The 71,467-nt window shown below is 49.9% G+C and overlaps 1 protein-coding gene and 2 pseudogenes across 1 annotated transcript; 1 reads left to right on the forward strand and 2 right to left on the reverse strand.

Annotated features, from left to right (window-relative positions):
* Positions 1 to 10,678: 10,678 nt before the first annotated feature.
* LOC141937312 (uncharacterized) lies at positions 10,679 to 14,137 on the reverse strand (annotated as a pseudogene).
* An 806-nt stretch (positions 14,138 to 14,943) lies between these two features.
* Positions 14,944 to 33,918, forward strand: LOC141937313 (uncharacterized). Its single transcript, XM_074854897.1, has 8 exons — positions 14,944 to 15,005; positions 15,302 to 15,438; positions 29,165 to 29,269; positions 30,446 to 31,955; positions 32,648 to 32,807; positions 33,271 to 33,275; positions 33,663 to 33,723; positions 33,889 to 33,918. Exons 1-8 carry the CDS (start codon positions 14,944 to 14,946, stop codon positions 33,916 to 33,918), a joined length of 2,070 nt encoding a protein of 689 aa, XP_074710998.1.
* A 15,600-nt stretch (positions 33,919 to 49,518) lies between these two features.
* On the reverse strand, positions 49,519 to 51,792 carry LOC141937307 (vacuolar protein sorting-associated protein 28 homolog; annotated as a pseudogene).
* Positions 51,793 to 71,467: the final 19,675 nt, after the last annotated feature.

Consider the following 71,467-nt stretch of genomic DNA (forward strand, 5'->3'; position numbering starts at 1 on the left):
GAGTTCCAAGGACTGGTGGTAGGTACGATATGTCCTGCACTTAATTGTTCCTGAACTAAATCATTAAGGTGGCACAACTTTTCCATTGGCAAGGGCCACTGACCCACCCACACAGGTGATTCTGTTTTCCAGGTTAGTTTCAGGGTGGGTTTCAGGGTGGTTGTGCTGCAGTGGCAATTAAGACAAATTTGATCCAATTTGAGTTCCCCATTGAGCCATACAGTCACGACCCCATGATGTAATAGGGGTTTCCAATATAAATGGATGAATATTTGCTACCCAATTTTCTGGGCCCCTTACATGAATGAGATCTTTGCTTTGAAATGTTACAGCATGACCACCAACCCTGAGCTAACAGCCAATCTGCTCAGATATTATGGTCACATCTGCACCAGTATCTAAAATGCCTGTCAGTTCAACAGATTCTTCTGCTTTAGTGAGGGTACATTTTACCAGAGGTCGACCATGAGTCACTGTCTGAGCCCAAAATATTTGAGGAGTACGTGCTGATCCAAATCCTGAGTCACCCTGGCTTCTTGGCATACTATTAGGGGGAGCCGCAGTAAGATAAACAAGCTGAGCAATTTTTGACCCTTTTGTTACTGAACACGGGGGTGACAAGGGTCCAGGCCATAATTCTGATTTCCCCTTCATAATTGGCATCTATGACCCCTAGTAAAATGAACAACCCCTGTAAGGTTGTAGATGATCTTCCCTGTAATAATGGTCTCTCTTTTTTTTCCTTTTTTCTTTCTTTTTTTTTTTTTCTTTTTTTTTTTTTTTTTTTTCCCCCATTTCCCAACAGTCTAGATACTCCTGTTAGTATCAAGGATACCGTGGTATCTAATGATGTTACTGACTCAGAGGCTGGTAAGTCCACGCCTGATCGGTATCGACTAAATTATTATAAACCACCACTGATTGTAATATTTGATTAGTGTCTTTTTGTTCACACTTGCACCTGGAAGTCCCCCTATCTTCTTCCAGCGTTTAAAAATACAGCCTAGGGGACTCTTTTTGACTATTCCCCTGCTCTGGCCGCTTCCCATCTTGTCTACTTTACCTTAAAACGCTACCTGATTAAGCTGACAATATCCCCCTCAGGCAGATGGTACAAGGGTGCACTCTCCCCACAGACTATGTACCTAAATTCAAGACAACAATTAACACAGAATTACTGCCTCCTGCTAGAGGAGATATTTCACCTATGACACTTAAAACACTGAGCACAAACAGGCAGCACTGATGACCCAGCGGGCGTGCACTAGGGCCCTCTGTACTAAGGAATGTTAACTGGTCCTGCACTACCCCCCCACTGGTACAGAGTCTGCCCTGCGCTTCATTCCTCTGCAGCCGCTTCCCTCACGGGACAACGGAACTGCTGGTCAGAGAACTCCGCACTCCGCATCTGCAGCTGGGCTGCGCCTCACGCACACAAAACAATCACACAACCAAGAGGCCCCTTACACTTATTACTCACACAACATAAAATGACAAATACTACAAACATCAAAACACCATTAAGAATATATAAAGCCATTGCTAGTTGATTATGTGGTGCGTCCAGAAAATTCCCCCTTCTTTGTTTTAAAATCAAGGCCTTTAGTGTACTGACCATCAGAAAGGTTTAAAGTTAGTCCTTTTAGAATGGACAAGGGACTCTGCATCACAGTGTCAGCACCTTCTGTAAAAACTGCCACTTTTGGCATTCGGGGGAGGCGGGACGGACGATTGCGCGGTGCCAGATGGCCGCAGGCAGTCGCTCCATGGCAGGGGGGGCTTGGGGAGGCCCGGGGCCGCTGCCACCAACTCCGTGCTTTAAGAGTGTCTGAAACCAACTTCCAAGTGGTCACTAGCTCACTCGCATGCTGATTCCCCTTGGAAATAGCATCCCACAACCGTTCACTTATTTCAGCCCATTTTGCTGGTATCAGCAGGATACCCATGGTTTCTGCACCATATAAGTAACCTTCGTACAGAAGTTTCATTATAAGTTATCCCTCTCTTAGAGAGTATATGCAGCAGGAGTCTGACAGTGGCCGTCTCTTCTGCGGACTTGTTCTGCCCCATGCTGCCCCCGATTGATCACCTCTCCTGGGTGAGTTTCCATCGATCGACTGTTCTCCTACCTCCCTGCCACAGCCCCACTGTAGACAGTACCTCCAATCGGGGATCCTCCCACGGCGTCTTCTGCGTTCCATCCTGGGACATCGGGGTCACCATTTGTTGCGGGCGAATATTGGACCTGCACAACTCTATGAGAGTTATATCCAGCAAAGCCGTTTATTTTTCCAATAGTACATACTTATGCTCTCGCCAAAGCTCTTACTTCATAATTAGCAAATCAGCAATTAGGCAGTTATCAGCCTTTTCTTCTATCAGCATAAGACCACTCTAACACGCTCTGTGCAGACCAATCAACTTCTTATTCATGCGCTGTTCACGCGGTAGTAACTTCTCACAGTTCAGTACTTTTCCACAGTTTTAGTGTTGCAGCTGTCCGTTGTTTTCCTCAGCACTTTCTTATCTTTCTCCCAAGGCCTGTTTTTCATCAAATCCTGGCTAGTTTCTCAGAGGCTGTGCAAGGCTGACAGGCCAATGACTCCCACAGGGATGGACGTAAGAGGTTGGGGGACGGATGAAGAGATTTGGTGATAATGTGAGGTTTATGAGATGCAGAAGAGGTTTGGGGACAAATCCGGGGGACAGACATGAGAGGTTTGGCAGACAGATCCATTTGGGGGGACACTGCCAGCCCCCCCATACCTGGAAGGTGCCAGCTTCCTGGGGCAGGAGGTGCCGCAGCCCCTGAGCACTGAGGCGGCTACCTGCCAGATCAACAAAAAGGCTCAGGAATGGTGATGAGGACAGCGAGGGGTTTCCTCACCCATTAAATCAGGCAAAACCCCAGACTCCTTCGGGGAAGAAAAACAAGAACATCCCTTTAATTCAAACAAACACTAACAAAACCAAGGCTTAACAGACAGAGTGGGACAGAGAGAGGCGTTAAAAACCGCTTCTCCCCACCCCTCCCTTCTTCCTGGCCTCAGTTTTGTTTGAGGGTCCTGCTTTTACACAGTTTAAAAAACAAATCAGATATATATAAAAAAAAAGGGGGGGGCGGAAACATCTGGTAGATGGGCTTCGCTCGGGCGTATCCTGGATCTGGCCGGGATCCGGGGCACATCTGAGGAGTTGCTGTCTTCTAGGAAACAGCTGGCTTAGGGTCCAAAAGTAGATATTCTTTATCTAGTTTTCAGAGGAAATATGGCCATATTTCATGCTGATAGGATGCTGGTCAGGAGGTTCACTCAGAAGTCAAATCTAGTTTGAGGCCTGTGGTTCCAGCTTTGGTGGTTCCGGCTTTGGTGGTTCAGGCTCTGCTTCGAGGCATGTGGTTCGGGCTTTGGTTTGAGGCCTAAGGTTCAGGCCTTTTTCTGTCAACCTCCCAGCACTAAACTACAACCGTGGAGGCTTCTCCTTCCCACAGAGCCCTGAGGTCCTCCCCAGACAGATCCCTGTTCCTTCAGTGACCCCCACGGGTGCAGGGGGGGGCCCTGCCATCCCCCCACGGGATACAGGGGGGCTCTGCTCTGGCACCTCCCCCCTTTCCTCCTCCTTCCTCCCGCTGACCTCGGCGTTCCCACAAGTCTCCTCCTCATCACTCCTCCTCAAAGTCCTAACCCCCTCCCATGTTCCCCATCTTCAATATGTTATGGCAGAGGCATGGCCGCCGGCGCTAATTGGCCGCCGGCGCTAATTGTCCCGGCCTTGGCGCAGTGCTGGGTCCCGCTTGGAGCTGGGGGAGCTTCCGGAAGATGCTCACAGGGGCCACCGCTGCAGCCCCCTCCCCTTTCACCAAAAACCCCACCACACGCACAAACCCAGCACAGCTTCTGCTCTCAAACTAGCAAAATTCTCCGCCGAATTTGAATTTTCGATCGATCGATCGATCCCTGGCCGTTGCTGGAGCTCTGCTTTCCAAAAACCTCCAGCACGTCACGGATTTCAAGATGATAAGCCAGCCAAAACCCACCTTTGGTCTTTTGCTGGTATTTCTCTCACTGAAAAAAGCCAAGTATTGAGGCAAAGCCCCACCAGCTCCCCCCCCCACACTGTCATTTTGAGATGGCTTTCTCAACAGTCACTTCCTCCGCCTGAAAATCCCGCTCTGATTTCTCCTCGGGGACTTGATTTTGAAGCTCTTTTCTCTCCCTGTGGCTTCAGGGCAGAAACAACCTGTTCCACACCTTGCTCATGTTTCTGTACGTCATGGAGACCAAAGAATCCGGGATGCTGGGGTGAGTAGTGCGAGGGGTGAAGGGAACGTCCTGCTGCGAGGCTCCTCGTCGAGCTGAAACCGCTCCAGCGGGGTGACGAGAACGGGGTTAAAACCACCTTCGCGTCTGGAGCGGTCGCAGCTTTTTCATCCAATTGGATAAATCTTAACGGGTGTGAGCGAGCAGCGACGTCCAGATTCTGCTTCGTCCTGGAAGAGCCGTGCTCGAGTCACGGCAAAGCACAACGCCTGCGTGGTGAAGTGCACCCTGGAGAGTTTTTCATCTCCTATTTTAAACAGGCGTTTAAATTTCCGTGCAATTTCCTACGATAATTTTAATTTCTGCAGGTGTGTCCATCTGGGTATACCAGGAGTTGATGTCCTGTGGATTTTTGGAGAGGAACATCCCCCACGGGATGCGGCTCTGAGGAACGATGCCGAGAGGAACCGAGCAGCGTTGTTGTGTCGTTGACTGACCCGGACTGGCTGCAAAAAGGGATAATTTCAGGGTTGTTTGGGGGGGGGGGGGCGGGGGCGGGGAAGCGTTTTGGATTCCTGGGCAGGTTTTAGGGTGCATTTTCTCTCTGCAGGGCCAGGGGAGCTGCTGGGTTTTGGTGTGAACCGCCTGTTCCTGGTGATTCTTGTCCCCCGGCAGCCGCTGGGTTTTTCCTGTATTAAAGGAGTTGGTTTGAGCAAACGCTCATTTGGGTTTTTCTGGGAGCTCAGCAATGCGCAGTCCATAGCCGCATCAAGGGGGGACTTGGAAGAACCGGGTTTAGCTGGGATTGACCCCCCACCTCCCACCTTCTGCCCCCCACCCCGTTACTCTCCTGTGAAAGGCTCTTGACGGGCAGAAATCCTCTTTTTTTGACCCAAAACTAGGTGTTTCTCGGGGAGCATCCCCGGGGCCGAGCTCCCTGTGCACCCTGGTGACTCTGCACCCCAATAATACCCTGCGCCTGGTCCCCAGGCACCCCCAGAAACCACACAAACTGTGTACCCCAAGATACCGTGTACCCCAGTATACCGTGTACCCCAATATACCGTGTGCCCTGCTCCCTGCGTACCCCAATACACCGTGTACCCCAGTATACCATACACCCCGCTCCCTGGGTACCCCAATATATATACATCACAAGGAGTTGCTCAGGCCTGGCACTGCTCCTGCCCTATCCCCTAGTCATCTACAGGTGACATCAAAAGCACCTGTACAAGCCAGAGCCTGCTCCTCCCCTGTCACCCACTCAGACACAGGTGACATCACAGGCATCTCACAAGCCTGGGCCTGGAACTGCCCTAACACCTCCTCAGCTACAGGTGAGGGGCAAATCACAGAATCACAGAATCATCTAGGTTGAAAAGCACCTTGAAGATCATCTAGTCCAAATGTTAACATAACATTGACAGTAACCAATGACACCATATCCCGAAGCACTAAGTCGACCCTTCTCTTAAACACCTCCAGGGATGGGGACTCCACCACCTCCCTGGGAAGCCCATTCTAACACCTAATAATGAGTTCTGTAAAGAAATGCTTCCTAATATGTATACTAAACCTTCCCTGGCACAACTTGAGGCCAATCCATCTTGTCCTATCGCTTGTTACTTGGTTAAAGAGACTCATCCCCAGCTCTCTGCAACCTCCTTTCAGGTAGTTGTAGAGGGCGATGAGGTCTCCCCTCAGCCTCCTCTTCTCCAGACTAAACAACCCCAGTTCCCTCAGCCGTTCCTCATACGACACGTGCTCCAGACCCTGCACCGGCTTCGTTGCCCTTCTTTGGACACGCTTGAGTAGTTCAATGTCCTTTTTGTAGGGAGGGGCCCAATACTGAACACAGTAATCGAGGTGCGGCCTCACCACTGCCGAGTACAGGGGTAAGATCCCTTCCCCGTCCCTGCAGGCCATGCTATTTCTGATACAATCCAGAATGCCATTGGCCTTCATGGCCACCTGGGCACACTGCTGGCTCATATTCAGCCAGCTGCAATCAACACCCCAGGTCCCTCTCTGACTGGCAGCTCTCCAGACACTCCTCCACAAGCCTGTAGCGCTGCTGGGGGTTGTTGTAGCCCAAGTGCAGCACTCAGCATTTGGCCTTATTGAAACTCCTACAATTGGCCTTAGCCCATTGCTCCAGCCTGTCCAGGTCTCTCTGCAGAGCCTCCCTACCCTCGAGCAGATCAACACTCCTATCCAACTTGGTGTCGTCTGCAAACTTACTGAGGGTGCACTCCATCCCCTCGTCTAGATCATCAATAAAGATGTTAAACAGGAGTGGCCCCAAAACCAAGCCCTGGGGGACACCACTCATGACCGGCCACCAACTGGATTTAACTCCGTTCACCACCACTCTTTGGGCTCGGCCAGCCAGCCAGTTTTTTACCCAGCAAAGCGTGTGCCCATCCAAGCCACAAGCAGCCAGTTTCGCCAGGAGAATGCTGGGGGAAACGGTGTCAAAGGCCTTACCAAAGTCAAGGCAAACCACATCCACAGCCTTTCCCTCATGCAATAAGCAGGTCGTCCTGTTGTAGAAGGAGATCAGGTTTGTCAAGCAGGACCTGCCTTTCATAAACCCACGCTGACTGGGCCTGATCACCTGGTTGTCCCACATGTGTTGTATGACGGTACTCAGGATGAGCTGCTCCATCAGCTTCCCAGGCACCAAAGTCAGCTGACAGGCCTGTAATTTCCTGGATCATCGTTCTAACCCTTCTTATATGTGGGCGTCACATTGGCCAATTTCCAATCTGTCGGCACCTCCTCGGTCAGCCAGGACTGCTGGTAAATGATGGAAAGTGGCTTGGCAAGCACCCCAGCCAGCTCCTTCAGCACCCTCGCGTGTATCCCATCCGGTCCTATGGGACTTTTGAATGTCTGTGTGATGCAGTAGGTCACTGACTATCTCCTCCTGGAATGCAGGAGGGTCGTTCTCCCAGTCTCTGTCTTCTGCCTGAGGAGGCTGGATTCCCTCAATACAGCTAGTCTTGCTATTAAAGACTGAGGCAAAGAAGGCATTAAGCACCTCAGCCTTTTCCTCGTCACTTGTTGCCATCTTTCCTCCTGCATCTAGCAGGGGATGGAGGCTTACTCTGGTCTTTCTTTTGCTGCTCACATACTGTCACGGTCCACTCGGTGGACACGTGATGGTTCATTTGCTACGATCACGAAAGTGTAAAATTAAGGTGACCAACACCAGACTGCATAGCAGTAAACAAACAGTAATACTTTATCGTGTTGCCTGTGAAGTGGCATGCAATAGTTAGAGATGGGTAGAAGAAAGGAGGAAAGTACAGTTTAGAGAGAGGAGGAAGAGAGGTTATAGCTACCACCACTGATCTCAAGGCGTCCTAACGGTCCCGGGTCCAACTGATGCTGCATCACCAATCATCGTCGTGATCCTTGGTGGGGAAGCTTGTAGTTTTCATTGCCAAGACGTCATCTTTTATGCTTAGTAACACAGCTTGCTCCACCTCTGCCTCAGGGGTCTCTGCCCTTCTCAGAATTCAATTATCATATCTCCGCCCTTCTCGAGCGAGGCCATCACGCATGCGCAGGGGGGAGTGTCTGAGGTGTGGTCAGTCTTGGAGGCGGGTAACCTTCAACCAGGAGGTGTGCTTTGGTATTATAATGAAGCAAAGTTCATCTAAGGTTCATGATTTCTTCATCGATGTTATGGCAACAGTTGCGATCCATCTTTTTTGACAGTGGCTATGCAATTATCTCTAACAGCTCCGGCTAGGCCCAGGTACCGAACAATAGCACAGCACTCTGTACTGCATGGCTCAGGCACCGAAGAACAGCACTGCACTGCCTGCACCACACGGTTCAGTACTAAGGAAAACAGCACAGCACTGGCTGTGCCACACAGTTCTGCATTCAGGAGCCTTTGCACCACATTCCACTCCAGGGATCCGCAAATGTGTTCCAAACAGGCCATTGTCGGGTACCTCACTGTCCATGTCCCCGATGACAATGTTGAGACAATGCTGATCTTCTGACCGACTCTTACGCATACTTACAGAAACATTTCTTGTTGTCCTTGATTGCTGAAGCCAGATTAATTTCCAGCTGGGCTTTAGACCTCCTCATTTCCGCCCTGCATAGCCTCACAGCATCTTTGTAATCACTGTGAGTGACTAGCCCCTTCTTCCAAAAGCTGTAAACTCTCCTTTTCTCCCTGAGTTGCAGCCAAAGCTCCCCATTTAGCCAGGGTGGTCTTCTCTGTCGCCGGCTTCTCTTACAGCACCCGGGGACCGCCTGCTCCTGAGCCATTAACGCTTCCTTCTTAAAGAGTGCCCAGCCTTCCTGGACCCCTATACCCTTCAGAACCGTCTCCCAAGGCATCCTGTCGAGCAGGTGCCTAGACAAGACAAAGTCAGCTCTTTGGAAGTCCAGGATGTCAGTTCTGCTGCCCCCCTCTCCTGGCCTCTCTAACAATAGAGAACTCTATTCTTAGATTGCATGGTTGCTGTGCCCTAGTCGACCTCCAACCGCCACATCATCCACCAGTCCTTCTCTCTTCACAAAGAGGAGATCCAGCAGGGCACCTTCTCTGGTCGGTTCACTTACCAGCTGCATCAGGAAGTTATCTCCCACCCTTTCCAGGAATCTCTGGGACTGGTCCCGCTCTGCTGTGTTCTATTTCCAGCAGATGTCTGGGACATCTGTCTGGACCCTGCACCTGTGTCCCGGTTCAATATTGGGGTGGGTTCTTAAATGATCCCAAGAGTGAGATTAAGACACAAATGAGGTCAGATGTTGTATAACCTTGTGAACTTTATTTGCTGTAACAATTAGTTATAGTGATAGGACAGAGGGGAAAAGAAGGGGAAAGTCAGAATCCCTAAGCAAGAAAAACGGTAGATATGCAGCTAATTACCACCACCACCAGGGATCCAGTGATGTTGGCTTGGGGTTAGTGCAGGTGATGGTGCTCCAAACTCCGCTGAGGTCCCGGCTCCAAGCAACAGGTGTCGAAGAAGGTGCACGCCGAGGGAGGAGTACGCAGTCCTTTTATTGTCCCAGTCCCCTCGACCTTTTCCAAAGAGTCTGCCCATTTCATGCCAGCCTGCATGTCTTACCCCGATCATGGGGCTTTGTCGGGTACAACTTGAAGGACTCAGACAGAACGGCCTGTACTGCTCCGTTGTTAGAGGGGGATGTACTGTAACTTGTAGGCTACAAGCCTTGGGAAGCCTGATAAAGGGAAGAGAAAAGCGCTGAGGAAAGTGCTGATATGGTGAAGAATTGCTAACCTGTGAGTCATGCTTGATAAAGGGCCGAAGACGGTGCAGACAGCAAGGAATTTAGAGTTTTTTATAGGAGCGGCTTAGTTGCTATTAGTCCAATTGCTAAAGGTTAAGTAGCTACCAATTAGCGTGCGCTGATAAGAATTCTGAAGCATAGCAACCAATCAATTTAACACATGCAACTTCTGATTTTCTATAAAAATGAGTGTTACATGTAATAAAGTGGAGAACTTTGCTTGCATCAAGCCTGTCTCCCATCTCTCAATCACGGCAGGGCTCCTGGTCCCATGGTCCTCCATGCGTGGATGCCCAGGCGCTGGTCATGCCGGCTCGCGTGTCTTCCGCACCCTGATTTAGCTTCGGGCAGATGTCGTGGTTTCGTTGGGGACCCTTCGTTTCCTTCAGAACGTACTCCTCCATGGCAACAGGGTGCCGAGGTCAGGAAGTGGTGGTGGTGCAACAGCAATGTTGAGACAGATGCAGTCCAACACAGTCCCTTACACCACCCCATGGCTCAACATTGCTGTCTTTGTGGTGGCATGAAAGATAACATTACAGAGAGAGAGAAAGACCAGAAAAATGGCAAAACACAATAACAAACAAGTTTTCTTGCAAATTTTTCATCAGTAACAAATACAAACATCTTTAACTAACAAACATATAACCAATAACATTTTATAAACCAATTTTAAGGCTTTGATGAATCAGCAGAAGAACATAACGACAGTTTACATGATTGACATTTATAGGGACAAAACAGAAGTATTACAATAACAATTAAGTTAATGGTCATCAAGGCAAAGACTGCAAAGTGAATTAAGATTAATCCTAATGTATGTTCCATTTTTCCCACGGTTTTAACAAAATACCACAGAGTGTCTGAGGCCTTGGCAGTCCACACAGTCTGCAGCTCTGGTTTGCAGGAGTTGGGGTTAGCATGCGCAGCAGGACAATCGCTTTCCACTCCCCTTTTCCTAATGCGCATGCGTCATTTGGGCCTAGAAACTTCTGTTCCAACTTTAAACAAAGGTAAATAAACTACACTATCCGTAACAGTGTTAACAATATTCTAAACAAACATATAAAAAGGTAACAGTAACACTATCAACTAACAGTTTTTTAATGAAACAAAGTTAAACAAGATGTGTCTCAGACCGGGCTGAGGAATGTGCTCTCGGTCTTTGGGGACGAGGAGGGGAAGGAGGTGGTTGTTTACATGAACAGGTACAACTACAAGATGGTTTACATGGACACTTACAGGACGAACACATACATACCACAAGAGAAAATATAGCAAGAGCTAACAAAGTAACAGCCACAAAATTCAGTATTAAAAGGGTATACATTCTGGTTGCTGTCGCGGACTGCGGGGCTGAAGGTGGTCTGACTCGCCTGAGTCGGGGATCTGCCAAAACGGACGCCCCCAGCCCAGAGCGCATGTGCTGTTTATTCCTAGAAACATCTATTCTAAGTTTAAGGTTTAAATGATGGATACAGCGACAGGCTTTGGTTGGCGAACGATACGAATCTGCTTTACACCATCAGGTGAGACAGTAGATATAAATTGCATGTTAGAAACAACACGTTGGATTAACTGAATAAAGCAAGGAATAATACATGGCAAAACCATCAAGGCGGCAAATGCACATAGGAGATAAAATAGAAGCTGCTTTACCCATGGTGCTCCGGGTAATCAAGACCACAAATCACCATTCCAACCATTCCATGTTTGAACAGGGACATGAGCTAGTTTCCTAATATCTGTGGTCAGTTGAAGGACTACTTCACCTACATCGTCTATTTCCAAACAACAATTAGAAACGTTTAGTTTTCCACATACTCCTCCCTCTTCAGCTAGTAGGTAGTCTAAAACCATGCGATGTTAAAGGATTGCAGTGTGCATCTGTTGAGATTGTTGAGTTAAAAGGTTTATACATTAGCAGTTTTATTAATAATAATTTCTAAGACTGCTTGTAGTTGAATTATACGGTTTAAATTATAAATTGGTTCTCTTGCCCCTGATATCGGTTCATTGGGATTCCAAGTGGCAGACCCATAATGCTCAATAATTCTTTCAGGGGGCCACTCATTTTCCCCCCACTTTTGAGTTCCACCTATTTCAAACTCAACAGATCGCTTGTTGCGGACAATCCTTTTGTTTCCTAGCTTATCATATAGTCTTATTTCCAATTGAGGACCATCAGCCTCTGGGAGAAGGAAAAACAGAGGTCGGATAATCCCTATATAGCAAATCCCTGACCGGTTCGCTGGTAATTGTTTGTAGACAGTACGTCCACATATCCAGTAATGGCCCTTTTTGGCTTTGGTACTTTTGTTTCGCCTTCATGGGTAGCTCCCTGCTATGCTTATCCCCAGTGAGGTAATGGGTTGTTATACCACCCCGTGACTGGAGTGGTGGCCTGCAATAGGGGTCATAATAATCAAAGCCTGGGGATAAAGCCCATTTACAAGCACTCTCCCCGACTCGTACTCTTCTCTCTTTTGTCCAGTTAAGGCACTAAATACCTTTTCCAGGAAAATGGGGTTGCCAGGGATCAGCATCCTTAGTCCAGAATCTCATCCCATTATGGACTGTATTGAAATTGCTGACCCACCATTTTTGGTAATCACTTAAGAGAGCCGGAGCTTCCTCCGGAACAAAGGGAGAGGAGAACGGTTGCCCAAAACAGTTCCTACGATGGTACACAACACATCCTACAAATATTAATAAGGCAATAGACATCAATACTATATAAAGAATCAAAATCCACATAAAGATCCCCCGTCGTGACTCAGGATATCATTCTCCGGGGGAAGTTTTACCTACAAGAAAAAAGAAAAGAAAAATCTTTTCGGTTCGTTTTGAGAACCGGAAGTAAGTTATAATCAGAAAGATGGAACAATCCATTTTGTATTAATTTTGTGCTCCTTTCTATAAGCATCTTTGGCCTTCCAGGTGTACTTATTAAGGGGTGTGTCCAACACGAGTGGCACCTTGCCCACTGTGGGAAGTTCCACCAGGACAGGTTGTCCTGGAAAATGAGATGGATTGCTGGGGGTGGAGGTGTACCACCTGTGAGCTGTCCTCCAGGCCGGGCAGGAGGCGACTGACCCTGCCATCCTCCTCAAGGACCTGGAGACCTTGTGCAGCGACATCCGCCAGTTCTGCACAAGTTGTTCTAATTTTTGAGTCGGGAGTCCATCCATCAAGTCCCTGGGAACGCCTTTCCGAAGCCCTAGTCGCCACAGTCCCTGTCGAGTTAGGGGTCTTTCTCTCCCAGAATTCTGACATCGAGGTGATCCCAAGCCTTGGCCCTTCCTCATGGATGATTGTCGCCCATTAATTTGCTCTCCAGCCTGCACGACCCTGTTTTCAGTTCTTTGAGACGATCCACCAACGGGGCCATATTTTCTCCCAAAATTAATCAATTCCTGGGCTAGCTCTCCCCATGTCCATACTTTCCTCCCTGGCCGTTGGTGGTTAGGGATTACTATCCCCTCCAGAGCGGCCGTCATTCTTTCTGCATTGGGGGTATTTTGAATCTTCCCTTGTAACTGAATGCCAATGGGTTTCAGGGAGTCAGGAAGTCCTCGTATCAGGGGGGTCATCCTCTCTGGGTCCACAGGCATCATCATCGGGGAGCCCTGGTTAGGCTTGAGCTCCCGATCATACATCATCTGCAGGCAGGCTGCCTTCTGCACCCTTTCCACTAACTGATCCACCGTACCTGTTATGGCAAGGGGATCCCCCCTCTCCAAGGGGTTCAGCCCTCCAGCCCAGTACGCAGCTCTCTGAGTCAATGACCATGGGGCTCGGCGGTCACTAGTAGTTAAAAACACACCCGGGCCCCAATATCCTTCTGCTTCTTTCTCTGACAATAAGATTCCATCCCCTCCTGACAAAGACACTCTCCACACATACTCCGTCTCTGATTCTTTTGCAGTCCTTGCAAAATCCTTTTTCAGCTTTGCCAATTCAGTTGCTGTAAATGGGACTTCTTTGGTGATAACCTGAGGACGGTTATCGCTATTGTCCTCGTATACATACTCTGTTTTAACCAGCGGATACGTATGGGTTGGGCTCTCTATGGTTTCTTTTGCCTTTTGCAAATCCCCTTGGGGATAAATTTGCCGTATCCCCTTCTCCAGAAGCTTCACCTCTGCCTCCGCCAGTGTATCCATCTCTGCCAAGAGTTGTTCCCTCAACTCGTTCTTCAATATTATACTTTGATTCCTTTCCTCCTCTAGTAATTCTTTGGTTTCTTTCAATTGATTCTGCAGGGTCTGTATGACCATCTGCAGGGAGTCTATTACAATATCAGTTTGATACAACTTCTGCTTTTTCTCTTCCACCGCAGCTGCCAGACTGGCTCCTAACACTGCACAAATTATAGCTTTTCCTTTTCCCCTCTTAACCTTAACTTCCTTCTGCAAAACCCTTATCCTATCCACCACACTCTATGGTTGAAACCAATGTTTTTTCACCCAATCTAGTCCCTGGACCGAGGGACGAGACCGGTGCGCTTCCAAAAGATCATATAGTTTATCTATTCCTTTAGCCCCTGAGGGCACATCATCAGAAACATTGGCTGCCTTCAGGGCAGCCATTCTTTTTTTTTTTCCTAATTCAAAGGGGATTCGTCCTGAGAGGGTCACATCTTAATGTCAAATTTCCCCTTTTCTCTCCCAGGAGACCAGATCTGAATTTAACACCAAAACAATCCAAAGGGGATTATCGTCCTGAGAGGGCCACACCTGGGTATGCAAGTATCCCCTGTTCAGTCTCAGAAGGTCACAACTTAATGTAACACAAAGGGGGTTATTTCATCCTGAGAGGTTTGCATCCAACACAGCAAGATAGAACAGCACTCTCATCTCAAGGGATCCTGTCCGTGACGCCAATTTAAAATGTCCTGATCAATATTGGGGTGGGTTCTTAAATGATCCCAAGAGCAAGATTAAGACACAAACAAGGTCAGATGCTGTATAACCTTGTGAACTTTATTTGCTGTAACAATTAGCTATAGCGATAGGACAGAGGGGAAAAGAAGGGGAAAGTCAGAATCCCTAAGCAAGAAAAACGGTAGATATGCAGCTAATTACCACCACCACCAGGGATCTAGCGATGTTGCGTTGGCTCGGGGTCAGTGCAGGTGATGGTGCTCCAAACTCCGCTGAGGTCCCGGCTCCAAGCAACAGGTGTCGAAGAAGGTGCATGCCGAGGGAGGAGTACGCCGTCCTTTTATTGTCCCAGTCCCCTCGACCTTTTCCAAAGAGTCTGCCCATTTCGTGCCAGCCTGCATGTCTTACACCGATCATGGGGCTCCTGGTCCCGTGGTCCTCCATGCATGGATGCCCAGGTGCTGGTCATGCCGGCTCGCGTGTCTTCCGCACCCTGATTTAGCTTCGGGCGGATGTCGTGGTTTCGTTGGGGACCCTTTGTCTCCTTCAGAACATACTCCTCCACGGCAACAGGGTGCCGAGGCCAGGAAGTGGTGGTGGTGCAACAGCAATGTTGAGACAGATGCAGTCCAACACAGCCCCTTACAGTCTGGTCCCCAGGCAGCCCCAGAAACCACACAAACTGTATACCCCAAGATACCACGTACCCCAGTATACCATGTGCCCCAATATACCGTGTGCCCTGCTCCCTGTGTACCCCAATACACCGTGTACCCCAATATACCATACACCCCGCTCCCTGGGTACCCCAATATATATACATCACAAGGAGTTGCTCAGGCCTGGCACTGCTCCTGCCCTATCCCCTAGTCATCTACAGGTGACATCAAAAGCACCTGTACAAGCCAGAGCCTGCTCCTCCCCTGTCACCCACTCAGACACAGGTGACATCACAGGCATCTCACAAGCCTGGGCCTGGAACTGCCCTAACACCTCCTCAGCTACAGGTGAGGGGCAAATCACAGAATCACAGAATCATCTAGGTTGAAAAGCACCTTGAAGATCATCTAGTCCAAATGTTAACATAACATTGACAGTAACCAATGACACCATATCCCGAAGCACTAAGTCGACCCTACTGTTAAACACCTCCAGGGATGGGGACTCCACCACCTCCCTGGGCAGCCCATTCCAACGCCTAATAACCCGTTCTGTAAAGAAAAGCTTCCTAATATGTAGTCTAAACCTTCCCTGGCGCAACTTGAGGCCATTCCATCTTGTCCTATCGCTTGTTACTTGGTTAAAGAGACTCATCCCCAGCTCTCTGCAACCTCCTTTCAGGTAGTTGTAGAGGGCGATGAGGTCTCCCCTCAGCCTCCTCTTCTCCAGACTAAACAACCCCAGTTCCCTCAGCCGTTCCTCATACGACACGTGCTCCAGACCCTGCACCGGCTTCGTTGCCCTTCTTTGGACACGCTTGAGTAGTTCAATGTCCTTTTTGTAGGGAGGGGCCCAAAACTGAACACAGTAATCGAGGTGCGGCCTCACCACTGCCGAGTACAGGGGTAAGATCCCTTCCCCGCCCCTGCTGGCCACGCTATTTCTGATGCAAGCCGGGATAGCATTGGCCTTCATAGCCACCTGGGCACACTGCTGGCTCATGGTCAGCCGGCTCTCAATCAACACCCCCAGGTCCCTCTCTGACTGGCAGCTCTCCAGACACTCCTCCACAAGCCTGTAGCACTGCTGGGGGTTGTTGTGGCCCAAGTGCAGCACTCGGCATTTGGCCTTAGTGAAACTCCCACAATAGGCCTTAGCCCATTGCTCCAGCCTGTCCAGGTCTCTCTGCAGAGCCTCCCTACCCTCGAGCAGATCAACACTCCCACTCAACTTGGTGTCGTCTGCAAACTTACTGAGGGTGCACTCCATCCCCTCGTCTAGATCATCAATAAAGATGTTAAACAGGAGTGGCCCCAAAACCGAGCCCTTGGGGGACACCACTCATGACCGGCCGCCAACTGGATTTAACTCCGTTCACCACCACTCTTTGGGCTCGGCCAGCCAGCCAGTTTTTTACCCAGCAAAGCGTGTGCCCATCCAAGCCACAAGCAGCCAGTTTCGCCAGGAGAATGCTGGGGGAAACGGTGTCAAAGGCTGTCCTGGTTTAACCAGGATAGGGTTAAGTTTCCCCAGCAGTGGGGGGGGGAGCTCTAGCCGGGTTATTCAGATACCATGCGGACGTCACATCCTGGCAGGTCACATTTTCCTGGCACGGAGCGCGGTGCACTCGTGGTTTTGTACATCGTGCTTCAAACTGCTGTATTTGGTAGCTATTTTGCTCTGTTCATTGCTATCACTATTACTGTTATTGTTATTGTTGTTGTTGGTTGTGTTGCTATTGCATTGTTGTATTAAACTTTTCCTTATTTCAGTCTTGGGGCTTTGTATTTCACTCCCTTTGTGGGGGAGGGGCAGCGGCCGCGTGGTCTCAGACCCCGGCAATGATTAAACCACCACAACTTTGGCGCCCAACGTGGGGCTGGAGAAGACTGAAATAAGGACAAAAGGAGAAGTGTTAGCGCAATCTGTTAGGTGTAATTTTTTTCTGGTTTTACTTGTATTGTTTGATAAGCGTTTACAATGCTGGCCAATTTGCTTGCGTGGTGGGGCTGGATTAATCCTTATATCCCCTGTGTGTTCCCAGTGCTGGTGTTTGTTCTTGGTGGAAAATGTATCAAGGGACTTGTTTTGCGCTACTGGTTACTGTCTGCTTATAATGGACTCTCAAAATGACATTGTGGGGGGGGAGCTGGTGGGGCTTTGCCTCAATACTTGGCTTTTTTCAGTGAGAGAAATACCAGCAAAAGACCAAAGGTGGGTTTTGGCTGGCTTATCATCTTGAAATCCGTGACGTGCTGGAGGTTTTTGGAAAGCAGAGCTCCAGCAACGGCCAGGGATCGATCGATCGATCGAAAATTCAAATTTGGCGGAGAATTTTGCTAGTTTGAGAGCAGAAGTTGTGCTGGGTTTGTGCGTGTGGTGGGGTTTTTGGTGAAAGGGGAGGGGGCTGCAGCGGTGGCCCCTGTGAGCATCTTCCGGAAGCTCCCCCAGCTCCAAGCGGGACCCAGCACTGCGCCAAGGCCGGGACAATTAGCGCCGGCGGCCAATTAGTGCCGGCGGCCATGCCTCTGCCATAACATATTGAAGATGGGGAGCATGGGAGGAGGTTAGGACTTTGAGGAGGAGTGATGAGGAGGAGACTTGTGGGAACGCCGAGGTCAGCGGGAGGAAGGAGGAGGAAAGGGGGGAGGTGCCAGAGCAGAGCCCCCCTGTATCCCGTGGGGGGATGGCAGGGCCCCCCCCTGCACCCGTGGGGGTCACTGAAGGAACAGGGATCTGTCTGGGGAGGACCTCAGGGCTCTGTGGGAAGGAGAAGCCCCCACGGTTGTAGTTTAGTGCTGGGAGGTTGACAGAAAAAGGCCTGAACCTTAGGCCTCAAACCAAAGCCTGAACCACATGCCTCGAAGCAGAGCCTGAACCACCAAAGCCGGAACCACCAAAGCTGGAACCACAGGCCTCAAACTAGATTTGACTTCTGAGTGAACCTCCTGACCAGCATCCTATCAGCATGAAATATGGCCATATTTCCTCTGAAAACTAGATAAAGAATATCTAATTTTGGACCCTAAGCCAGCTGTTTCCTAGAAGACAGCAACTCCTCCGATGTGCCCCGGATCCCGGCCAGATCCAGGATACGCCTGAGCGAAGCCGATCTACCAGATGTTTCCGCCCACCCCTTTTTTTTTATATATATTTGATTTGTTTTTTAAACTGTGTAAAAGCAGGACCCTCAAACAAAACTGAGGCCAGGAAGAAGGGAGGGGTGGGGAGAAGCGGTTTTTAACGCCTCTCTCTGTCCCACTCTGTCTGTTAAGCCTTGGTTTTGTTAGTGTTTGTTTGAATTAAAGGGATGTTCTTGTTTTTCTTCCCCGAAGGAGTCTGGGGTTTTGCCTGATTTAATGGGTGAGGAAACCCCTCGCTGTCCTCATCACCATTCCTGAGGCTTTTTGTTTTAATTGTTCTCCTTCCCAGCGCTGCGGGGGAAGGAGCAAGTGAAGCGCTGCATGGGGCTTAGTTACCCTCTGGGCCTAAACCAGGACAGAAGCTTCCCCCCAGAATTCTTAGGGACAAGCACCGGGTGACAACACACATCAAGTTTTACGTGACGTGGTATTTTAAAATGAATTGTTAGAAAATAAACAAGAGGAAGCTACTACCTAGGTACGTATGGATCTTAAACAGATACTAAACCTGTTATTTCGGAGCAGACTAAGTACGACAATCATCCTCAGTTGCTGAGGAGAGGGGCTCCGAAGAGGAGGATAGCGGTGGGGGACCCTTCTGAAAGCATCAAAAACCCGCGGCAAAACCGCAAGATGAAAATGCAGAAGCCCGGGGAAGAGGGAGAGCCTCAAGTCGCCTCCCCCCTGAGCGGGAAGAGTGAGCTGCAAACGAGGGCAGCGGTGACTCCGAGTGGGCGGAGACTGGAGTAACGACGCCCCACGCCCCTCACATACAAGAGCAGCCCCCAGGGAGCGCGAGCGACCAGGAGCACGAGCGACCAGGGCGGGCAAACAGGGCGTGGCGCGTCAGAAGGTTGTGGCGCGTCAGTTCGCGCAGGCAGGGCGAGCGGACAGAGCGCAGTCCATCTGGGTCTAGAACTTATCTGAGCTAGTTTCATCTTATCGTCCTCCACGAGTACACTGAACCATGGTCTCCACTCACGTCATAAACCACCACCAGAAAGAACGTGACGAGCCAGACAGAGCTGCCACGCAAACATGCAGTGGTCCAGTCCCGGGCTGCAGGAAGTGCCTGAGCCTGTCAATCCTGCCGGAGGGCAGCAGTGACAAGAGCTGTGTGCACTGCGATCAGCTAGATGACCTGCTCAGCCTGGTGGCAGAACCCAAAGAAGAGGTCGAAAGATTATGAAGTATTAGGGAGTGTGAAAGGGAAATTGATAGGTGGAGTAGCACCTTGGCACCCATGAAGCAACAGGAGCAAATGCAGGCTCCAAACGAGGCAGGCACTCCCTCATCCTCTTGCTACCAGGCAGAAGGAGGGGACCTAAGAGATGGGGGAGGCTGGAAACAGGTCCCTGCTCACGGAGGCAGGAAAATCCTCTCCCAACCTCCCTCACCCTCCATGGTGTCCCTTCACAAGAGATTCGGGGCCCTGGAACTTTTGAATGGAGAAGCGAAGGAGGAAGAAAATGAGACAAACAAGGAGGAAGACCAAGGTCCACCAAGGCCGGGTCGTTCTAGACCAGGTATCAAAACCAGTTCTAAAAAGAAGCCCAGAAGGGTCATTGTAGTGGGTGACTCCATTCTGAGGGGTGTTGAAGGCCCCATATGCAGACCAGACCCGCTTCATAGGGAAGTCTGCTGCCTCCCTGGGGCGCGGGTCAAGGACCTGAGGGCAAAACTCCCCGCTCTAGTGAGACCCAAGGACCACTACCCTCTCTTGGTTTTTCAGGTAGGTAGCGATGACATTACCAGGAGAAGTCCTAAAGCAACGAAGAGAGATTTCAGGTCCTTGGGGAAACTGATTAAGGGGTCAGGAGCACAAATTGTGTTCTCCTCCATCCCTTCAGTTGTGGGGATGGATGAAGAAGAATACAGGAGAAGTCAACAGATGAACTTGTGGCTGCAAGGTAACTTGTGTTACTGTCAGGGCTTTGGATTTTTCAATCATGGGTCAGTATGCAGGATGCCGGACCTTTTGGCGTTAGATGGGATGCACCTGTCCCAGGGGGGGAAGAGGATCTTGGGTCAGGAGTTAGCTGGGCTCATTGACAGAGCTTTAAACTAGATTTGAAGGGGGAAGGGGGCAAAAGACCAGCCCATCTGAAATGCATGTGTACCAACGCACACAGCATGGGTAACAAACAGGAGGAGCTTGAAACCATGACGAAACAGGAAAATTATGATGTAGTGGCTATTACAGAAACATGGTGGGATGTCTGCCATGTCTGGAGTAAGTGCGCCAATGGATGGCTACAAGCTCTTTAGGAGGGGTAGACAGGGAAGGAGAGGCGGTGGGGTGGTGCTGTAATGTTAAGGACTGTTAGGATTGCTTTGAGTACAAGTGTAGTGAAGACAGGGCAGAGTGTCTTTGCCTTAGAATCAGGGGGAAGGCCAACAGGGCAGATGTTGTAGTAGGAGTCTACTATAGGCCACCCACCCAGGACAGAGAGGTGGATGAAATATTCTATAGGCACGTAGGATAAATCTCATGATCGCTTGCCCTTGTTCTTGTGGGAGACTTTAACTTCCCAGACATCTGCTGGAAATAGAACACAGCAGAGCAGGACCAGTCCCGGAGATTCCTGGAAAGGGTGAGAGATAACTTCCTGACGCAGCTGGTAAGTGAACCGACCAGAGAAGGTGCCCTGCTGGATCTCCTCTTTGTGAAGAGAGAAGGACTGGTGGATGATGTGGCGGTTGGAGGTCGACTAGGGCACAGCGACCATGCAATCTAAGAATAGAGTTCTCTATTGTTAGAGAGGCCAGGAGAGGGGGGCAGCAGAACTGACATCCTGGACTTCCAAAGAGCTGACTTTGTCTTGTCTAGGCACCTGCTCGACAGGATGCCTTGGGAGACGGTCCTGAAGGGTATAGGGGTCCAGGAAGGCTGGGCACTCTTTAAGAAGGAAGCGTTAATGGCTCAGGAGCAGGCGGTCCCCGGGTGCTGTAAGAGAAGCCGGCGACAGAGAAGACCACCCTGGCTAAACGGGGAGCTTTGGCTGCAACTCAGGGAGAAAAGGAGAGTTTGCAGCTTTTGGAAGAAGGAGCTAGTCACTCACAGTGATTACAAAGATGCTGTGAGGCTATGCAGGGCGGAAATGAGGAGGTCTAAAGCCCAGCTGGAAATTAATCTGGCTTCAGCAATCAAGGACAACAAGAAATGTTTCTGTAAGTATCTGAGCAACAAAAGAAAGACTAGAGAGAGCCTCCATCCCCTGCTAGACGCAGGAGGAAAGATGGTAACAAGCGACGAGGAAAAGGCTGAGGTGCTTAATGCCTTCTTTGCCTCAGTCTTTAATAGCAAAATTAGCTATATTGAGGGAATCCAGCCTCCTCAGGCAGAAGACAGAGACTGGGAGAACGACCCTCCCGCATTCCAGGAGGAGATTGTCAGTGACCTACTGCATCGCACAGACATACACAAGTCCCATAGGACCGGATGGGATACACGCGAGGGTGCTGAAGGAGCTGGCTGGGGTGCTCGCCAAGCCGCTTTCCATCATTTACCAGCAGTCCTGGCTGACCGAGGAGGTGCCGACAGATTGGAAATTGGCCAATTGTGGTGGTTTAATCCCTGCCCGGGTCTGAGACCACGCGGCCACTGCCCCTCCCCCACAAAGGGAGTGAAATACAAAGCCCCGAGACTGAGATAAGGTTTAATACAATAGAGCAACAGCAACACAACAAATAATAACAATAAGAATAACAGTGATAACAATGAACAGAGCAAAGTATATACCGATAGAGCAGTGAGAGAACCGGCTGCGCCAACCCACGCGATCACCGATTCTTCCCGCGCTCACGCCAGGATGTGACGTCAGTATGATATATGATAATCCGGCTAGAGCCTTCCCCCCACTGCTGGGGAAACTTAACCCTATCCTGGCTAAACCAGGACATAATCCACCCCTTTTTTCTATACCATGTGTGTCACATCCAGCTGCCATTAGCAATTAGCATTGACAAAGAAAAATTAACAAAAGCACAGTATAACTCGCGGTGTGTTTTCACCCACAATGAAGTCCCTTTGTGGTATGCATCGGACCTCTCCATCCTTCTGCATCACCCACCAGGTGCACCCAGGTCCTTGAGCAAAAACAATCCCATGGATGGGTTTGCCTTTGCCCGGCGCAGGGCTAACCCAGACCATTTTTCCCAGCAGGTCCCTCATGCGCACCACAGGGACTTTATCCCCATCTACAACACGTGGAAGTTTTGACTGAGCTGGGCCAGCTTGTTTGGCAGATCCTCTTGTGTTCACTAACCAAGTGGCCTTTGTCAGATGTGTGTCACAGTGTTTGAATGTTCCACCCCCTATTGCTCTCAATGTAGTTTTTAACAGTCCATTGGAGCACTCGATCTTCCCAGAGGCTGGTGCGTGGTGGGGGATGTGGTAGACCCACTCAATGCCGTGTTCTTCTGCCCAGGCATCTTTGAGGTTATTTCGGAAGTGAGTCCCATTGTCCGACTCAATCCTCTCTGGGGTGCCATGTTGCCACAGGACTCGCTCTTCAAGGCCCAGGATGGTATTTCGGGCAGTGGCGTGGGACACTGGATAAGTTTCAAGCCACCCAGTGGTTGCTTCCACCATTGTGAGCACGTGGCACTTGCCTCGGCGGGTCTGTGGCAGTGTGATGTAGTCGATCTGCCAGGCCTCTCCATATTTATATTTCATCCATCGATCTTCATTCCACTGGGGCTTCACCCGTTTGGCTTGTTTGATTGCAGCACATGTCTCACATTCATGGATGATCTCTGCGATGGTGTCAATGGTGAGGTCCACCCCTCGATCTCGAGCCCACCAGTATGTTGCATCTCTGCCTTGGTGGCCCGAGGTCTCATGGGCCCACCGGGCTATGAACAGTTCACCTTTACGCTGCCAGTCCAAGTCCACCTGAGCCACTTCGATCTTAGCAGCTTGGTCCGCCTGCTGGTTGTGTTGATGTTCATCAGTGGCCCGACTCTTGGGTATATGGGCGTCCACATGGCGCACCTTCACAACGAGGTTCTCCACCCGGGCTGCAATGTCCTGTCATACTTCAGCGGCCCAGATGCGTCTGCCCTTGCATTGCCAGTTGTTCTGTTTCCATTGCTGCAACCACATCCACAGGGCACTTGCCATTACCCACAAGTCAGTGTAGATATAGAGCCTCGGCCACTTTTCTCGCTCAGCAATCTCCAAAGCCAATTGGATGGCTTTCACCTCTGCGAACTGGCTCGATTCACCTTGTCCCTCAACAGCTTCAGTGGTTTCTCGTGTGGGATGCCACACTGCAGCCTTCCATCGTCAATGTTTTCCCACAATGCGGCAAGACCCATCAGTGAACAGGGCATATCGTTTCTCCTCCTCTGGCAGCTCGTTATATGGTGGGGCCTCCTCAGCACGTTTCACCTCTTGTTCTGGTGACATCCCAGCATCTTTGTTCTCTGGACAGTTTATGATCATTTCTACTAATCCTGGGGGGTCGAGGTTCCCTATTCGAGCCCGTTGTGTTATCAACGCAACCCATTTACTCCACGTGGCATCTGTTGCATGATGTGTGGAGGGAGCCTTTCCTTTGAAAATCCATCCCAGCACCGGCAGTCGGGGTGCCAGGAGGAGCTGTGTCTCAGTGCCGACCACTTCTGAGGCAGCTCGAATTCCTTCATACGCTGCCAGTATCTCCTTCTCAGTCAGTGTATAGTTAGCTTCAGAGCCTTTGTATACCCAGCTCCAAAAGCCTAGAGGTCGGCCTCGGGATTCCTCATCTGCTCTCTGCCAAAGGCTCCAGGAAGGGCCATTCTCCCCGGCTGCGGTGTAGAGCACGTTCTTAATCTCCTGCCCTGGCCGGACTGGCCCGAGGGCCACTGCCTGGGTAATCTCCTGCTTAATTTGTTCAAAGGCTTGTTGTTGCTCTGGGCCCCATTTAAAATCATTCTTCTTGCAGGTTACATGGTAGAGAGGGCTCACAATCAGGTTGTAGTTTGGTATGTGCATCCTCCAGAACCCCACAGCACCCAGGAAAGATTGAGTCTCCTTTTTAGTGGTTGGTGGGGCCATGGCTGTTATCTTGTTTATCACCTCCATTGGGATGTGGCAACGCCCATCTTGCCATTTTTTTCCTAGGAACTGAATCTCCCTTCCAGGCCCCTTACCTTTCTGTCGCTTGATGGCAAAACCAGCCTTCAGGAGGATTTCAATTATCTTCTTTCCTTTCTCAAAGACTTCCTCAGCTGTGTCCCCCCATACAATGATATCATCAATGAACTGCAGGTGTTCTGGAGCCCCACCTTTCTCCAGTGAAGTATGGACCAGTCTATGGCAAATGGTGGAGTGTGTTTCCACCCCTGAGGCAATCGATTCCAGGTGTACTGGATACCCCTCCAAGTGAACACAAACTGTGGCCTGCACTCTGGTGCTATTGGAATGGAGAAAAACACGTTAGCGATGTCAATCGTGGCGTACCACTTGGCTGCCTTCGACTCCAGCTCATACTGGAGCTCTAGCATGTCCAGCACTGCAGCACTCATCGCTGTCGTAACTTCATTCAGGCCACGGTAGTCCACAGTTAGTCTCCATTCGCCATTAGGTTTTCTCACTGGCCATATAGGGCTGTTGAAAGCTGAATGAGTCTTGCTGATCACCTTCTGGCTTTCTAGTCGACAGATCAGCTGATGGATGGGGACCAGGGAATCTCGGTTAGTGCAGTACTGCCGCCGGTGCACTGTCTTGGTGGGAATTGTCACTCGCTGCTCTTCAACCTTAAGCAACCCCACGACCGAGGGGTCCTCTGAGAGGTCAGGTAAGGTGGACAGTTGCTCAACCTCCTCCAGGGCAGCTATACCAAAGGCCCACCGGTACCCTTTTGGGTCTTTAAAGTACCCTCTCCTGAGGTAGTCTATACCTAGGATGCACGGGGCATCTGGGCCAGTCACAATGGGCTGCTTATGCCAGTCCTTCCCAGTTAAGCTTACTTCAGCTTCTAATAGGGTCAGCTGTTGGGACCCCCCCTGTCACTCCAGAGATGCAGATGGATTCGACCCCACTGTGGCTTGATGGCATCAGGGTGCACTGTGCGCCAGTGTCTACCAAGGCCTTATATTCTTGTGGTTCTGATGTGCCAGGCCATCGGATCCACACCTTCCAGTAAATCCGATTATCCCTTTCCTCCACCTGGCTGGAGGCAGGGCCCCTCTAATCCTGCTCACCATCACTCACTTGATCTAAGAGTGACTCCTGCAAGAATGACTTCCTGGTCCCCTCAAGAGGGTCAAGCATACTGTTGGCCATTCTATTCTGTCTAGGGGATTTCTGACTAGACACTGGAGCTGCATCTCTCTTGGAAGACCCCCCTTTCATGGTGGTCTTCCCTTTCAGTTGCTGTACTCGTGCAGCTAGGGCGGAAGTGGGCTGTCCATGACACCTTCTCATGTTTTCCCCATGGTCGTGGAGGAAGAACCACAGGGTGCCCCGTGGTGTGTGCCTTCCACTGTTCTTCTCTTGGGTGGGGAAGCACCTGCTTCTAATAGCTGAGACATTGGCCCGTGCAGGTGGAACATAGGACATGTCCTGTTCCACTTTCTGGAGCCTCTGAGACAGTTCCTCTACAGCTGAAACCAAAGCATGTTGGGAGGAAGGGAGAATTCCCTCATATTGCCGGAGCTGGATAATCACTTCATCCACTGTCTGAGTCTGGGTGTCTCGCCACCAGGACGCTACTGCTAATGCTTTGGAATGTCCCTCTGGTCCACTTTGCAGGAACTTCCACCACATCAGCTGTGTGCAAGGGGCCTGATCTGGATCCATTGGTGACTGCTCATCATTCAGATCACCATAGATCATGTCAAACACAGCCATTTCCCTGAGGTTTTGAATGCCTTTCTCCATGTCGGTCCACTTGCCTAACCGACATAGAGCATCATCCTTGTAGGGGTACCACTCCCTCACACCGAGCAAGAGTCGCCTCCAAAGGCTGAGGTTTTGAGCCTGTTTCCCTATTGCCTTGTCAATACCAGCCTGCTTGGCTAAAGGTCCCAGCTGCTTGGCCTCTCTCCCCTCCAATTCCAAACCAGCAGCTCCACTATCCCAGCACGGGAGCAGCCAGGTGCAAATTTGCTTGCCTGGAATGCGGCCGAAATCCTTCTGCATATCTCGCAACTCACTGAGGGATAGAGATCGGATGATTACCTCCGGCTCTTCCTCCTGCTATCGTGATGGGCCTGGTTCATTATCACCCTGTACATTGCAAGGGGGTTTTTTGGTATATTTGGTTTTCCGTATCGGGGTGACTGATATTGGTACTGCTTGTCCCTCTGGCTCTGCTGCTGTGCTGGTGGAGGTGACTGGTACTGGCACTGCCTGTCCCCCTGGCCCAGCTGCTGTACCAGTAGGTTCACTTTCAGATTCTGCAGCCCCTTCTCCCCCTTGAGGGCAGTGAACAGTGTTAAAAATGACACGGTAAGCATGGGCAAGCCCGCAGCATATCGCAAGGATTTGTGTTTCCCGGGGTTTGTCAGATTGGCAGCACACCTTTTCCAAATGCTCCACCAGTTTATCAGGACTCTCCATTTGTTCGGGAGTGAAATCCCAAAGTATTGGGGGTGACCACTGACTCAGGTACTCGCCCATCTTTTCCCACACACCTTGCCATTTACAACTATCTGCCCTCAGGGCAGGTTTCCGGGTGGTGCTATTGTTGGAGAAGTACCGCATGGCCCAAAACAAGATCTGGCAGACATTTAGAAAGCATTGTACCATGAATACAGTGGCCAGGAGGCTCCAGGGATAGCTGAAACTCTCAAAAACCGAGAGAATCTCTTCCCCTGGCTCGCCCATAGAGGGGGTGAGACCCTTAACAAAAGCCCAGGCAGCAAACAGATATCGGTTCACCCCCACAAGCAGCGATACAAGCATATTAAAGCAGTTTGCAGCCAATATAGCAAAACAAGACCCTTGACACATTTTCCACCAAAAACAAACATCAGCACTGGGAATGCACAATAGATATAAGGATTAATCCAGCCGCACCACACAAACAAATTGGTCAGCATTGCAAACGTTTCTTATCAAACAAATGCAAATAAAAACAGAAAAATTACACCTAACAGATGGCTCTAACACACCTTCTCCTTTTGTCCTTATCTCAGTCTTCTCCAGCCCCACATTGGGCGCCAAAGTTGTGGTGGTTTAATCATTGCCGGGGTCTGAGACCACGCGGCCACTGCCCCTCTCCCACAAAGGGAGTGAAATACAAAGCCCCGAGACTGAGATAAGGTTTAATACAACAGAACTACAGCAACACAACAAACAATACCAATAAGAATAACAGTGATAAAAATGAACAGAGCAAAGTATATACCGATAGAGCAGTGAGAGAACCAGCTGCGCCAACCCACGCGGTCACCGATACTTCCAGCGCTCGCGCAAGGATGTGACGTCAGCATGATATATGAATAACCCAGCTAGAGCTTCCCCCCCTCTGCTGGGGAAACTTAACCCTATCCTGGCTAAACCAGGACACCAATGTGACGCCCAGATATAAGAAAGGTCAGAAGGATGACCTGGGAAATTACAGGCCTGTCAGCTGACTTTGGTGCCTGGGAAGCTGATGGAGCAGCTCATCCTGAGTACCGTCATACAACACATGTGGGACAACCAGGTGATCAGGCCCAGTCAGCGTGGGTTTATGAAAGGCAGGTCCTGCTTGACAAACCTGCTCTCCTTCTACGACAGGATGACCTGCTTATTGCATGAGGGAAAGGCTGTGGATGTGGTTTGCCTTGACTTTGGTAAGGCCTTTGACACCGTTTCCCCCAGCATTCTCCTGGCGAAACTGGCTGCTTGTGGCTTGGATGGGCACACGCTTTGCTGGGTAAAAAACTGGCTGGCTGGCCGAGCCCAAAGAGTGGTGGTGAACGGAGTTAAATCCAGTTGGTGGCCGGTCATGAGTGGTGTCCCCCAAGGGCTCGGTTTTGGGGCCACTCCTGTTTAACATCTTTATTGATGATCTAGACGAGGGGATGGAGTGCACCCTCAGTAAGTTTGCAGACGACACCAAGTTGGGTGGGAGTGTTGATCTGCTCGAGGGTAGGGAGGCTCTGCAGAGAGACCTGGACAGGCTGGAGCAATGGGCTAAGGCCAATTGTGGGAGTTTCAATAAGGCCAAATGCCGAGTGCTGCACTTGGGCCACAACAACCCCCAGCAGCGCTACAGGCTTGTGGAGGAGTGTCTGGAGAGCTGCCAGTCAGAGAGGGACCTGGGGGTGTTGATTGAGAGCCGGCTGACCATGAGCCAGCAGTGTGCCCAGGTGGCTATGAAGGCCAATGCTATCCCGGCTTGCATCAGAAATAGCGTGGCCAGCAGGGGCGGGGAAGGGATCTTACCCCTGTACTCGGCAGTGGTGAGGCCGCACCTCGATTACTGTGTTCAGTTTTGGGCCCCTCCCTACAAAAAGGACATTGAACTACTCAAGCGTGTCCAAAGAAGGGCAACGAAGCCGGTGCAGGGTCTGGAGCACGTGTCGTATGAGGAACGGCTGAGGGAACTGGGGTTGTTTAGTCTGGAGAAGAGGAGGCTGAGGGGAGACCTCATCGCCCTCTACAACTACCTGAAAGGAGGTTGCAGAGAGCTGGGGATGAGTCTCTTTAACCAAGTAACAAGCGATAGGACAAGATGGAATGGCCTCAAGTTGCGCCAGGGAAGGTTTAGACTACATATTAGGAAGCTTTTCTTTACAGAACGGGTTATTAGGCGTTGGAATGGGCTGCCCAGGGAGGTGGTGGAGTCCCCATCCCTGGAGGTGTTTAACAGTAGGGTCGACTTAGTGCTTCGGGATATGGTGTCATTGGTTACTGTCAATGTTATGTTAACATTTGGACTAGATGATCTTCAAGGTGCTTTTCAACCTAGATGATTCTGTGATTCTGTGATTTGCCCCTCACCTGTAGCTGAGGAGGTGTTAGGGCAGTTCCAGGCCCAGGCTTGTGAGATGCCTGTGATGTCACCTGTGTCTGAGTGGGTGACAGGGGAGGAGCAGGCTCTGGCTTGTACAGGTGCTTTTGATGTCACCTGTAGATGACTAGGGGATAGGGCAGGAGCAGTGCCAGGCCTGAGCAACTCCTTGTGATGTATATATATTGGGGTACCCAGGGAGCGGGGTGTATGGTATATTGGGGTACACGGTGTATTGGGGTACACAGGGAGCAGGGCACACGGTATATTGGGGCACATGGTATACTGGGGTACGTGGTATCTTGGGGTATACAGTTTGTGTGGTTTCTGGGGCTGCCTGGGGACCAGACTGTAAGGGGCTGTGTTGGACTGCATCTGTCTCAACATTGCTGTTGCACCACCACCACTTCCTGGCCTCGGCACCCTGTTGCCGTGGAGGAGTATGTTCTGAAGGAGACAAAGGGTCCCCAACGAAACCACGACATCCGCCCGAAGCTAAATCAGGGTGCGGAAGACACGCGAGCCGGCATGACCAGCACCTGGGCATCCATGCATGGAGGACCACGGGACCAGGAGCCCCATGATCGGTGTAAGACATGCAGGCTGGCACGAAATGGGCAGACTCTTTGGAAAAGGTCGAGGGGACTGGGACAATAAAAGGACGGCGTACTCCTCCCTCGGCATGCACCTTCTTCGACACCTGTTGCTTGGAGCCGGGACCTCAGCGGAGTTTGGAGCACCATCACCTGCACTGACCCCGAGCCAACGCAACATCGCTAGATCCCTGGTGGTGGTGGTAATTAGCTGCATATCTACCGTTTTTCTTGCTTAGGGATTCTGACTTTCCCCTTCTTTTCCCCTCTGTCCTATCGCTATAGCTAATTGTTACAGCAAATAAAGTTCACAAGGTTATACAGCATCTGACCTTGTTTGTGTCTTAATCTTGCTCTTGGGATCATTTAAGAACCCACCCCAATATTGATCAGGACATTTTAAATTGGCGTCACGGACAGGATCCCTTGAGATGAGAGTGCTGTTCTATCTTGCTGTGTTGGATGCAAACCTCTCAGGATGAAATAACCCCCTTTGTGTTACATTAAGTTGTGACCTTCTGAGACTGAACAGGGGATACTTGCATACCCAGGTGTGGCCCTCTCAGGACGATAATCCCCTTTGGATTGTTTTGGTGTTAAATTCAGATCTGGTCTCCTGGGAGAGAAAAGGGGAAATTTGACATTAAGATGTGACCCTCTCAGGACGAATCCCCTTTGAATTAGGAAAAAAAAAAAGAATGGCTGCCCTGAAGGCAGCCAATGTTTCTGATGATGTGCCCTCAGGGGCTAAAGGAATAGATAAACTATATGATCTTTTGGAAGCGCACCGGTCTCGTCCCTCGGTCCAGGGACTAGATTGGGTGAAAAAACATTGGTTTCAACCACAGAGTGTGGTGGATAGGATAAGGGTTTTGCAGAAGGAAGCTAAGGTTAAGAGGGGAAAAGGAAAAGCTATAATTTGTGCAGTGTTAGGAGCCAGTCTGGCAGCTGCGGTGGAAGAGAAAAAGCAGAAGTTGTATCAAACTGATATTGTAATAGACTCCCTGCAGATGGTCATACAGACCCTGCAGAATCAATTGAAAGAAACCAAAGAATTACTAGAGGAGGAAAGGAATCAAAGTATAATATTGAAGAACGAGTTGAGGGAACAACTCTTGGCAGAGATGGATACACTGGCGGAGGCAGAGGTGAAGCTTCTGGAGAAGGGGATACGGCAAATTTATCCCCAAGGGGATTTGCAAAAGGCAAAAGAAACCATAGAGAGCCCAACCCATACGTATCCGCTGGTTAAAACAGAGTATGTATACGAGGACAATAGCGATAACCGTCCTCAGGTTATCACCAAAGAAGTCCCATTTACAGCAACTGAATTGGCAAAGCTGAAAAAGGATTTTGCAAGGACTGCAAAAGAATCAGAGACGGAGTATGTGTGGAGAGTGTCTTTGTCAGGAGGGGATGGAATCTTATTGTCAGAGAAAGAAGCAGAAGGATATTGGGGCCCGGGTGTGTTTTTAACTACTAGTGACCGCCGAGCCCCATGGTCATTGACTCAGAGAGCTGCGTACTGGGCTGGAGGGCTGAACCCCTTGGAGAGGGGGGATCCCCTTGCCATAACAGGTACGGTGGATCAGTTAGTGGAAAGGGTGCAGAAGGCAGCCTGCCTGCAGATGATGTATGATCGGGAGCTCAAGCCTAACCAGGGCTCCCCGATGATGATGCCTGTGGACCCAGAGAGGATGACCCCCCTGATACGAGGACTTCCTGACTCCCTGAAACCCATTGGCATTCAGTTACAAGGGAAGATTCAAAATACCCCCAATGCAGAAAGAATGACGGCCGCTCTGGAGGGGATAGTAATCCCTAACCACCAACGGCCAGGGAGGAAAGTATGGACATGGGGAGAGCTAGCCCAGGAATTGATTAATTTTGGGAGAAAATATGGCCCCGTTGGTGGATCGTCTCAAAGAACTGAAAACAGGGTCGTGCAGGCTGGAGAGCAAATTAATGGGCGACAATCATCCATGAGGAAGGGCCAAGGCTTGGGATCACCTCGATGTCAGAATTCTGGGAGAGAAAGACCCCTAACTCGACAGGGACTGTGGCGACTAGGGCTTCGGAAAGGCGTTCCCAGGGACTTGATGGATGGACTCCCGACTCAAAAATTAGAACAACTTGTGCAGAACTGGCGGATGTCGCTGCACAAGGTCTCCAGGTCCTTGAGGAGGATGGCAGGGTCAGTCGCCTCCTGCCCGGCCTGGAGGACAGCTCACAGGTGGTACACCTCCACCCCCAGCAATCCATCTCATTTTCCAGGACAACCTGTCCTGGTGGAACTTCCCACAGTGGGCAAGGTGCCACTCGTGTTGGACACACCCCTTAATAAGTACACCTGGAAGGCCAAAGATGCTTATAGAAAGGAGCACAAAATTAATACAAAATGGATTGTTCCATCTTTCTGATTATAACTTACTTCCGGTTCTCAAAACGAACCGAAAAGATTTTTCTTTTCTTTTTTCTTGTAGGTAAAACTTCCCCCGGAGAATGATATCCTGAGTCACGACGGGGGATCTTTATGTGGATTTTGATTCTTTATATAGTATTGATGTCTATTGCCTTATTAATATTTGTAGGATGTGTTGTGTACCATCGTAGGAACTGTTTTGGGCAACCGTTCTCCTCTCCCTTTGTTCCGGAGGAAGCTCCGGCTCTCTTAAGTGATTACCAAAAATGGTGGGTCAGCAATTTCAATACAGTCCATAATGGGATGAGATTCTGGACTAAGGATGCTGATCCCTGGCAACCCCATTTTCCTGGAAAAGGTATTTAGTGCCTTAACTGGACAAAAGAGAGAAGAGTACGAGTCGGGGAGAGTGCTTGTAAATGGGCTTTATCCCCAGGCTTTGATTATTATGACCCCTATTGCAGGCCACCACTCCAGTCACGGGGTGGTATAACAACCCATTACCTCACTGGGGATAAGCATAGCAGGGAGCTACCCATGAAGGCGAAACAAAAGTACCAAAGCCAAAAAGGGCCATTACTGGATATGTGGACGTACTGTCTACAAACAATTACCAGCGAACCGGTCAGGGATTTGCTATATAGGGATTATCCGACCTCTGTTTTTCCTTCTCCCAGAGGCTGATGGTCCTCAATTGGAAATAAGACTATATGATAAGCTAGGAAACAAAAGGATTGTCCGCAACAAGCGATCTGTTGAGTTTGAAATAGGTGGAACTCAAAAGTGGGGGGAAAATGAGTGGCCCCCTGAAAGAATTATTGAGCATTATGGGTCTGCCACTTGGAATCCCAATGAACCGATATCAGGGGCAAGAGAACCAATTTATAATTTAAACCGTATAATTCAACTACAAGCAGTCTTAGAAATTATTATTAATAAAACTGCTAATGTATAAACCTTTTAACTCAACAATCTCAACAGATGCACACTGCAATCCTTTAACATCGCATGGTTTTAGACTACCTACTAGCTGAAGAGGGAGGAGTATGTGGAAAACTAAACGTTTCTAATTGTTGTTTGGAAATAGACGATGTAGGTGAAGTAGTCCTTCAACTGACCACAGATATTAGGAAACTAGCTCATGTCCCTGTTCAAACATGGAATGGTTGGAATGGTGATTTGTGGTCTTGATTACCCGGAGCACCATGGGTAAAGCAGCTTCTATTTTATCTCCTATGTGCATTTGCCGCCTTGATGGTTTTGCCATGTATTATTCCTTGCTTTATTCAGTTAATCCAACGTGTTGTTTCTAACATGCAATTTATATCTACTGTCTCACCTGATGGTGTAAAGCAGATTCGTATCGTTCGCCAACCAAAGCCTGTCGCTGTATCCATCATTTAAACCTTAAACTTAGAATAGATGTTTCTAGGAATAAACAGCACATGCGCTCTGGGCTGGGGGCGTCCGTTTTGGCAGATCCCCGACTCAGGCGAGTCAGACCACCTTCAGCCCCGCAGTCCGCGACAGCAACCAGAATGTATACCCTTTTAATACTGAATTTTGTGGCTGTTACTTTGTTAGCTCTTGCTATATTTTCTCTTGTGGTATGTATGTGTTCGTCCTGTAAGTGTCCATGTAAACCATCTTGTAGTTGTACCTGTTCATGTAAACAACCACCTCCTTCCCCTCCTCGTCCCCAAAGACCGAGAGCACATTCCTCAGCCCGGTCTGAGACACATCTTGTTTAACTTTGTTTCATTAAAAAACTGTTAGTTGATAGTGTTACTGTTACCTTTTTATATGTTTGTTTAGAATATTGTTAACACTGTTACGGATAGTGTAGTTTATTTACCTTTGTTTAAAGTTGGAACAGAAGTTTCTAGGCCCAAATGACGCATGCGCATTAGGAAAAGGGGAGTGGAAAGCGATTGTCCTGCTGCGCATGCTAACCCCAACTCCTGCAAACCAGAGCTGCAGACTGTGTGGACTGCCAAGGCCTCAGACACTCTGTGGTATTTTGTTAAAACCGTGGGAAAAATGGAACATACATTAGGATTAATCTTAATTCACTTTGCAGTCTTTGCCTTGATGACCATTAACTTAATTGTTATTGTAATACTTCTGTTTTGTCCCTATAAATGTCAATCATGTAAACTGTCGTTATGTTCTTCTGCTGATTCATCAAAGCCTTAAAATTGGTTTATAAAATGTTATTGGTTATATGTTTGTTAGTTAAAGATGTTTGTATTTGTTACTGATGAAAAATTTGCAAGAAAACTTGTTTGTTATTGTGTTTTGCCATTTTTCTGGTCTTTCTCTCTCTCTGTAATGTTATCTTTCATGCCACCACAAAGACAGCAATGTTGAGCCATGGGGTGGTGTAAGGGACTGTGTTGGACTGCATCTGTCTCAACATTGCTGTTGCACCACCACCACTTCCTGACCTCGGCACCCTGTTGCCATGGAGGAGTACGTTCTGAAGGAAACGAAGGGTCCCCAACGAAACCACGACATCTGCCCGAAGCTAAATCAGGGTGCGGAAGACACGCGAGCCGGCATGACCAGCGCCTGGGCATCCACGCATGGAGGACCATGGGACCAGGAGCCCTGCCGTGATTGAGAGATGGGAGACAGGCTTGATGCAAGCAAAGTTCTCCACTTTATTACATGTAACACTCATTTTTATAGAAAATCAGAAGTTGCATGTGTTAAATTGATTGGTTGCTATGCTTCAGAATTCTTATCAGCGCACGCTAATTGGTAGCTACTTAACCTTTAGCAATTGGACTAATAGCAACTAAGCCGCTCCTATAAAAAACTCTAAATTCCTTGCTGTCTGCACCGTCTTCGGCCCTTTATCAAGCATGACTCACAGGTTAGCAATTCTTCACCATATCAGCACTTTCCTCAGCGCTTTTCTCTTCCCTTTATCAGGCTTCCCAAGGCTTGTAGCCTACAAGTTACAGTACATCCCCCTCTAACAACGGAGCAGTACAGGCCGTTCTGTCTGAGTCCTTCAAGTTGTACCCGACAAAGCCCCATGATCGGGGTAAGACATGCAGGCTGGCATGAAATGGGCAGACTCTTTGGAAAAGGTCGAGGGGACTGGGACAATAAAAGGACTGCGTACTCCTCCCTCGGCGTGCACCTTCTTCGACACCTGTTGCTTGGAGCCGGGACCTCAGCGGAGTTTGGAGCACCATCACCTGCACTAACCCCAAGCCAACATCACTGGATCCCTGGTGGTGGTGGTAATTAGCTGCATATCTACCGTTTTTCTTGCTTAGGGATTCTGACTTTCCCCTTCTTTTCCCCTCTGTCCTATCACTATAACTAATTGTTACAGCAAATAAAGTTCACAAGGTTATACAACATCTGACCTCATTTGTGTCTTAATCTCACTCTTGGGATCATTTAAGAACCCACCCCAATATTGAACCGGGACACAGGTGCAGGGTCCAGACAGATGTCCCAGACATCTGCTGGAAATAGAACACAGCAGAGCGGGACCAGTCCCAGAGATTCCTGGAAAGGGTGGGAGATAACTTCCTGATGCAGCTGGTAAGTGAACCGACCAGAGAAGGTGCCCTGCTGGATCTCCTCTTTGTGAAGAGAGAAGGACTGGTGGATGATGTGGCGGTTGGAGGTCGACTAGGGCACAGCAACCATGCAATCTAAGAATAGAGTTCTCTATTGTTAGAGAGGCCAGGAGAGGGGGGCAGCAGAACTGACATCCTGGACTTCCAAAGAGCTGACTTTGTCTTGTCTAGGCACCTGCTCGACAGGATGCCTTGGGAGACGGTTCTGAAGGGTATAGGGGTCCAGGAAGGCTGGGCACTCTTTAAGAAGGAAGCGTTAATGGCTCAGGAGCAGGCGGTCCCCGGGTGCTGTAAGAGAAGCCGGCGACAGAGAAGACCACCCTGGCTAAATGGGGAGCTTTGGCTGCAACTCAGGGAGAAAAGGAGAGTTTACAGCTTTTGGAAGAAGGGGCTAGTCACTCACAGTGATTACAAAGATGCTGTGAGGCTATGCAGGGCGGAAATGAGGAGGTCTAAAGCCCAGCTGGAAATTAATCTGGCTTCAGCAATCAAGGACAACAAGAAATGTTTCTGTAAGTATGCGTAAGAGTCGGTCAGAAGATCAGCATTGTCTCAACATTGTCATCGGGGACATGGACAGTGAGGTACCCGACAATGGCCTGTTTGGAACACATTTGCGGATCCCTGGAGTGGAATGTGGTGCAAAGGCTCCTGAATGCAGAACTGTGTGGCACAGCCAGTGCTGTGCTGTTTTCCTTAGTACTGAACCGTGTGGTGCAGGCAGTGCAGTGCTGTTCTTCGGTGCCTGAGCCATGCAGTACAGAGTGCTGTGCTATTGTTCGGTACCTGGGCCTAGCCGGAGCTGTTAGAGATAATTGCATAGCCACTGTCAAAAAAGATGGATCGCAACTGTTGCCATAACATCGATGAAGAAATCATGAACCTTAGATGAACTTTGCTTCATTATAATACCAAAGCACACCTCCTGGTTGAAGGTTACCCGCCTCCAAGACTGACCACACCTCAGACACTCCCCCCTGCGCATGCGTGATGGCCTCGCTCGAGAAGGGCGGAGATATGATAATTGAATTCTGAGAAGGGCAGAGACCCCTGAGGCAGAGGTGGAGCAAGCTGTGTTACTAAGCATAAAAGATGACGTCTTGGCAATGAAAACTACAAGCTTCCCCACCAAGGATCACGACGATGATTGGTGATGCAGCATCAGTTGGACCCGGGACCGTTAGGACGCCTTGAGATCAGTGGTGGTAGCTATAACCTCTCTTCCTCCTCTCTCTAAACTGTACTTTCCTCCTTTCTTCTACCCATCTCTAACTATTGCATGCCACTTCACAGGCAACACGATAAAGTATTACTGTTTGTTTACTGCTATGCAGTCTGGTGTTGGTCACCTTAATTTTACACTTTCGTGATCGTAGCAAATGAACCATCACGTGTCCACCGAGTGGACCGTGACAGTATGTGAGCAGCAAAAGAAAGACCAGAGTAAGCCTCCATCCCCTGCTAGATGCAGGAGGAAAGATGGCAACAAGTGACGAGGAAAAGGCTGAGGTGCTTAATGCCTTCTTTGCCTCAGTCTTTAATAGCAAGACTAGCTGTATTGAGGGAATCCAGCCTCCTCAGGCAGAAGACAGAGACTGGGAGAACGACCCTCCTGCATTCCAGGAGGAGATAGTCAGTGACCTACTGCATCACACAGACATTCAAAAGTCCCATAGGACCGGATGGGATACACGCGAGGGTGCTGAAGGAGCTGGCTGGGGTGTTTGCCAAGCCACTTTCCATCATTTACCAGCAGTCCTGGCTGACCGAGGAGGTGCCGACAGATTGGAAATTGGCCAATGTGACGCCCACATATAAGAAGGGTTAGAACGATGATCCAGGAAATTACAGGCCTGTCAGCTGACTTTGGTGCCTGGGAAGCTGATGGAGCAGCTCATCCTGAGTACCGTCATACAACACATGTGGGACAACCAGGTGATCAGGCCCAGTCAGCGTGGGTTTATGAAAGGCAGGTCCTGCTTGACAAACCTGATCTCCTTCTACAACAGGACGACCTGCTTATTGCATGAGGGAAAGGCTGTGGATGTGGTTTGCCTTGACTTTGGTAAGGCCTTTGACACCGTTTCCCCCAGCATTCTCCTGGCGAAACTGGCTGCTTGTGGCTTGGATGGGCACACGCTTTGCTGGGTAAAAAACTGGCTGGCTGGCCGAGCCCAAAGAGTGGTGGTGAACGGAGTTAAATCCAGTTGGTGGCCGGTCATGAGTGGTGTCCCCCAGGGCTTGGTTTTGGGGCCACTCCTGTTTAACATCTTTATTGATGATCTAGACGAGGGGATGGAGTGCACCCTCAGTAAGTTTGCAGACGACACCAAGTTGGATAGGAGTGTTGATCTGCTCGAGGGTAGGGAGGCTCTGCAGAGAGACCTGGACAGGCTGGAGCAATGGGCTAAGGCCAATTGTAGGAGTTTCAATAAGGCCAAATGCTGAGTGCTGCACTTGGGCTACAACAACCCCCAGCAGCGCTACAGGCTTGTGGAGGAGTGTCTGGAGAGCTGCCAGTCAGAGAGGGACCTGGGGTGTTGATTGCAGCTGGCTGAATATGAGCCAGCAGTGTGCCCAGGTGGCCATGAAGGCCAATGGCATTCTGGATTGTATCAGAAATAGCATGGCCTGCAGGGACGGGGAAGGGATCTTACCCCTGTACTCGGCAGTGGTGAGGCCGCACCTCGATTACTGTGTTCAGTATTGGGCCCCTCCCTACAAAAAGGACATTGAACTACTCAAGCGTGTCCAAAGAAGGGCAACGAAGCCGGTGCAGGGTCTGGAGCACGTGTCGTATGAGGAACGGCTGAGGGAACTGGGGTTGTTTAGTCTGGAGAAGAGGAGGCTGAGGGGAGACCTCATCGCCCTCTACAACTACCTGAAAGGAGGTTGCAGAGAGCTGGGGATGAGTCTCTTTAACCAAGTAACAAGCGATAGGACAAGATGGATTGGCCTCAAGTTGTGCCAGGGAAGGTTTAGTATACATATTAGGAAGCATTTCTTTACAGAACTCATTATTAGGTGTTAGAATGGGCTTCCCAGGGAGGTGGTGGAGTCCCCATCCCTGGAGGTGTTTAAGAGAAGGGTCGACTTAGTGCTTCGGGATATGGTGTCATTGGTTACTGTCAATGTTATGTTAACATTTGGACTAGATGATCTTCAAGGTGCTTTTCAACCTAGATGATTCTGTGATTCTGTGATTTGCCCCTCACCTGTAGCTGAGGAGGTGTTAGGGCAGTTCCAGGCCCAGGCTTGTGAGATGCCTGTGATGTCACCTGTGTCTGAGTGGGTGACAGGGGAGGAGCAGGCTCTGGCTTGTACAGGTGCTTTTGATGTCACCTGTAGATGACTAGGGGATAGGGCAGGAGCAGTGCCAGGCCTGAGCAACTCCTTGTGATGTATATATATTGGGGTACCCAGGGAGCGGGGTGTATGGTATACTGGGGTACACGGTGTATTGGGGTACGCAGGGAGCAGGGCACACGGTATATTGGGGTACACGGTATACTGGGGTACACGGTATCTTGGGGTACACAGTTTGTGTGGTTTCTGGGGGTGCCTGGGGACCAGGCGCAGGGTATTATTGGGGTGCAGAGTCACCAGGGTGCACAGGGAGCTCGGCCCCGGGGATGCTCCCCGAGAAACACCTAGTTTTGGGTCAAAAAAAGAGGATTTCTGCCCGTCAAGAGCCTTTCACAGGAGAGTAACGGGGTGGGGGGCAGAAGGTGGGAGGTGGGGGGTCAATCCCAGCTAAACCCGGTTCTTCCAAGTCCCCCCTTGATGCGGCTATGGACTGCGCATTGCTGAGCTCCCAGAAAAACCCAAATGAGCGTTTGCTCAAACCAACTCCTTTAATACAGGAAAAACCCAGCGGCTGCCGGGGGACAAGAATCACCAGGAACAGGCGGTTCACACCAAAACCCAGCAGCTCCCCTGGCCCTGCAGAGAGAAAATGCACCCTAAAACCTGCCCAGGAATCCAAAACGCTTCCCCGACCCCGCCCCCCCCCCCCCCAAACAACCCTGAAATTATCCCTTTTTGCAGCCAGTCCGGGTCAGTCAACGACACAACAACGCTGCTCGGTTCCTCTCGGCATCGTTCCTCAGAGCCGCATCCCGTGGGGGATGTTCCTCTCCAAAAATCCACAGGACATCAACTCCTGGTATACCCAGATGGACACACCTGCAGAAATTAAAATTATCGTAGGAAATTGCACGGAAATTTAAACGCCTGTTTAAAATAGGAGATGAAAAACTCTCCAGGGTGCACTTCACCACGCAGGCGTTGTGCTTTGCCGTGACTCGAGCACGGCTCTTCCAGGACGAAGCAGAATCTGGACGTCGCTGCTCGCTCACACCCGTTAAGATTTATCCAATTGGATGAAAAAGCTGCGACCGCTCCAGACGCGAAGGTGGTTTTAACCCCGTTCTCGTCACCCCGCTGGAGCGGTTTCAGCTCGACGAGGAGCCTCGCAGCAGGACGTTCCCTTCACCCCTCGCACTACTCACCCCAGCATCCCGGATTCTTTGGTCTCCATGACGTACAGAAACATGAGCAAGGTGTGGAACAGGTTGTTTCTGCCCTGAAGCCACAGGGAGAGAAAAGAGCTTCAAAATCAAGTCCCCGAGGAGAAATCAGAGCGGGATTTTCAGGCGGAGGAAGTGACTGTTGAGAAAGCCATCTCAAAATGACAGTGTGGGGGGGGGAGCTGGTGGGGCTTTGCCTCAATACTTGGCTTTTTTCAGTGAGAGAAATACCAGCAAAAGACCAAAGGTGGGTTTTGGCTGGCTTATCATCTTGAAATCCGTGACGTGCTGGAGGTTTTTGGAAAGCAGAGCTCCAGCAACGGCCAGGGATCGATCGATCGATCGAAAATTCAAATTCGGCGGAGAATTTTGCTAGTTTGAGAGCAGAAGCTGTGCTGGGTTTGTGCGTGTGGTGGGGTTTTTGGTGAAAGGGGAGGGGGCTGCAGCGGTGGCCCCTGTGAGCATCTTCCGGAAGCTCCCCCAGCTCCAAGCGGGACCCAGCACTGCGCCAAGGCCGGGACAATTAGCGCCGGCGGCCAATTAGCGCCGGCGGCCATGCCTCTGCCATAACATATTGAAGATGGGGAACATGGGAGGGGGTTAGGACTTTGAGGAGGAGTGATGAGGAGGAGACTTGTGGGAACGCCGAGGTCAGCGGGAGGAAGGAGGAGGAAAGGGGGGAGGTGCCAGAGCAGAGCCCCCCTGTATCCCGTGGGGGGATGGCAGGGCCCCCCCCTGCACCCGTGGGGGTCACTGAAGGAACAGGGATCTGTCTGGGGAGGACCTCAGGGCTCTGTGGGAAGGAGAAGCCTCCACGGTTGTAGTTTAGTGCTGGGAGGTTGACAGAAAAAGGCCTGAACCTTAGGCCTCAAACCAAAGCCCGAACCACATGCCTCGAAGCAGAGCCTGAACCACCAAAGCCGGAACCACCAAAGCTGGAACCACAGGCCTCAAACTAGATTTGACTTCTGAGTGAACCTCCTGACCAGCATCCTATCAGCATGAAATATGGCCATATTTCCTCTGAAAACTAGATAAAGAATATCTACTTTTGGACCCTAAGCCAGCTGTTTCCTAGAAGACAGCAACTCCTCAGATGTGCCCCGGATCCCGGCCAGATCCAGGATACGCCCGAGCGAAGCCCATCTACCAGATGTTTCCGCCCCCCCCTTTTTTTTTATATATATCTGATTTGTTTTTTAAACTGTGTAAAAGCAGGACCCTCAAACAAAACTGAGGCCAGGAAGAAGGGAGGGGTGGGGAGAAGCGGTTTTTAACGCCTCTCTCTGTCCCACTCTGTCTGTTAAGCCTTGGTTTTGTTAGTGTTTGTTTGAATTAAAGGGATGTTCTTGTTTTTCTTCCCCGAAGGAGTCTGGGGTTTTGCCTGATTTAATGGGTGAGGAAACCCCTCGCTGTCCTCATCACCATTCCTGAGCCTTTTTGTTGATCTGGCAGGTAGCCGCCTCAGTGCTCAGGGGCTGCGGCACCTCCTGCCCCAGGAAGCTGGCACCTTCCAGGTATGGGGGGGCTGGCAGTGTCCCCCCAAATGGATCTGTCTGCCAAACCTCTCATGTCTGTCCCCCGGATTTGTCCCCAAACCTCTTCTGCATCTCATAAACCTCACATTATCACCAAATCTCTTCATCCGTCCCCCAACCTCTTACGTCCATCCCTGTGGGAGTCATTGGCCTGTCAGCCTTGCACAGCCTCTGAGAAACTAGCCAGGATTTGATGAAAAACAGGCCTTGGGAGAAAGATAAGAAAGTGCTGAGGAAAACAACGGACAGCTGCAACACTAAAACTGTGGAAAAGTACTGAACTGTGAGAAGTTACTACCGCGTGAACAGCGCATGAATAAGAAGTTGATTGGTCTGCACAGAGCGTGTTAGAGTGGTCTTATGCTGATAGAAGAAAAGGCTGATAACTGCCTAATTGCTGATTTGCTAATTATGAAGTAAGAGCTTTGGCGAGAGCATAAGTATGTACTATTGGAAAAATAAACGGCTTTGCTGGATATAACTCTCATAGAGTTGTGCAGGTCCAATATTCGCCCGCAACAAATGGTGACCCCGATGTCCCAGGATGGAACGCAGAAGACGCCGTGGGAGGATCCCCGATTGGAGGTACTGTCTACAGTGGGGCTGTGGCAGGGAGGTAGGAGAACAGTCGATCGATGGAAACTCACCCAGGAGAGGTGATCAATCGGGGGCAGCATGGGGCAGAACAAGTCCGCAGAAGAGACGGCCACTGTCAGACTCCTGCTGCATATACTCTCTAAGAGAGGGATAACTTATAATGAAACTTCTGTACGAAGGTTACTTATATGGTGCAGAAACCATGGGTATCCTGCTGATACCAGCAAAATGGGCTGAAATAAGTGAACGGTTGTGGGATGCTATTTCCAAGGGGAATCAGCATGCGAGTGAGCTAGTGACCACTTGGAAGTTGGTTTCAGACACTCTTAAAGCACGGAGTTGGTGGCAGCGGCCCCGGGCCTCCCCAAGCCCCCCCTGCCATGGAGCGACTGCCTGCGGCCATCTGGCACCGCGCAATCGTCCGTCCCGCCTCCCCCGAATGCCAAAAGTGGCAGTTTTTACAGAAGGTGCTGACACTGTGATGCAGAGTCCCTTGTCCATTCTAAAAGGACTAACTTTAAACCTTTCTGATGGTCAGTACACTAAAGGCCTTGATTTTAAAACAAAGAAGGGGGAATTTTCTGGACGCACCACATAATCAACTAGCAATGGCTTTATATATTCTTAATGGTGTTTTGATGTTTGTAGTATTTGTCATTTTATGTTGTGTGAGTAATAAGTGTAAGGGGCCTCTTGGTTGTGTGATTGTTTTGTGTGCGTGAGGCGCAGCCCAGCTGCAGATGCGGAGTGCGGAGTTCTCTGACCAGCAGTTCCGTTGTCCCGTGAGGGAAGCGGCTGCAGAGGAATGAAGCGCAGGGCAGACTCTGTACCAGTGGGGGGGTAGTGCAGGACCAGTTAACATTCCTTAGTACAGAGGGCCCTAGTGCACGCCCGCTGGGTCATCAGTGCTGCCTGTTTGTGCTCAGTGTTTTAAGTGTCATAGGTGAAATATCTCCTCTAGCAGGAGGCAGTAATTCTGTGTTAATTGTTGTCTTGAATTTAGGTACATAGTCTGTGGGGAGAGTGCACCCTTGTACCATCTGCCTGAGGGGGATATTGTCAGCTTAATCAGGTAGCGTTTTAAGGTAAAGTAGACAAGATGGGAAGCGGCCAGAGCAGGGGAATAGTCAAAAAGAGTCCCCTAGGCTGTATTTTTAAACGCTGGAAGAAGATAGGGGGACTTCCAGGTGCAAGTGTGAACAAAAAGACACTAATCAAATATTACAATCAGTGGTGGTTTATAATAATTTAGTCGATACCGATCAGGCGTGGACTTACCAGCCTCTGAGTCAGTAACATCATTAGATACCACGGTATCCTTGATACTAACAGGAGTATCTAGACTGTTGGGAAATGGGGGAAAAAAAAAAAAAAAAAAAAAGAAAAAAAAAAAAAGAAAGAAAAAAGGAAAAAAAAGAGAGACCATTATTACAGGGAAGATCATCTACAACCTTACAGGGGTTGTTCATTTTACTAGGGGTCATAGATGCCAATTATGAAGGGGAAATCAGAATTATGGCCTGGACCCTTGTCACCCCCGTGTTCAGTAACAAAAGGGTCAAAAATTGCTCAGCTTGTTTATCTTACTGCGGCTCCCCCTAATAGTATGCCAAGAAGCCAGGGTGACTCAGGATTTGGATCAGCACGTACTCCTCAAATATTTTGGGCTCAGACAGTGACTCATGGTCGACCTCTGGTAAAATGTACCCTCACTAAAGCAGAAGAATCTGTTGAACTGACAGGCATTTTAGATACTGGTGCAGATGTGACCATAATATCTGAGCAGATTGGCTGTTAGCTCAGGGTTGGTGGTCATGCTGTAACATTTCAAAGCAAAGATCTCATTCATGTAAGGGGCCCAGAAAATTGGGTAGCAAATATTCATCCATTTATATTGGAAACCCCTATTACATCATGGGGTCGTGACTGTATGGCTCAATGGGGAACTCAAATTGGATCAAATTTGTCTTAATTGCCACTGCAGCACAACCACCCTGAAACCCACCCTGAAACTAACCTGGAAAACAGAATCACCTGTGTGGGTGGGTCAGTGGCCCTTGCCAATGGAAAAGTTGTGCCACCTTAATGATTTAGTTCAGGAACAATTAAGTGCAGGACATATCGTACCTACCACCAGTCCTTGGAACTCCCTGGTGTTTGTTATTTTAAAGAAAAGTGGTAAATGGTGACTTTTACATGATCTCTGACACATTAATGATGCCATGGAGGATATGGGTACGTTACAGCCAGGAATGCCCTCCCCAACAACGATTCCTGAAACTGGCATCTTGTAATAACTGATCTAAAGGATTGGGTTTTTTACCATTCCCTTACATCCGGATGATGCACCTAAATTTGCCTTCTCTGTTTCCAGTATTAATGTTAGCGAACCTGCAAGATGGTAGCACTGGGTTGGTTTACCATAAGGCATGAAAAATAATCCCACGATGTGACAGTGGTTTGTTGCAAAGGCTTTGAGCTCTGTTAGAATGCAGGTCCCCTAGGCTGTTATATATCATTATATGGATGACATCCTCATAGCAGCAGAAACACAGGAGATCATGGAAAAGGCTCTTGATTTAACCAAAGACTCAGTATCTCAAATGGCACCTGAAAAGGTACAACGATCATCACCGTGGCAGTACTTGGGGTGGAGAATTTGTGAACAGACCATTGTCCCGCAACAGGTTACACTTAAAACTGATGTTAAGATTTAAATGATTTACAGAAACTGTTGGGAACCATAAATTGGATACGGCCATTGTTGGGCCTAACTAATGATGATCTGCATAGCTTGTTTGATATTTTGCGAGGAGATCCTTCACTGACATCACCTAGAGCACTTTCAGAGAAAGCGAAACAAGATCTCCACCGTGTAGCTAATGCCATCTCAGAAACACGAGCATCGCAATGTGTGCCCAGCCATCCGATTCAACTGATATTATTTAACCCTCCAGGGCAGCCCTATGCTCTGCTGTTTCAGTAGGATGAAACACTTAGTGACCCTCTTGTTATTCTTGAATGGATTTGTTTTGTTTTGTTTTGTTTTTTCTTTTGTCACATCAAATGCACAAGACGGTCACTACTCGTCCAGAAATGTTTGCCAAACTGATCATGAAAGGTAGGCAGCACCTACTATTACTTGCTGGTCAGGAACCTGTGTGTATCATTGTTCTGGTTACTATGCACATGTTATAGTGGCTAATACAAATGTCTTTGAGCAAGCTCGGCTTTCACATGCATTTTTCCACCGAAATGCCAGAACAATACAAAACCAGTTTTCTTTATCAAGGATCAGGCTAAAGACATCATTGCGACTTGCCCTGAATACCAGAGGACTCCCTCTCTTCAACAGCTAGTGCTGTCAACCCTCGGGGACTCATCTCCTCAGAATTATACCAATCTGATGTCACTCACTTTGCTGCATTTGGAATGTTAAAATATGTACATGTGTCTGTTGATACCTTTTCTGGAGCAGTGTTAGCGTCCTGCCATACAGTGGGGAGTCAAGACCTGACTGGCATTCCCCACTCACCGACCAGACAGGCCACTGTGGAGCGTACGCATGGCATGCTAAAGCATCTATTACAACAACAAAAAAGGAGGAGATGGATATCTATCTACACCTCACAAAAGGCTAAATAAGGCATTATATGCCATGAACTTTTTGAACATTTCCCCTGTCTCACAAGTGCCATCAATATTGCATCACTTCTCGTTGCAGATATCAGATCAACAAGAAGTCCAGGGCAAGGCTCAAGTGTTAGCAAAAAACCTGGAAAGTGTAACTGGGAAGGACCATATCCTTTAATAACCTGGGGAAGAGGCTATGCTTGTGTCTCCACAGATCACAGTCCCCAGTGATTACCGGCAGAATGTGTGCAACCATACCTGAGGCGTGAGAGGCAGCTTTCGGTGGACACTCAGGAGCCGGCTGTGGATGTTGTGGACGCCCCTGTGCCAACAGTTCGCTGTGTCTTCGACTGATCATTTAAGCAGAATGTATGGGTAATGCTTGTTACTGTAATAGGACAAAATACACTATCTCTGTCCTTAATCACACTATGGTTGCCAACTCTTTTAAGAGAAAATGCTAACAGTAATTGCAACTCCTTGATGAAATATATAGGCTTACTAGTCACTAGTGAAAGATGTAGCTTAGACAAAATGTAGTTATTAATAAGGATGAAATGCTATAAGAATGTGTGTATTCAACTTTCTTTGTTTAACAATATTAAGAACTCAAGTGTTTAACCTTATTAGAAACTCCCTTGGTTTTCCCCCTTGAGTGGTGGCCAGGCTCTGGGTGGAACCCAACAGGAGGATGAGATCAGATGTTTCCGCTCAAAGAAAATTGCCGGTTATTTTGGCCTGTTGATTTAGAGGCTGGACCTGCTTGCAGCAATGTTGGATGCCTCACCTACGGATGGACGCATCACGTAGGATTTCCGGTTTGTGAGGAAGGGTGCTCTAAATTCTCGCTGCATCCAGGGTTCCCCAGCAATTGCAGATCTGAATATTAGTACCCCATTAAGTAAGTGTGCCATTCTGTATCTTCCTTATTTTCCTTAGTCAAAGACTGTCCTAGTCTTTTCAACTAGTAAATGTAACTGCTGTTTTATTTTTAGCCTTTTGTAGAATTGTTTTAGGTATACTATGTTTTTTGAAGTTTTTCTAAACCTTAATTGATAAAGCTCTGAAACAACTCTTGCAGGTGAAGCTATAAAACAAAGAAGGGGGAGATGTGGGAGGCATCGGCCTGTCAGCCTTGCACAGCCTCTGAGAAACTAGCCAGGCTTTGATGAAAAACAGGCCTTGGGAGAAAGATAAGAGACTGCTGAGCTGTGCTAATGTGGCAGAGGAAAACAGCAGACAGCTGCAACACTAAACTGTGGAAAAGTACTGAACTGTGAGAAGTTACTACCGCGTGAACAGCGCATGAACAAGAAGTTGATTGGTCTGCACAGAGCGTGTTAGAGTGGTCTTATGCTGATAGGAGAAAAGGCTGATAACTGTCTAATTGCTGATTTGCTAATTATGAAGTAAGAGCTTTGGCAAGAGCATAAGTATGTACTACTGGAAAAATAAACGACTTTGCTGGATATAACTCTCATAGAGTTGTGCAGGTCCAATATCCGCCCACAACACATCCCCCAAATTTCATTATCCCCCAGATTTCTTTGTCCCCAAACCTCTTTTGCACCCCCTAAACATGTCACCCCCAAACTTCTTCTGCGTCCCCTAAACCTCATATCACCCCCAAATCTCTTCATCCATCCTCTAAACTTCTCACATCCATCCCCCAAATTTCTTTGTCTCCCCACAATCTTGTTCCCCCCAAATCTCTTCAACCCACCCCAAACCCTGCCTTTGTTCCCTAAGTCTCTTCATCAGCCCCCCAAATGTCTTCCTCATTCCCTAAACCTGCCTTCTGTCTCCTAAATCTCACTCTCCGTCCCTTAAACCCAGTCTCCATCCCCTAAACCCAGTCTATGTCCCGTAAACCTCCTCCTCTCTTCCCTGAACCCAATCTTTGTCCCCAAAACCTCTTCCTCCATCCCCTAAACCTCCTCCTCTCCCCCAGCAGAGCCTAGAAGAGCTGGACCTAAGCTGAACCACCTGGGTGACTCCAGCTGCCAGCCGCTGCCCCAGCTGCTGCAGAGCTGCCTGGCCCTCACCATGATGCGCCTGCAGGCCTGCGGCTCCACCAATGCCTTCACCCTTGCCGGTGAGCACCTGCCACTGAGCCTAAACCATCGGCGCCTAAACCATTGGAGCCTAAACCTTTGCCCAACCCCAGGACCGCCACAGCTGCAGACTCTGGCCTTGTCCTGCAACGCCCTGGGCCCGGCAGGGCTGACGCAGCTCCTCGGGAGCCTCCCGTGCCGCAACTTCGTCCGGTTGGAGTTGGGCTCTGTCCCTGCCAGGCCCGTGACCCCTTACCGTAGCACTCGGCAAGTATCTGGTGCAGGAGAGAGGGGACACGGGGACAAGGTGGGGGACACCCACGCCCCACCACCACCCTCTGGCTCACTGCGGGGTGCCGGCCAGGATTGTACTGGTTTCGGGGTGCTCTTCCCACAGGAGGGGTGAGCCCTGAGTCACCTCACGCTCTCCGGGAACTGCCTGGGTGACGGTGACATCCTGGAGGTGGTCAGGTGAGACCATGGGCCAAGGGGACATGTTGGTGGGGGACAGAGAGGATTTGGGGGGCACCCTGGCACAAGGATCCTCCCCCTCCCCAAGGGAGACCTGGCTCTGGCACAGGAGCACGGTGGTGCCACCGGCTCCGTCCGGAGGGCAGGGTTTAGGGGATAGAGGAGGAGGTTTAGGGATGGAGACTGGGTTTAAGGGATGTAGACTGGGGACGGAGGAGGAAGTTTAGGGACGGAGGGTGGGTTTAAGGACAGAGACTGAGTTTAGGGGATGGTGGATGAGGTTTAGGGGACAGAGGAGGAGGTTTAGGGACAGAGAGCAGGTTTAGGGACGGAAACTGGGTTTAGGGAACGGAGGAGGAGGTTTAGGGGACAGAGGGCAGGTTTTGGGGTCAGAAGAGAAAGTTCTGGGGATGGAAAGTGGGTTTAGGGGACAGAGACTGAGTTTAGGGGTGAGAGGCCGAGATTTAGGAACAAAAGGGACCCCCTTGGGGGACAAAATAGGGGACAAGGACAGGGGGGACCCTTTTGCCATCCCCCCTCCCTGCGCTGCAGGTGCCTCCCCATGTGCCCAGGTCTGGTTTCCCTGGATTTTTTGGCATCGGCACTGGCAACTCCCCCCAGCCCCAGCGAGCTAATGGCAGCCCCTCCCCTCAGGCTGCGACCCTCCGTTGGACGCCACAACCGGGGCCAGAATCGCCGGCAAAATCCGGGATTTCCACCTCTGCGGTCAGCACGTCCGGCCCAGCCCCTGGCCAGACGCCGAATGAATCCAGCACGGTCCCGCCGGTGTGGCCGTCATGTGGCACCGAAAGCTCTTCCACAAAAGCTTGCGGTTTTAACCGGCTCCTCGCGGTTTTAACCAGCGCAGCCATTACACACCGTATTTATCAACGTGACTGGTGGTTTTGGTGTTACCGGCGCTTGCCGGGCAGGTGACAGATAAGGAGTTTCTTGTCCCCAGCTTCCCCTGAACACCAGTAAGGACTGGGAGCAGAGGACTGGGAGGGGGACCGGTGGTGCCGGCACATGCCGGGGGCGGCTCTGGAGGGGAGGAAGCAGTTGAAGGTGTTGTAGGCAGATTCAGGGTCGAACAACATTTGCTGGACCTGGGAATCATCCAGCTCATCCGATGCCGACATCCTGCTGAGCGTCTGGAGCCTGGGAGGACGTGGCGAGGGGGGCTACATCAGCGGCACGCTGGCCCCTCCCCATCGAAAATGGTGCCGGTAACGGTGCCGGCCCACCAGCACTCACCATTGGTTGACTTTCCGCCTCCCCTCGAAGTCGGGGGGCAGGTGGCTCATCCGGTTCATCGTCTCCATCAGCTCCCATAGGTCTGGCTGGATCTAGGGAGGGAATTTTGGGGTGCGTCGGCATCGCCAAACCAGGGCTCCTGGCGCTGCTGCGGGGCCCTTACCTCGCCCGTGGCTCAGATCTCCAGGCACAGCTTGTCCATCACTGTGATGAAGAGCTGCCAGAGAAGGAGCCTTTCGCTCAATCATGACCCTTCCCACCCTGCCAAAACCACCAAAACCGAGTGCCAGCAGCCCCCCGGCACCGTACGGAGACCATACCAGCGATGCAGCGGTTGAGGTTGCCCTTGTCGTCCTTGATGGTGATGGGTCAGTCCTGCTCGATTCTCTCCATGGCCAAGGGACAGTTGAGCTATGGGGAAAATGACGCTGGAAGCAGCACAACCAGCACCCGCCAAATGCCAGCAGCAGGTTGGCGGTGGCACTGGAGGTACCGGCAGCACCTGGGCTCACCCGGAACTTGCGGCAGAAGTCGTTACTGGAGCTGATTGCAGAGCCTTGTGCTTGTTTGAGGGCGGCTTTGAACTGGACGAGGAGGCGGGAGTTATAACACTATATGTTGTTATTATTGTATTTAAATAATATTAATAGTAACAAAATTATTTTAATTTAACATATTAATCAAGTTCTCATGCATAAACATGATAATTCCCGTAACTCATTTTCTTATTCCCACCTCTTTCCGGTCACGTGCACTTGAGTCCTGAAATGAGTCGGGGGCTGCTTTTGCGACCACCACGGATGACTGAGCTAAAAGAAAGACCCTCCAATGCCCTTGACCCAAGGATTTTGGCTCACATTGTGATTTTACATGCTTCGAGGCCCTTTCACAATGTCACTTTTATGACACCTGGTCTACAGGGCAATAAATGGTCCTGACCACACAGTCTAACAATGGCACCTCATTGTGAGACTTATTCTTTGACTAGAAATCTGGTTGATGATGATCACTAGTCTACGTGGCCTTAGCCTGGGACTTTACAAAGGACTTTGTAGCAGCATAACTGGTTGTATAGTTACTCTAAATCATTCCTTATTTAACTCCAAATCACCAAAAATCATTAAAATCAGCTCAAAGTAATAACAAATCAGTAACGCAGATTCCAGAGGTGCAAGCACGGGGCAGCTGAGAGCAAGTCTGATGGCCAGCCTGGCTCTCCTCACTCTGCACTAAGGCTCTGCCCGTTTGCACCCCCAGACTCTCCATGGAGCACTTGTAGTGCAACAGAACGTCCAGGCTGTCTGCCTTCAGCACACGCTCCTCAGGTAAGACAGGGCAGCAGGAGCCAAAGCCAGAAGAGCAAAGCCCCACAGCTCTGCTCTGCAGCCAGGGGGCCTGGGAGGGACAAGGCTGAAATCTCCTGGATTTCAGGAGTGGAGTTAACCAGCGATCACTGCAGGTTCCTCTCTGCCTTTTGGGGCACAGCAGGACTGACTCCTGCAGAGCCCACAGCACAATGCCTTGCTCCCCACTGCCCCTTCAGCCAGTAAACACAGAGCTCCAGCCCGGGAGCTGCCTGAAGGTCTTTCTGGAAGGACAGAGGCTGGGGGGGGTGGGGGTTCTGTCAGAAATGGAGAAAGCATTGCCCAGAGCAGTCAATCCTAAACTTTCACTAACTTTTCTTCATTGGGCAGGGCCCCATGACCCAGAGGAAGCAAATGGCCAACAGAAGCTTCAACAGAAAAGTGGGAGCTGCAGCTCTGGCACTTCTGGCTCTTCCTGGCCATCTCCCTGGCTTCCCTCCTGGGCAATGGCCTCATCATCACCGCCATCGCCTGTGACCACCACCTGCATGCCCCCATGTACTTCTTCCTCCTCAACCTCTCCCTCCTCCGCCTGGGCTCCATCTCCACCACTCTCCACAAAGCCATGGCCAATTCCCTCTGGGAAAACAGGGACATCTCCTACTCAGGATGTGCTGCCCAGACCTTTCTCTTTCTCTTCTTAGTCACAGCAGAGTTTTGTCTCCTCACCATCATGTCCTATGACAGTTACGTTGCCATCTGCAAACCCCTGCACTAGGGACCCTCCTGGGCAGCAGAGCTTGTGTCCACGTGGCAGCAGCTGACTGGGGCACTGGGTTTCTCTGGGCTCTCCTGCACATGGCCAACACATTTTCACTACCACTCTGTGAAGGCAATGCTGTGGACCAGTTCTTCTGTGAAGTCCCCCAGATCCTCAAGCTCTCCTGCTCACACTCCTACCTCAGGGAATTTGGGCTTCTTGTGGTTAGTGCCTCTTTTTATTTGTCATGTTTTGTTGTCATTGTGGTGTCCTATGTGCAGATCTTCAGGGCCATGCTGAGGATCCCCTCAGAGCAGGGACGGCACAAAGCCTTTTCCATGTGCCTCCCTCACCTGGCTTTATCAGCACTGGCACGTTTGCCCACCTGAAGCCCCCCCCATCTCTTCCCCATCCCTGGACCTGGTAGTGTCATTTCTGTACTCGGTGGTGCCTCCAACTTTGAACCCACTCATTTACAGCATGAGGAACCAGGAGGTCAAGGATGCCCTGAGGATCTTATACAAATACAGATTATTCCAGCATTAATAAGATGCCCACCATCCTCATCCCAGGAATTCAGTAAAATCCCAGCCTGTCTTTTGTTCTGTTTATCTACGTTGTATTTGTTTCTTACACATGTGATAATATTAATTGCAATTATAGAGTATTCATATTTTCTTTTAAGCTTGAAACTTTTTTTTTTTCCTGTCTTGTAAGCATAATGTTCATAAGGAAGGAGGCTCTTTGCATAGCTAAAGAAGCCAGAATATAATCCTTTCCCTCTCCATCCATCTCTTAGTTCTCTGGAGCTGGGGCCCAGCCCCAGCAGGCAGAAGGGATTCAGGAGCCAAGGGCCCAGCTGACCCATGGAGGAGCAGCCCCAGTGCCCCTTGGGGCTGTCCCTCGCTGCCTCTCTGCTGCCTGTGAGCTGGGGCTTCTGCTTCCCTGCAGCCACTGCCAAGGACAGTGTGTGAGTCTGGGGGGGGCAGTGATTGGCACCTCAGAAAGTGAGTAACCATCCAAGGTGGAGTCTCCTGGAGGCAAAGGTGACCCTGAGGATGCCATGGTCTAACGAGGGCCCTACAATGCTGGGAGAGCTGTGAGGAGCCAGAAGGCAAAGGGACACAGGACTGGAGAGTGGTTCAGGACATCTTTGAAAGACCAAGGGTTGGATCTAGTGCAGCCCTCCCTTGCCTTTTGTGCTATTTGAGACACCCCATTGTCCTGCCCAGCCCCATTCTTGGCCCTTGAGCCATACAGGGAAGACGAAAAAGGCCTCAACAGCAGTTAACCCCATCTGCCTGGGTTTGCTCTCCACCCCCACTAGCATGGCCAGTGGAAGGTCACCCCATGTCCCCAGGGCACCATAGTCCCCTTGCTCTGCATGGCTGCTTGGGACTGTGCAGAGAGCACAGGGACAGAGCCAGGAATGGCTGGGCAGGCCAGCACGGACATGCTCATGTGTGAAGAGGCTCTCTGGGGAGCAGGGATGTCGCTGGAGAAGAGCAAGGGAGCATTTTTGTGCCTGCAGGGAGGAATCCATGAAAAAGAGAAATGTTTTTCTGCAGACAAGTGGGCAGGGCAGGCTGCTCTGTCAGCTGGCCAAGACTCTTCTGCTGGCCTGGGAACAGAGGATGACACTGAGGGATCACAGTCAGTCTGTGGTGTCTTGTTTCAGGATCTTCTGGACCTGAGAGCTGGAGTCCTGCAGTTTCACTGACCTCCACTTCCTCATGCCATGGTGAACCTTCACTCTGGAGCTGATGCAGAGACCCCTCTCTGCCTTCCAGCTTTTGCTGGGCCCTTCCAAGGGGCTAGGGCTGTGGGGTGAGTGCCCAGAGCTCTGCAGCACCCGCCAGCCCAGACTGGGCTTCTCTGTGGGTTTAAGCTGGGGAGTGGGCAGGGGAGATGGGAAGACCTGCGGAGGGGCTGGGCTGGGCTGGAAAGTGCCCAGGAGATGACACCACCAATGTTAGCTGAGCTGTGTGACCATGCAGGGAGAGGACACGCTGCAGTGGGTGTGTGGTGCAGACCCAGATATCATGGAAGGGAGAAGAGACATGCAGGTGCAGAAGAGAGGAGGCTGGTCTGTGCCCTTGGTGGCATGAACACACTGACAAGGTGCCCCAGGGCATTTATCACCTCCCAGCCCCTCCCATCGGCCATTTCCAGCACTGGTCACTCACCCCAGTTTATGGGTGGGTTTGCTCTGTGCCCATCTCCTTCCTCCTGCTGGTCTCGGTGCCTGTGACAGGGGAAGAGCCAGCCCTGCCCCAGCCTCTCCCTCTTGCCCAGACCTTGGCAGACCCCAGAGCAGGGCTGTCTGGGAACCTTTCTGTGGGACAAAGTTGGGGCTTGACTGGGGCCAGGCTCTGGGGAGCTGCGAAAGCAGGACAGCTGGTGGGGATGGACGCTGAGGTCTGGCAGGGGGGGCTCTGGCAGGGGACGTTTCCGCACCCCAAACACACCCTGTCCTGGGCAGTGTCTGATGAGGGGGCCGTGGGGGCATGTGTTGGGCAGTGGGGCTGCACTAGTGCAGGGATGGGTCACAGGTGGGGGCCACAACACAATGATCAGGAGGTGGAAGCAAGGACAGGCTATGAAGGAGGCATTTAGAAACATGACCTGAGTGAGAGAGCATGTGTTTAGGAAATCCAAAGCTCCCCTGGAGCTGACAGGGGCTGCAGGTAACATCCAGAGCAAAATGAAGAGCTTCAGTCACTGCATTTGCAGTAAAAGGCTGAACAAGGCCCATGCCAGTTGCTGCTGAATGGGGAGGGGGTTTCGTAGCAGCAGAGACAGATGGGGATGAGTGACTCAACACCACCTTTTCTTTAGTCTTTACTGAAAAGGTCTCCCGGGCGTGGTACTGCCACTCGCCCCGGAGATGGGTAGACCTGACGGCCGCCGCTGCAACATACTGCCTTGTGCTGGAGCTGTCATTTTTGGTTTCGATAGAAGATATCAAAGAAATACGGAAAAAGAAATGAAAAGGAAAAAAATATATTTTTTTAACCACCTCCCCCCGCCGCGCTCACGCGCGCACACACTATCCACCCCCCTGCCCCGACCCGTTATCCGTCGTGCAGTCGCTGGTATCACCCCACCCCTGCCCCGCCTCAAGGCAGCCTCTCCGCTCCGGTCCGCTCCACGCCGCCCGCCGCCACCCCCCCGCCTCCCCCGGCTGCCAGGGGACCGGTCAGAGGCAGCAGCTCCCCCCCACCCCCGGGTGGAGACGCCCGGCTTCCCGGGGCAAGCTCACGTTGGAACTGGGCGCCTTTCGCCGGGTCGGGGGCCCAGCGCTGCTGGGCACTTGCCAGCTTCAGCTGTTGGTTTCACGGGATAGGTTCAGGTTTTCTCTTGTGTGTGTGTGTTATTTTTGTTTATTCCCCCCGCTTTTCGCTGTCCCGCAGAGGCGTGGGGACCGGGGGCCCTTCTCTGGCTCCGGGTCCGGGTCCCAGCGTTGCCAGGCGCTCATTGGCTTTGGTGTTTCGGTTTTTCCGAGGTGGGTGGGTGGGTGGGTGTGTGGGGAGGAGGGTCCTGGGGGGGTGTCGTTCGGCTTTTTTTTCCCCCTTGCCATCATTTGATTTTGACTTTTTAATTGTTTTTAATAAAATACATTTATTGAAATAGATGTCCACGATCCTGTAGCCACTGCCCCCCCTGCCGTGACACACGTGTGCTTGGACCCCCTCGCCCAGCTCCAAGAGCCGTGGGGGCCCCGCCCCCCACTGCAGCCATCACAGTCGGTATAAGTGTGGGTGAGGGTGGTCATAACCTGACAGTCCCCCCTCAAGGACTGCCGGGCTTTGTCCAACCTACTAAGGCTGTGGGCAAATCTGTTGTGGGTGAAGGTGAATGCGACCCAACAGTCTCCCTCAAGAACTGCTGGGCTTGCCCAACTTACAAAGACAGTGGGCGAGGCTCTTGGGCGATCGACCTGGGTATCGATGCCATTTAATTTGTTTCACTGGAAAACACTATCAAGTGGTGGGTGAGGTCACTCAATAAGGAGGAAGTAGCTATGATTCCCTCACTGGGGCAGAGGCCAGTTTGGTTACCCCGAGGGGCATCCAGCGGGACCACGGGGAGGTATGACCTCTGCAGCTGCACCCAGTTAGTAACAATGATCCCATCTTAAGAGAGTCATAGTTACTCCCACCGTTTACCCGCGCTTCATTGAATTTCTTCACTTTGACATTCAGAGCACTGGGCAGAAATCACATTGCGTCAACACCTGCCGCGGGCCTTCGCGATGCTTTGTTTTAATTAAACAGTTGCATGCTCCTTGTCTGCAGCAGTTCTAAGCCAGCTGCTAGGCGCCGGCTGAGGTGGGCCTGTACGCACACTGCGGGAACCCTCCGGCTCCCCGCCCACTGGGTGTCTGGTTCCCACCTGTGCTCTGTGATGGTGCTTTGTGATGGATTTGAAGCTGTTTGAAATCTTGACCCATAACTACAGTAGGAAACCACTCCAATTATCTGTACAAGTCTTGAAGACTTGAAGAAAAGTACAGGAAGAGACATGTCTCCTTAGGGCTTGCTTTATTTTAGTGAGTCCATGGTGTATTTTGATGCCGAGTCCTTGAACCTCAGGTATTGAGAAGAGGTTGCACAAACCCCTCAAATTGTCCATGTAAAAAACAAAACCCAAAGTACCTTGAAGCATTATCGAGTCCCTCTGAGGAACATTTCCAGGAGAGCCTCTCTAGGGACTCGTTAGGATAGATAAGTGTAGTCCATGATTGCAGGTAGGCAAAGGTAAATGCAGGCAGCTCAGATGCTGAGAAAACCCAGGTTTTGTTTGATGAAGCAGAAAGGCCAAGCCCCAACCCCCAGCCCCTGGGAAGGCAGATCGTGTCCTTCACGCATTGCTCTGGGGTCTTCCGGGGCCAGTGGGATATGGGGTGGGTGATGCTGAGTGAAGGACAATGGTATGACAGTCCTCAGACTTACTGGGGGTGTCCAAAGGGACAGCGAGCACCTTCCCCCCCCAGGGCCTTCGGACAACATGTCCCCTCATTGGCCTTGGGACAGTTCGGGACAATGTCTACTGCTTTGCGCAAGACCAGGTAGATGACATTAGTTGCTCTTCCAACTCTTCTTTGGGAGGCCAGTGACTGGCGAGATAGGTGTGTGTCCATGTGATGTTGATGGGGATGTCGGTGCGTGTAACCACTAGTGAACGTCAAACCAGAGCAAACAGTGAGTAGAAGACACCTGGGAGTCCGGTATTTTTCAGAGCCCAGTCTGGTCTGGGCACTAGATAGCCCAGAGGCTCTGCAAGAAGCCACCCGAGGAGTAACGTTGCCCAAACCACCTCATGGGGAAACTGAGGTGTCTTGGGCATCTGTTACTGATGAGGCCATAGGTCTTGACCCAGAGGGAAAATGGTCCTGTATGGAAGAGAGCATCAGCAATGCATGGAGCTGTGTCTGGGGTTGGACGAGGAGTCAGCTGAGAGCTGAGGGGTCAACATGAGAGGGAAGAACAACATGGGCAATGCTGTGGTTGGTGGATGTCTGCTCCAGACCTCCTGGTCAGGAAGAGGAAGTAGATGAGGCCTTCTTCAGACAACTGGAAGAAGCCTCATGTTTGCAGGCCCTGGCACTCATGGAGGACTTACACTATTCCCATATCTGCCAAAGGGGCAACAGAGCAAGGTGCAAGCCATACAGGCTGCTTTTGGAGCTTGCTGGCTTGTCCTGAGAAGGGTGACTGAGGAGACAGTGAGGTGAGATGCCCTGGGACTTCATACTTACAAACAAGGAAGAGGTGGTCAGGGATGGAGAAATCAGGGGTGAGAAGGTAGAGCTGAGTCTCCTGAGAGAAGGGAACAAGGCTTCATGAGAGCAGGCTTTGGCCTACTGAGGGACTTGATTGGAACAATCCCATGGGATACGACCCTGCAGAGAAGAGGGGTGCAGAGAGCTGTTTGATGGTCAAGGATCTCTTCCAGCACCAGAAGGCTCCACCTGGACACGCAGGAAGTCATGCAAAGGTGGCAGGAGACTGGCAGGGATGAAAAAGGAGCTCCTGACTGAAATGAAGCATGAAGAGACACCACAGAGAAGGTGGAAGCTGGCTGCCTTCCAGTCTCAACAGTTCTGAGACTGTGCTGGAGAGAGCCATTGGGGGGTGTGTGTGTGCCCTTGTCTGTGCGTGGGGGACGAGGGGATCCTGGGGCCAGGTTCTGGATAGATGGAAGATGTAAATCAAGATCTTGGAGGGATCCATTTGGTCTGTGTGTCTATGTAGGTGTATGTCAAAAACTGTTCATAAACAAGAGACTGTTCATAAAGAGGATGTCTCAAACAATGTGAGTGGGATGCCCTGTGGGGGAGAAGCAGAGCGAGCTCTGCGGTGGTGGGGTGGCGGGCCATTTCTCACCCCCTCCCTCCTGTTGTTGCCCAGAGACAGAACTTGCCTCACTGCCCAGGTACAAGCCAGAGAAAATGAAAACCTTCTGGAACAACCTATTGCACATGCATAAGAAAGACTTTATAAAGGCAATATGCCACGTGTCCTTGTCAACCAACAGCTACAGACCAAGCTGGCTACTCTGTGACAACGTGGGATCCAAGAGTGGTCATTCCCCTTTTCCTAGCCCCTCCTCCTCTGTTTTCTCTTTCCTCTTTTTGCTCTCTCTCTCTTTCTTACATATATCCATGTGTATAAACTTTTGATGAATTGAATTGCAGTCAGTTGATCGTTGACGGGTTATTGGGAGAATAGTCTCATCACCAAAGTGCCTTTATTTGTTCTCTGGACAGTTATCAGTTGATTGTTGCCAAGTTGTCTCCATTCATTCACTAAAGTGGTCAGTTAATGAAGTCACCAGCACAGTTGTTCCTCTGAGTCATTTTCGTGACTCAGCCGCCCTGCGCCTCTGCCGAGCAGTGATCGGCTCTTCCACTGGCACGCAGGCTCTTGGGGAATTCAAAAGATTCACGCCCCCTTGTTACCCACCATGTGGGAAGACAGAGATATATATCTTGCAGTAGTGTACCAACAGCCCACCCTTGTTTCCCTTTCTCCACTGACCGTGGTTTTGATTGGCCTTTTCCTGCACCACGGGTGTTCCCTTGACGACAATGCCAGTGTGGGGCAGGGAGGCTGGGTCAGTGCAGGGACAGGGCTGGCTCTGACAGGGGCCAGGAAGCAGCTGCCAGGAGGTGACAGCAAGGACAGTTTACAAAGGAGAAATTTATATAGATTGACTTCTTTGTTTTTAGGGAGGCAAAGCTTGCCTGGAGCTGGTAGTTGCAAGGAAAGTCAAGAACAAAAAGATGAGCTTCAGTGGCTCATTAGAGAGCAAGGCTGAACAAGGGAAGTGCAGGGCTGCTGCTGAATGGGGAGGGTGATTGAACAGGAGCAGACACAGGCGGGGCTGGGGGACTCAATGCCATCCTTGCCTGAGTCTCTATTGAAAAGGTCTCCAGGCCTCAGTGCTCAGAGAAAGGGCTAAACGAGCAGGAAAGCACGTACTGGCAGGAACTTCAGGAAATGCAGCAAGGACAAGTGCCAGTGTGTGACCCCACAGGATATTCTGTAAGAGTTGGTCAGAAGATCAGCATTGTCTCAACATTGTCCTCAGGGATGTGGACAGGAAGGTACCCGACAGTGGCCTGTCTGGAACACAGTTGCTGATCGCTGGAGTGGAATGTGGTGCAAGGGCTCCTGAATGCAGAACTGTGTGGCACAGCGAGTGCAGTGCTGTTCTCCTGAGCACTGACCCGTGTGGTGCAGGCAGTGCAGTGTTGTTCTCCTGAGCACTGGCCCGTGTGGTGCAGGCAGTGCAGTGCTGTTTTTCGTACCCGAGCCATGTGGTACAGAGTGCTGTGCTATTGTTCGGTACCTGAGCCTAACCGGAGCCATTAGAGATGACCGCATTGCTACTGTCAAAAAAGATGGATCACAACTGCTGCCATAACATTGATGAAGAAATCATGAACTTTAGATGAACTTTGCTTCATTATAATACCAAAACACACCTCCTGGTTGAAGTCTGCCCGCCTCTAAGACCGACCACACCTTGGACACTCCCCCTCGTGCATCCGTGGTAGCCTCGCTCGAGAAGGGCGGAGATCCCTGAGGCAGAGGAGGAGCAAGGTGTGTCACTAAGCATAAAAGATGACTTCTGGACAACAAAAATTCGAAGCTTCCCCACCAAGGATCACAACTATCGACAATGTGATCATTTGTCATGCTTCGTGGAATGAGGGTGAGGATTTTGTGGATGAGTTGCAGTGCAAAGATGAGGATCAATACTTGCATGTGTGGTTTTCCATATATGTAAAACTCTGTGAGTGGATGTGTTTGACCCATCTCCTCTACAAATGAAAGGTTGGATCAGATGATCCTTGAGGTCCCTTCCAATCTGTTATTCTATTCCACAACAGAGCATTAGCTGGACCCAGGATCGTTAGGACATCTTGAGGTCAGCGGTGGTATCTATAACCTCGCTCTTCTCTCTGAACTTAACTTTACTTTCTTTCACCCATCTCTAACTATCACGTGCCGCTTCACAGGCAACACAATAAAGTTTCACTGTCTGATTGATGTAATCCCATTTGGTGTTGGTCACCTTAATTTTGCACCTCTGAGATCGTAGTAAACTGAACCATCACGAGTCCACTGAGTGGACCGTGACATTAAACTGGCATCACGGACAGGATCCTGAGAGACAGAGGGGTGCAGGTTGTGTGTGGTCTGTAACAGGGGAAGAACGTCTCGTTCTAGCCGCACCTGGCCCTACACCCAAAAGGCTGAGAGATGTCCAAATAGCAAGGGGGGGTGGTTCAAGATTCCCACACACCACACACGCCTAGGTGTATTGCACCCCAAACTCGCATTGAGGGCTCTGTCTATCGGGATCAAGTACAAGGATCTCTTAGTACAAAAGGGGGAACTGTCCTCAAATAGATGAAGTTGACTACCCAGGGAAGTTGAAGGGACAAGTAGAGAAAGTCTGCACTTGTGTGTAACTAAGTTTTGACTCCTCGTGGTAGATTTTGGTCCCTTCAGTCACTCAGGGAAGAGAAGGGCGATGCAGCAGTGGCTCTGTGTGTGTGTAACTAAGTTCAGCCTCCCCAATATGAGTTTGCCTCCTTCGCAATAAGAAGGACTAAGAAGGATGATTATCAAGACTCTCTATTACTGAAAAATCTTAACTCGTTCTATGCACTCTTGGCAAAGTATGGAGCTCGACCTTCCCCACCTGGGGAAGACTGCGCTCGAGATAATTGGAAAAATTTGCAAAGTCTACCAGATCAAGTGATTTCTTTACAGAATGAGGCTAAAATACAGTCAGGTAAAGGCAAAGCGATAATCTGTGCAGTTCTAGGAGCCAGCCTGGTCACAGCAGTTGAAGACCGCTATAAGCAACGTAGTCATGAAAAACAAATCACAGAATCTCTTGAAAATTTGGTGCAACTTTTGCAGAAAACAATCTCCAACCTGGAAGAGTAATTAGCAGAAAAAGAGAAAGTAATTTGCTTGTTCAAACAGCAGATAGAGGAAAAAGAAGAGATAGAGGAAGAAAATCACTTGTTAAAAGATCTTAAAGGAAGGGGGTGGGAGGATTCAGAAGGATTGTTGCGGACTTTCGGGACACCACAGCTGAACATCAGGCTACTTCAAACTGCACCCCCTCTGCTGTTTAGCAAAGTAACCAATGTTAAACAATATCCCCTCCCCCTGGGAACAAAGGAAGGTATCAAACCAGTTATGCAGGAAGTGCGGGAGCAAGGAGTGGTGATAAATACCCATTCTTCTTTCAACTCTCTGGTGTGGCCAGTGAAAAAACCTAATGGGAAGTGGAGGCTCACAGTAGATTTTTGGAGGCTGAACGCTTACACAGACCCTCTAACTGCCACAGTCCCTAATATGGCTGAACTGGTAATAATAATTCAAGAGAAAGCTCATCTTATTATGGCAACCGTAGATGTTAAAGATATGTTTTTCATGATACCTTTGCGACCAGAAGACAGATTGTTTTGCTTTTACGTGGGAGGGACAACAATTTACCTTCACCCAACTGCCTCAGGGATACAAACATTCCCCTACATTAGCTCACCACGCTCTAGCCCAAGAGCTGGAGAAAATACCAAAAGCCGAAGGCACAGCTGTCTGTCAGTACATTGATGATATTCTCATGGGGGGAGATAAAGAAGGGGAGGTGGGGACAATCCAACAGAATACAATCTCTCATTTGGAGAACTTGGGTTTGCAAATTCCCCCAGAAAAGGTCCAAAAGCCCTCGCAAGAAGTAAAGTTTTTGGGAATTTGGTGGAAAGGGGGAATGACATGTCTCCCGCCAGACACCCTCACTTCCCTAGATCAGATTAAAATGCCTGAATCAAAAAGGATTTGCAGCATGCTTTGGGGTTATTTGTGTTCTGGAGAAAACACATCCCAGACTTTTCTATCATTGCCAGACCTCTTTATGATTTGCTGAGAAAAAGGGCCAAATGGGAATGGACTGCTTCTCAGGAAGAAGCAATGCAATTGTTAATTTTTGAAGCAACAGCTCATCAGGCTTTTGGCCCTATCCACCTTACAGCCCCTTTTCAGGTAGAATGGGGGTTTGCCACAATGGGATTGTCAGTACACATTTGGCAATGTGGTTCTTGGGGTCCAACCCTCCCCGTAGGATTTTACTCCCACGGCTTTAAGGATGCCAAGAAGAGATATACTGCATGGGAGAAAGGTTTGTTTGTGGTTAGCCTGGCTCTCATAGAAATGGAGAAAATTACATGTCAACAACCAATCATGCTAAGAGGCCCGTTCAAAGTTATAATGGCAGTCACTAGCGGGACCTCCCCTCCTGACGGGGTGGCCCAGAGAGCCCAGGTACGAAAGTGGTATGCTCAGATTGAACACTATTGTAACCTTTACTCAGTGACTGAAGGAGCTTTAAAAAACTTAGTTATCCAAGAAACAGAGAGCCTGGATGGCAGCCAAGACAAACCTATCTCAATTATTCAAATGGCCTCTCCTTTTTCCCACGATCAGTCAGTGAATGATTGGTTTACCGAAGCTTCTGCAAGGCGAGAAGGAAAAGTGTGGAAATACTGGGCAGTAGCTCTCCACACTACTACTGATGAACAGATAATAACAGAGGGAGAAGGCAGTGCCCAGGGAGGAGAATTAATTGCAGTATGGAACGTTTTCCAGCATGAAGAACAAACCACTCCCCCTGGCCACATTTACACTGATTCTTATGCAGTGTTTAAAGGATGTACTGAATGGCTCCCTTTCGGGGAGCAAAATGAGTGGGAGGTTAGCCTCCAATGCCCTAGGGAAGGAGCATCGGATAAATACTCACTGGATAATTCCATCATTCTAATTTTCTGTCTGGTTTTAATTTTTGCTTCAGAGAGGCAAGTTCTGTTTTATTGTTGCAGAAGAACTCCGAGGGACACCAAGAACAGCATGAATCATGAATCATTTAATTGGATTGGTAGTACTTTTCTGCATCTTACCACTAACCTGTAACCAAAAGAATACAGAATGGCCACAGTCCCAAGCTACCATCAAGCATACTAGCGCTATACGACAGTATATCATAGCGCTATAGCATAGTATCCCAAAGACCGTCTCCCAAATGTAGCCACTGTAGTACTGCATGACACTGAAGTGTACCACCCACTTAAATGGGAGTGGGACAGAAAAGATTGGGTCCGTGTCCTGACGGGAACGATTGGAGAAAAAATTCAGGTGGGATGCAGAAATGTGGAAGGATCTCTTCATGAGAAAGCCTCCTCAATTACTATCTCTGGAAATCTGTTGGACCCTAATTCCAACATCACTGCGGAACTCTGTCCTACTACAGAAGGGGGATGTAACAAATAGGATTTTCTCATTATGTGTTGCCGTCAAAAGAATGTCGGTAACTACACCTTGGACCCAAGTACCAACAATGTCGACATCACCAAATCCTGTATTAAGGAACAAGGGAATTGTTGGCATAATTTCACTTTGACTAAGCCAGTCTATGTGGTGTGCGATTGGCAACTAAATCCACTGGCAGGAGGACTATCAGGCCTAACATTTAAATTCAAGATAAATGCTATAACTAAGCCCCTGGTGATACTTGTTGCAGTAGTCATGCACGATGGCATAGATACCTTCTTCACGCTAACTGACAAAGATGAAGTTATACCCTCTTTTATGGTGGTACAAGGGGATAACATCACAATAAGATGCAGATTGATCACTGAATCCCACACTGAACCCACAAACAGTTATGGAACTGGACCACATGGCCCTATTTTGTTGTGTAAAAATCAAAACCTAGATGGTTGGCTAAATTTGACTGCTGTGCAGTACTCCCATAAAGTTATGTGTGGCAAAAATAACACCAAATACTGGGGAGAACTCAAAATAGATGTTGTAATACCTACTACCCAACCTACTGTCGTGCTTAGCCCAAAAATCTTTGAAATTGGACTATATGTGATCAGAAATACGGGCCAACAACAAATGCTGTTTAACCCGGCATGGTCTCTCAAACGAGTTGAATTACTGATGCAAAACAATGTTTTGGACATTCAGCCAGCTTGCTCACCTTTCCTAAAGACTTCTTACGAGGGATGGACAACCTGGCTGCAAAGACGAACTCTTCCTAAGAGAAGAACACGGAGAGACCTAACCGGTGTTTTGGGGACAGGATTGGGAGTTTTCCATAGTATCGATTTTGGAGGTAATAATGAACAAATTGGCTACCTCAATTAGTGATTTGGCTAACTTACAACGGCCTTTGCTATCTTCTTTATTGGCTTTGGGGACTAACCAGTGGCTGTTGTCAAATACATTCCCAAAATGGGAAAAGGTAAACATAAAGGACCACGAATTGATTGCAGACGCGCTTGGTGTAATCCAGAATAACCTCTCTTTGGCTCTCAGCTGTATCCAGGCTCAAATATGGATGCAGTCAGTAGCCGCCTCAATTAGAAGAGAAGGTGAAGAAGGCACTCTCCCCACTGAAATCCAGAACATAATTTGGGACAGTGTCACTGATTTTGAGAAGAAACTCCAATCCTGGTGGAACCTGATAAACTTTACCTATGAATCCGTCACAAACACAACGATAACCTTTGTGCTTACTATATATAATGCTACCATATACCAAATTCATCCCGTCATTGCATCAGGGTTGAACCACAACGGAACTATACTCTATCCTTTTGAGCATAGAGTATGGGCCCAAAAGGTGGATGAAAAATGGCAAACTGTCAATTTGGCATCTTGCATTGTACGAGAACAACAAGGATTTATCTGTGAAGGCAATACAATTGAAGCGCAAGTTATTTGTTTAGATACTGAACAAAATATTTGTCATTTCGAGATTCATCCTCATGAAAACCCTGAAACAGTACTCATATACATTGCCAAAGGCTGTGTATGTTTGAGGATTTTTTGTGATTTTTTTTAATCCTTGGATAAGGTAGCTGTAGAGACTAAAAATCATTCAAATTTCTGAGTTTGTAATTTTACTGAGATTATTGGATGCGACTTTTCCTATTTAGCCCTGGTCACATCTCACCAACTGTTGCAGTCTAATTACATGTTGATTCATGAATTGCTGCCTGCACCCATTGGGATGAATCTCATTTTGGTAAAGCAGTTACTACAACATAAGGATTTGATTGAGATTTTGGAAAAAAATAGGGAAAACGGGTAGAAAACCTTTAATAACTGTTCATCACAATGTGAAAGAAATACACCAGGTTTTGGAAAGAGTGTAAAAGGATGCATAACATAGATGGAGGGACACACTTTTCGAATTGTCACCTACTGCTGCAGGCATCCTGAACAAGTTGTGTCACCCCATCGTGGTTCTCTTGATATTGGTTTTGATCAGTTTGGTTTTGTCAGCAGTATTGTATGTCATAACCTAGAGAATGATGAATCGGTTAACACGTTTGCTGTCTGTATTGAACTCACACAATATGCTTGATGTCCCATCCAATGTGGATATCCCCAAATCAATTGATGTTATAAAACCCCATTAATTCTTCTGTTACATAAACAGCTTTGATTGTAATTATTTCACAAATTTAATTTTGCAGATTGTTCGATCACTGTTATTTCCTTTCTTTCTTCTCTCTTCCTCTCTCCCTTTCTCCTTTTCTTCTACTATGCTACTACCATGCAATCCTGACATCCCGACGACCATGTTGAGCCATAGGGTGGTGTAAGAGTCGGTCAGAAGATCAGCATTGTCTCAACATTGTCCCCAGGGACATGGACATTAAGGTACCCGTCAATGGCCTGTTTGGAACACAGTTGCAGATCCCTGGGGTGGAATGTGGTGCAAAGGCTCCTGAATGCAGAACTGTGTGGCACAGCGAGTGCAGTGCTGTTCTCCTGAGCACCGACCCGTGTGGTGCAGGCAGTGCAGTGTTGTTCTCCTGAGCACTGACCCGTGTGGTGCAGGCAGTGCAGTGCTGTTCTTCGTACCCGAGCCATGTGGTACAGAGTGCTGTGCTATTGTTCGGTACCTGAGCCTAACCGGAGCCATTAGAGATGACCGCATTGCTACTGTCAAAAAAGATGGATCGCAACTGCTGCCATAACATCGATGAAGAAATCATGAACCTTAGATGAACTTTGCTTCATTATAATACCAAAACACACCTCCTGGTTGAAGGCTACCCGCCTCCAAGACTGATCACACCTCAGACACTCCCCCCTGTGCATGCGTGATAGCCTCATGCGAGAAGGGTGGAGATATGATAATTGAATTCTGAGAAGGGCGGAGACCCCTGAGGCAGAGGTGGAGCAAGGTGTATTATTAAGCATAAAAGATGACTTCTTGGCAATGAAAATTGGAAGCTTCCCCACCAAGGATCATGACGATCATCAGCTGGACCCGGACCATTAGGACGTCTTAAGATCAGTGGCAGTAGCTATAACCTCTCTTCCTCCTCTCTCTAAACTTTACTTTACTTTTCTCCTTTCTTTCATCCATCTCTAACTATTGCATGCCACTTCACAGGCAACACAATAAAGTATTACTGTTTGTTTACTGCTATGCAGTCTGGTGTTGGTCACCTTAATTTTGCACTTTTGAGATCGTAGCAAACGAACCATCACAAGTCCACCAAGTGGACTGTGACACACGGGGAGGTCCCTTCCAACCCAAACCATTCTAGGATAGGATTCTAGGATTTCTCTTTGTCACGGATTCCTCCCTGCAGACACAGAAATGTTCCCTTGCTCCCAGAGCCACTCAGAGCCTCTCCAGAGAGCCTTTCCCCAGGCAAGCGGGCAGGGGCTGGGCTGGCCGGCCATTCCTGGGGCCCACCCGTGCTCCCCACAGGGCCCTGCTCTGGCCGTGCTGGTGGGGGGGGGAGCAGAACCCGCTGGATGGGGATCCCTCCTGCTGAGCCCTCTCCCATCATTCCTGACGGCTCTGGGCAGGACCATGGCTCACAGGAAGGCTGTGCCAGATCCACCCTGTGAGTTTTTCCAAAGCGTGTCCCAAACCCCTCTCCAGTCCTGTGTCCCTTTGCCTGCTGGCTCCTTACAGCCTCTCCTGGCATTGCAGGGCCCTCATTAGCCCATGGTGTCCTCAGGGTCACCTTTTCCTCCAGGAGACTCCTCCTTGGACGGTCACTCACTTTCTGAGGCACGACACACTGGCCCACCCCGACTCACAGACTATCCCTGGAGATCCCCTGATTTCTCCTGGCAGCTCCCGATGCCTCTCCAGGATGGCATCTGCCATCAGCCCCACTGTAGGTGGGACAGCAACAGGCAGGTAAGTCAAAGGCAAGTTGCTGTTTCAGTGGAAATTTGCAATCAAGAAGGGAGGTCTTCATCCAGGCCTTGGTGTTGAACAGATCCCCCTGGGACTCTGAGGTTGTCCCACTGAATCCATCGAGAACATCAGAGGAACAAAAGTCCTTTTGAGGGAGCAGCATGTGGAAACGGCTTTGTGCCGTCCCTGCTCTGAGGGGATCCTCAGCATGGCCCTGAAGATCTGCACATAGGACACCACAATGACAACAAAACATGACAAATAAAAAGAGGCACTAACCACAAGAAGCCCAAATTCCCTGAGGTAGGAGTGTGAGCAGGAGAGCTTGAGGATCTGGGGGACTTCACAGAAGAACTGGTCCACAGCATTGCCTTCACAGAGTGGTAGTGAAAATGTGTTGGCCATGTGCAGGAGAGCCCAGAGAAACCCAGTGCCCCAGTCAGCTGCTGCCACGTGGACACAAGCTCTGCTGCCCAGGAGGGTCCCTAGTGCAGGGGTTTGCAGATGGCAATGTAGCGGTCATAGGACATGATGGTGACAAGACAAAACTCTCCTGTGACTAAGAAGAGAAGGAGAAAGATCTGGGCAGTACATCCTGAGTAGATGTCCCTGTTGTCCCAGAGGGAATTGGACATGGCTTTGTGGAGATGGAGTCCAGGTGGAGGAGGGAGAGGTTGAGGAGGAAGAAGTACATGGGGGCGTGCAGGTGGTGGTCACAGGCGATGGCAGTGACGATGAGGCCGTTGCCCAGGAGGGAAGCCAGGGAGATGGCCAGGAAGAGCCAGAAGTGCCAGAGCTGCAGCTCCTGTCTGTCTGTGAGTGTTGTGGTGGTGCAATTCTCACCCCTCCCTGCCCCTCCTTGTTGGGCTGCTTGGTGCTAGGTGTGATTCCACCCACATCCCCCGAGCTATACACCAATCAGTGGAGATAAGGACTACTAACGTTAAGGCACCCCCTTAACAAGCCTGCCTCCTGCCCCTCTGATTGCTCAGAAACAGTTATAACAGCCCATCATCTCCTAATGGCCTGCCACACCTGTGCCTGGGATGTGGTCAAATGGGAACAATAACAGAGTTGCACGTTCATCGAGTTCTTGTGCAACTGCTGGAAGGCACCAGAAGGTATTTGACAAAAGTCAATTATCTTGGACCCTATAAACTGCGACCACAAGGGAGACCCTCTGAGCTCTCCTGGATCGCAGCGGGCCTGTGACCAGAACCTCCCCTGAGCTGGGACGCCTCTCAGGTACCAAAATGCTTAAGGTGTTGTCTGCTCCAGACGGAAGGCCAGGGGGAAGTCCACCCGCTCGAGTCTCAATTATCGCCCATTGAGGAATGCCAAGGCATTGTGAGTATTTGCTCTAAACTCGAGAGGGAAATTATTCTTTGAGCTAGCTTCTCTTTCACCCCTTCTTTCTCTGTTTATTGGTGTGTGTGTGGGTACATACCCTTGTTTCTGTGTGTGTGTTTGTCCGTTTTGTGTTCATTCTGCTGAATTCAAAACACCTTTGTTTCTCTGTGTGTGTTTGTCCGTTTTGTGTATGCGCATGTATATATGTATAAATTAAGGTACCGCTAAGTAAGTTAGTGTGAATCTTGTCATTTTAGAATCTGTGAATAAGTCGCTTTTCTTTCTTTCAGTATTTCTGAATTATTTTGTAATGATAAAAAAATGCTGTTAGTTATTAATAAATCTAGATTTCTTACTAAATCATTACCATGTCAATACTTTCATCCGCGACAAGTGTCAGGAGGAGGAACTCAGTGATGGAGCTGCCGTTCGACATTTGTTCACTCTCGGCATGGGGGCCTGTTCACAGAGGAAAAGACATCAATAAGTTAGGACAGATTTCTCATTTCTATCTATTCGGTTTCTCATGATGCTGCTGGATAACACAGAGATGCCCTGGGAGAGCTGTGTCCTTCTGGAGGACAGGCTGCAGCCCAGCAGGACCCCACTGGGAAAGAGTCGAGTGTCCTAAGGTGTCCTGAAGAGTGAACTGGCTCATTGGTATCACCCTGAGCCTGTAGATTGCAAGGGCACATTGACATTTTACTCCCATGGAAACATCTGCATGGCAGTGCCCACAGGTATTACTCATGGCTGAACCTCACCCCATCCCAGAAAGTCCGGTGATACCAACACGGGGAGCAGAGGCAGAAGGGGAAATATGGAGAAACACCACAGTGCTGCTGTGAGGAGGCAAGAGAGGGACAGAGGGTTGGGCTCTGCTGCGTGGGAGAGGAGACCAGGGGGTTCCTCCGGAGTAGGTGTCTGCACTGCAGGGGATGGCAGGGAGGTGCCTGAATTCTTCCTCCCAAGGTGTTTCCAGTAGCAGCTCCCTCTTACTCTCTGCCCACGTCTCTGCTGCCTGGAGCTGTCACAGCCAGGAGTTGCTTCTCTGTCCCCACGTCTCCTCCCTGTCAGTGCTCACAGCCCCCATTCCACCCACTGTGTGCTCAGCTCTGCCCTGCAGACCCCTCCTGGCAGCAGGGCCCTGCCCAGGGGCATCTCTGTGTGTGCAGGGGCTCAGGAGAGGCTCAGACAAGTGCTAACGAGAACTGGGGTCTTAGTGTCTGTTCCAGAAAGGAGAAATAAATTTGCATCACCCACTGCCCAACCATCAAAACAAGAGGACATTTACTGTGTTAAGTACTGTGAAGATTTCTCCTCCTTTGAGCTCTCCGCACCCTCCCACTCCCGTCTGCCTTTCCCCTCTCTCTGCCCCGCTCCTCTGCCCTCGGTGCCTGCAGGCAGTGCCCTCAGCCCTGCTGCGCTTTGCAGAGGAGCTGCTCCTGGGCAGAGCTGTCTCTCTGCAGTGCTGCCCACTTGCCCTCAGCTCCCTCCATCCCAGGAGCCCGGCCCAACTCCGCAGCAGAGGACCAGCCCAAGGTGGCACTTCCTCTGTCCCCTCTGGGCTCCCTCTGGGTGTCCCCAGGGCTCCAGGGGAACCTGCTGTGACACAGCCTGAAGCAATCACTGATGTTCCCTCCCGCAGATGGGGAGAGACACATCTTTCCTGCAGTGTATATATACAACTAGTCTACAAATCATCTTTTAAATCCTATTGCTAGGCGGGACACCCAAAAAATGACAGGCAGGGGTCTTCTTTACTCCTGCTGAAGGAAGGGATTCAGCTGAGTCAGCCGAGGCATCTCATCCTGCATTTCTATTGCTGTCCCGATCCAATATCGGGGCGGGTTCTTAAATGATCCCAAGAGTGAGATTAAGTCAAAAACGAGGCCAGATGCTGTACAATCTTGTGAACTTTATTTGCTGTAACAATTAGTAATAACGATAGGACAGAGAGAAAAAGAAACGGAAAGTCAGAATCCCTAAGCAAGAAAATGGTAGAGATGCAGCTAATTACCACCACCACCAGGGATCCAGCGATGATCCGTTGGCTTGGCCTCAGTGCAGGTGATGGTGCTCCAAGCTCCAAGCTCCGCCAAGGTCCCAGCTCCAAGTAACAAGCATAACAAGCATCGAAGAAGGGGCCTGGAGAGAGGAGTACGCAGTCCTTTTATTGTCCCAGTCCCCATGATTTCTCCAAAGAGTCCGCCCATTTCCACGGAGCTCATTGTAATATGTGCCGCCCCGTGGTCCTCCATGCACGCATGCCCAGGCGTTCATGGTGGTTATGCTGGCGGGGGGAGCGACCTGCGGTCCCTTCAGCCTTTGCACGTCTTCCTCGCCCCAATTTCCTTTTCACCCAGCTCGCGCGCAGGTACAGCTTGGCAGGCACTGCCAAGGCTGTCGTTGTTCTAGCTTTGA

This window comes from Strix uralensis, chromosome 40 (assembly GCF_047716275.1).
Source record: "Strix uralensis isolate ZFMK-TIS-50842 chromosome 40, bStrUra1, whole genome shotgun sequence".
In the NCBI taxonomy this organism is placed as follows: domain Eukaryota; kingdom Metazoa; phylum Chordata; class Aves; order Strigiformes; family Strigidae; genus Strix; species Strix uralensis.

What these genes read in the sequence shown, in the direction of transcription:
- LOC141937313 (XM_074854897.1), top strand. Translation starts at nt 14,944, where the DNA reads ATGTCGTGGTTTCGTTGGGGACCCTTTGTCTCCTTCAGAACATACTCC. An exon ending in TACTCCTCCACGGCAACAGG is followed by an intron (nt 15,006 to 15,301) that starts GTGCCGAGGCCA and finishes CCTATCCCCTAG; the next exon opens with TCATCTACAGGTGACATCAA. An exon ending in TCCGCGACAGCAACCAGAAT is followed by an intron (nt 33,724 to 33,888) that starts GTATACCCTTTT and finishes TCGTCCCCAAAG; the next exon opens with ACCGAGAGCACATTCCTCAG.